This window comes from Populus trichocarpa, chromosome 4 (assembly GCF_000002775.5).
Source record: "Populus trichocarpa isolate Nisqually-1 chromosome 4, P.trichocarpa_v4.1, whole genome shotgun sequence".
Taxonomy (NCBI): domain Eukaryota; kingdom Viridiplantae; phylum Streptophyta; class Magnoliopsida; order Malpighiales; family Salicaceae; genus Populus; species Populus trichocarpa.
The window spans coordinates 18,160,046-18,221,172 of NC_037288.2; the positions used below are offsets into that span (position 1 = coordinate 18,160,046).

At 34.4% G+C, this 61,127-nt stretch overlaps 5 protein-coding genes, 1 non-coding gene and 1 pseudogene across 6 annotated transcripts; 5 read left to right on the top strand and 2 right to left on the bottom strand.

The window, feature by feature from the left end:
* Window positions 1-426: 426 nt before the first annotated feature.
* On the top strand, window positions 427-1,452 carry LOC7470024 (cytochrome P450 84A1-like; annotated as a pseudogene).
* A 3,934-nt stretch (window positions 1,453-5,386) lies between these two features.
* Window positions 5,387-17,457, bottom strand: LOC7470025 (zinc finger CCCH domain-containing protein 19). The gene is made up of 10 exons (XM_024600108.2): window positions 15,947-17,457; window positions 15,738-15,817; window positions 13,484-13,671; window positions 11,228-12,143; window positions 11,004-11,131; window positions 10,585-10,644; window positions 10,460-10,510; window positions 9,183-9,253; window positions 7,992-8,146; window positions 5,387-7,883 (listed from the first exon to the last, which is right to left on the bottom strand). The coding sequence occupies exons 1-10, from the start codon at window positions 17,308-17,310 to the stop codon at window positions 5,806-5,808; spliced, it is 5,091 nt and encodes a 1,696-aa protein (XP_024455876.2). The 5' UTR covers window positions 17,311-17,457; the 3' UTR covers window positions 5,387-5,805.
* An 11,151-nt stretch (window positions 17,458-28,608) lies between these two features.
* On the bottom strand, window positions 28,609-32,781 carry LOC7453599 (zinc finger protein GIS2). The gene is made up of 4 exons (XM_024599945.2): window positions 32,596-32,781; window positions 31,134-31,347; window positions 30,411-30,503; window positions 28,609-29,379 (listed from the first exon to the last, which is right to left on the bottom strand). The coding sequence occupies exons 2-4, from the start codon at window positions 31,262-31,264 to the stop codon at window positions 28,842-28,844; spliced, it is 762 nt and encodes a 253-aa protein (XP_024455713.1). The 5' UTR covers window positions 31,265-31,347; window positions 32,596-32,781; the 3' UTR covers window positions 28,609-28,841.
* Window positions 32,782-41,823: 9,042 nt separating this feature from the next.
* On the top strand, window positions 41,824-45,965 carry LOC7453600 (endoglucanase 24). Its single transcript, XM_002305424.4, has 4 exons — window positions 41,824-42,316; window positions 43,450-43,749; window positions 43,913-44,074; window positions 44,996-45,965. The coding sequence occupies exons 1-4, from the start codon at window positions 41,897-41,899 to the stop codon at window positions 45,602-45,604; spliced, it is 1,491 nt and encodes a 496-aa protein (XP_002305460.4). The 5' UTR covers window positions 41,824-41,896; the 3' UTR covers window positions 45,605-45,965.
* A 1,939-nt stretch (window positions 45,966-47,904) lies between these two features.
* Window positions 47,905-47,977, top strand: TRNAE-CUC (transfer RNA glutamic acid (anticodon CUC)). The gene has a single exon. It is a non-coding gene; the product is annotated as a tRNA-Glu (tRNA).
* A 2,826-nt stretch (window positions 47,978-50,803) lies between these two features.
* LOC7470026 (uncharacterized) lies at window positions 50,804-51,698 on the top strand. The gene is made up of 2 exons (XM_002305425.3): window positions 50,804-51,127; window positions 51,222-51,698. The coding sequence occupies exons 1-2, from the start codon at window positions 50,804-50,806 to the stop codon at window positions 51,561-51,563; spliced, it is 666 nt and encodes a 221-aa protein (XP_002305461.3). The 3' UTR covers window positions 51,564-51,698.
* Window positions 51,699-52,608: 910 nt separating this feature from the next.
* On the top strand, window positions 52,609-54,851 carry LOC7470027 (fructose-bisphosphate aldolase 1, chloroplastic). The gene is made up of 6 exons (XM_002305426.4): window positions 52,609-52,893; window positions 53,127-53,396; window positions 53,588-53,697; window positions 53,804-53,894; window positions 53,984-54,253; window positions 54,409-54,851. Exons 1-6 carry the CDS (start codon window positions 52,723-52,725, stop codon window positions 54,685-54,687), a joined length of 1,191 nt encoding a protein of 396 aa, XP_002305462.1. The 5' UTR covers window positions 52,609-52,722; the 3' UTR covers window positions 54,688-54,851.
* The last annotated feature ends 6,276 nt before the right edge of the window (window positions 54,852-61,127 follow it).

A 61,127-nucleotide genomic window follows, 5' to 3' on the forward strand; every position in this document is an offset into this window, starting at 1 on the left:
TGCACGTAATTTCGCATTTTTCATGTTGAAATGTACTTTTAATCAATTGAAAGGCTTCAAAAATTTAATCATGCACATCCATGGGCTGGGCCTAAAACCCACTTTAGGTCACTACTCCTAGTCCTAGAAGTGTTCTCACAAAATGAGCCTGGCCCATTTCAATTCACCTCGATGGGATTTTCATCCACTATGTCCAATAAATGCAGTTTTTGAAATTTTTTAGGTAGTAATTTGATAAGATACATTTTTTTAGGAATAAGATTAGCATTACTAATAATTTATTGGGTATGCAGAGTAATTGGAGAACCAAAAATTGTTTCTCTGTACGACAGCGTTTTATAGATGCTGCTAATTCACTAATCTCTCTATATACATGCAGCCATGCAATGGTTATTGCCTGTTACCCCAAGAGTCACATTGTGCCAAACACGAACCCATGGATTCTCTCCAATCTCTTCAAATTTCTCCGATGCTTTTTTTCATCTTGGTCTCTCTATCTGTCTCCATAATTGTACTGATTCCGATGCGTAAGAAGCTCCCGTACCCTCCTGGACCAAGAGGGTATCCGATTATTGGCAACATGGGCATGGTGGACCAACTGACCCACCGTGGTTTAGCTAGACTCTCTAGACAATACGGTGGGCTCTGCCACCTTCAAATGCGAGGGCTTCATGTTGTGGTTGTGTCAACACCAGAAATAGCTCGTGAAGTCCTCCAAGTCCAAGATATTGTTTTTGCCAACAGGCCTGCAAATGTTGCAATTGTCTACTTGACCTATGATAGAGCAGATCTGGGCTGTGCCAATTATGGTTCATTCTGGCGTCAAATGAGAAAAGTCTGTGTCATGAAGCTATTTAGTCGAAAAAGGGCTGAATCGTGGGCCTCCGTAAGAGATGAAGTGGAATTTATAATTAGACAGGTGTTGAAAAAAACAGGTGAACCAGTTAATATTGGTGAGCTGGTGTTTGCATTAACAAGGAGTATAACGTACAAGGCTGCTTTTGGCTCATCTCCAAATGAAGGGGCAAGAAGAGTTTGTGTCAATTTTGCAAGAATTTTCAAAGCTTTTTGGAGCCTATAATGTTGCTGATTTCTTTCCTTGGTTGGGTTGGATTCATGCACGGGATTTCAATAAAAGGCTAGCTAAGGCAGGAAATCCTGAAGATGGACAGGGGCCAAAGTTTGTAAACTATTTTGGTTCTTTAGATGGGTTCATTGAGACAATCATCGACGAACATTTAATCAAGAAAAAGACCAGCGAAAGTCTCAATTCCAAAGATGAAAATGAAGAGGTAGACACAGACATGGTGGATGAATTACTTGCCTTTTACAGTGAAGATGCTTCGAAAAATAATTTTGACGAATCAAAGTCCACCATCAAGTTCAACAAAGATAATATCAAAGCTCTCATCATGGTAAATTAAGAACATTTACTCTATGATATTCCCTCATTTATTTTTTATTGATTATAGTGGCATAAATTTAACATCAGAGCAAGCTAGAAAGTAGAATCTCTCGCACTAATCAATACGTTTTTTTACAATTATTTCTCTCGTTTCGCCTCTTTTTTTGTCTTTTTTTTTTTTGTCTCTATTTACCTCATTTTTCACTTTCGATCTTATCCATTAAAGATTCTTTGAAAATCAACACAGCTTTTGGTGAACAAATGGCTATTTTTTTACTAAGAAATATATAATCCATCAACTCTTCTACCCTTGACAAGGTAGCTGCATTATAATATTTGATATGTAAAATCACTCCACCTCTTAAAGGTTCATAAGTTTTTACTATTTCTTTGGTTCTTATATATTAAATGACAATTTGTTCATGCTCTTAGTTTAACTAAAAAATGGTTAAACTTTATATAAATTATTTAGATCTCAAATATAGAATCTTTAATTCAATAAACTATCCAATCTGTTCATTTAATTAAAATTAAAATAATCAATTAGAAATTGGTAAAAGCATTCAGATCAGTATGGTGGGCAAGAAAACTAGTTTTAAACACATGCATTTGTACTTCGCCTCTACAGGATGTGATGTTTGGTGGAACTGAAACTGTGGCATCAGCAATAGAACGGGCAGTTGCAGAGTTAATGAAGAGCCCAGATGACCTCAAGAGAGTCCAGCAAGAACTTGAAGACGTGGTTGGCTTTAATCGGAAAGTCCATGAATCGGACCTTGAGACTTACCTATCTCAAATGCGCAATGAAAGAAACCCTACGTCTCCACCCTCCAATCCCTCTCCTCCTACATGAAACAGCTGAAGATATATACTATCCTTAACGGGTATAGAGTCCCGGCGAGATCGCGTGTCATGATCAATGCATGGGCTATCGGGCGTGACCCGAATGCAAGGGCTGTTCGACTTGTTGCTGTGCCAACTTATAGGTTGAATTGTTCCTTTTGAAGTAAAAAGAGGGAGGGAAGAGGAAAATGGCGGTCAATCTCTTCAGTATCTTATGGTTCCATTGTCTCAGAGTCTCGACATTATCCTTAGTACGTACTTAAGTATTTTGTGTGCAACTTTCTTACTTTACCCGTCTTTCCGTCTCCTGCTCTGCTAGGTTCATGTGTGAGTAATGGTTCAAATTAAGCCTGAAAAACGATAGTCATGACTTGTTCTGTCTTTTCGATATTTTGGATGGAAGTATAAAACTAGCAAACGAGATGTCTACAAGTTGGATTCTTGGTGTCTCCTGGGATCTTCAAAGCTATTCTGCTACAACATATAAGCAAAGAATAGACTTGGGGCTATGCTGTGAGCCCGCCTAAATTTTTTTAATGTGAAAAAAAAAAAAATCAAGGCAATGCAAGTTTTAAAACGAAAAACCAATTTTTTTTTTAAGATTTGGGTCATTAAATTGATTAGATTTAATAAGCTCAACTAATTTAAATAATACAAATAAAAAATACAACGACAATAAATAAACTGATAAAAAAATTAACAATGAAAAAAAAAAAAGTCTACCCGGGTTAGCATGTCAAATCCATGACTTGATCATGATATAACCTTATCGAAAGCAAACTAAATATAACCATGAAGATCAATTATAAAACAATCTAATATTCAAGGGTGAAACTGGAAAAAAAAAAAAAACAATGAAAAGAAATTGTGTCAGCCCGGGTTAAGCCTCCAACCACATAAAAAGGAAATTAAAAAAAAAACATGAAGATCAACTCCCAATAAATTAAATGTTTAATGATGAAGTTGGAAAAAAAACTAATTTTATAGAAAGACCATAGTCAGCCCATATTAACCTTTAAAATCTGTGACCCTGGTCATAAGTTTAAGACTAACACCATTGAAAACAAACCTTAAAAATAAAAAAGCAAAACTATAAATCAATAAATTTTCAAGGGAAAAATTAAAAAAAAACAATAAAAAATACCCTCCAAAATAAAAGAAATGAAAATTAAAATAGTGAGGACTAAATTTGACACAAAAATAATTTGATATAAAATGTTGAGGGTGAAATTAAAAATTCAATTAGAAAAGTAATAAAAACAAACAAAAATCAAAAGAATAGGGACAAACTTTAAAATTTAAATCAAATCAAACCAAATAATGAGAGATGAAATTGAAGAAAGAAGTTAATAAAAAAAAAAGAATAAAAACAAACCAAATAGCAATAAAAAAAAAATGATGATAAAATTGTATGCAAAAACCAAATGAAATGACACATGTATTCTTTGGCAGGGAGAAGAGAGAGAAAAAGAAGGGGGAGAAGATAAAAGTTTATCATAGCCCAACCAATGATTTGACAACCACATGTGTGGCGCCGTTGAAAAGACCATGACAAGATGCTTCTAAAGCTGTCTTGGAAGATGATGTTTGGATAGTGGACGATGCTGCACGCACCGCTCGAAAGGCGTGGGTGTCGTCCACATGCTGGCTCATGCGTGACACACACCGAGAAATTTTTTTAATTAATATTTAAATTATTAAAAAGATCAAACCACTCTCAACCCAACATGATAATTATAGAAAAGCCAACTTGAAAACGCAAATACCCTTGGTTGCAAGGTTTATTTTTTTTTTGCTTCAAGGGCATGGATGTATTTATATTGTTCATAAATATGTTAAAAGACCAAATCAACCTCGGTCAACCTTTTAATTACAAAAAAAAACCAACATTAAAATAAACAAATACCCCTCTTTGTTATTTTATTTTATTTTTGCTTTTAAGGGTGTAAAAGTCTTTATACTACTCTTACAAAAATATAAAAAGACCAAATTAACCTTATTATACCTTTAAACAAATTTTACTTCCAAGGGTGATATAGTCTTTATATTGTGCTAATGCAAGGCTAAAAAACAATTATCCCAAATAATTAGATAATGACTGATAAATGCTTTGAAAACTACCAGATAAACGAAAGTTAACAATTTTTTTTGTTGGAAGCTCAAAAAAATAATTAAACTATTCTAGTGAATAAAAATATCAATTATGTATTGCTTTAAGGTTCAAATAGATAGCATGAAAACCCAATAAAAAATCTCACACATTACATGCCCATCACTTGTAAAGGTCACACTTCTAACATTTTTTATAGGCTAATTACCGGTTATTGGTTCTCGTGTAACGTTGCGGGTTTATATTATTTTTTTAGTAAAATATTTCAGCGTTGTAAGCGCATTTTAGTCTTGACTAATTAAAAAAGTTGGTTTTATTTGAATCATATTGAAAAAAAAAAACCAACGATAGCAAACGGGAAAACATAGATACGAAAAAAAATACACTATCAACTTGGATTGAATGATAAAATTAAAGGGAATAAAATTTTTATAAAAGAGTTAAGAAAAAAAATCGTTGATATGATTTTGTTCCTGTCGTTACCAATCTAAAGAGAGGCGAATGAATTAATTTGGACGTGGAAAGAAAGCCCTATTTTGGAACCCCAGATTAGCTAAATATTTGGTTAAACCAAAGATTATGAATGTGTTCGGAAGTGATGGTGGTGCATCAAAGCGATCAAGGATGTGTTTGAAAATATATTAATAATTGTTTTTTAAAATATTTTTTTTTAGAAAATACATCAATGATTTGAAAAAATATATATATTAATATGAAATAATAAAAAAATAAAAAAAATCAGTTTTTTTAAATATGTTTTTAAAATACAAAAATAAACCGGCTTTAAAAAAAAAAGGGATAAATTGCGGAAAACTTAATAAATCAATAGACAATGACTACCATGCACCCAATATGTATTTTTTTTCATAAAAAAGTCTACTATACCCTCCAACGCCAACACACCCAAGGACATCCATTTACGTGGATTTGCTTCCCATGTCATGTGATTTACCACGTAATTCGATAGTGCGAATCCCGTGAACAAATTGATATGATCAGATCAGTTACTGAGATAAAGAGAGAAGAAATAAAAAAAATCAGGTAATAATCTCAAGGCATTTCATCGTCAACCATAACTTAAACAAAGGCTGTAAACATAAATTATAACTCTTTATCAATCACAAGACGAAAAGGGCACAAAAATTGTCACTCGATCAGCAACCTAAACGCATCAAATCAGAAGTGTCCTACTAGCCTTGTATGGAAACGGGACATTTGATCCCAAGCAGCTGCCTCGACTATTCAAATAAACCGTTGACATAAAGGTGAACGGCCGAGCATCTACGCAGACGAAAATCCAAGACGGGAAATGAACGAGCTGATGCAAGAGGTTTTTAGAAGTATAAAGCATCAATGGATGATGATTATTATAACATCAAACTTCTATCAAAGAACATAACTGTACAGGGATTAACTAATCTATGCTGCCCCAAAATTCCTAAAGCTCTCAATTATGCATATAATCACATGAAGCTCCTTTTTTGCAATGCCCATGTTCATGGTGGTATTTGCAGATTCTCTGCCCTTTAAATGGAGGCCTGGGGGAGTCTCTGCTTCTGTTAAATGATGACTGCCTATTCCATGGCTTGCCTCCACCATAACCAGAATCTCCACCATGAGAACCTCTATCCCTTTGGCTCGAAAACCTATCTCTATCTCCATTTTGATTTGCATCACTTCCCCATGTACCTGCATTCCCAGTAGGCACTGACCAATTTGTATTTGCATTCGGAGGAGGTGGTGGCCCTTGACTGGGTGGTACCCAACCAGTGTTTGCATTTGTTGGTGCTGGCCCCTGACCAGATGGTCCCCAACCTGAAAATGCATTTCCAGGTGCTGGCCCCTGAACAGGAGCACCACCCCAAGCAGGATTTGCATTTCCAGGTGCTTGTCCCTGGACAGGAGCTCCCCAACCAGGGTTCACATTTCCAGCTGATGGGACCTGACCAGGCACAGCCCACCCCTGATTTGAATTTGCAGGTAAGGATACTCCCCAGCCCATGTTTTGATTTCCTGGAATTGGTCCCCAACTGGTATTTTGGTTTTCTGGCCCTTGCCTTGGAGTAGCACCTTGGTTGTCTGTAATACCCATGCCCCATGGTCCGCTGGATGGAACAGAAGGTTGAATGTTTGATGGTCCTGGAACGGGAGCTCTCCAAGGATTGGTGCCCGTGCTTGGCACGGGGGAAACCCCACTTGGATTTCCTGTGGTCAAGGATGAAGAGGGGTTCCGGACAGAGGTTTGTGCATTGCCCCAGTTACTATAAGCACTGGGCTGTGAGGGCATCAAAACCAGATTATTTGCCTCTGGCTTCTGGGATTGGGTACTTCCCCATGCTTGAGATCCAGCCCCAGTTACTGCATGTGAGGCATACATTTCTGGCCTTGGAATTGAACCTGCCCCCCATCCATGTGTCCCGACAAGAGAGTTACCACTAGTCCCCGGCTGAACCAGGTTCTGGAGACTTCTCATTTCAACAGTTGCGTTAACTGAAGTTCCACTGGGATCAAGTACTGAATGCATATGGGAATTGACCTGTACCCTGGGTGATTCACCTGGCAACGTTGATTGAGAATGCATTTGAGGACCATTTGAAGAAATTGAAAGCATGCCTGGTTCTAACTTGGGCAATGGGCTCACTCCATGAGACATTTTTGATGGAGTCCCTGAGATAACAGTAGCACCTTGCAGTTCTACATTGCCTCCTGAGGATTGATTGGCTCCTAAGGCAGAACCCACTGGTTGAGCAGGAGTTGGTGACCATTGGCTTTCAAACACTTGCCCCTTTGTCAAACTTGGGGTTGTTTGGCCTGGAGTTGGAGAAGGCAGGTTTGTCCCAGAATCCCACCTATCCGTAGAGTACTTGGGGACCTCAACTGGAACCGGAGCAGCTTGGGCTATATTCCCTGTAAATGACGATGGTAGATGCGGACTCTGAACCAATTGAGTCTTCAGGAAACTATTGTCCACTGCTGGAGGGTCTCTCTGGAAATTTCCAGACAGTGCTTCAGTCAAAAGTATGGAGTCATCTTTCGTCCCAGTATTTCTCCATATCCTCAAATCAACAGGAAAATATCCAGTATTACTCCATTTCCGCAGCTGCACCATCGAAAATGGTCCTTGAATTTTTCCAGATGGATCCTGATAGTGCCATATTTTTTCCGCTTCATTCACTTTGGAAGCAGATTGTGTGACCACTGTAGATGGAGTTGAAGGTGAAATCTCTAGGGCAATCCCAGGAACAGATTCTGATATTACCGTAGAATTAGTACTCTGGGACTGCTGTGTTTGTTTTTCTCTTCCTTGACCCCAGAAATTCTCATTCACAGACTCACCACCTCCAATGTCATCCCCTTTGCTTGAGAAACCTTTATCAGACAAGTTTCTGCTTAGCTCCCGATTAGTGCTTGAATAACTTTTTGATCCACCCCAGGTATCATTTGAAGTAAAACCTCCTTTTCGGGGGGAAATTGGCTCCCTCCCTTTCCTGCTAAAGCCACTACCTCTAGGTCTGAGAGAGTTCTCTGCAACAGCAAAATGTATTTCATAAATAAGAAGTAATAAAAGATGTAAATATAGTCAGTATAAGTTGGAAGATTAGGTTTGAAATGCACAAGAAAAAGAGAAAGGACCTTGTCTCTTATCTTCTGTCTCGCCTTCATCTTCATCTGATTCATGACTTGGATCCATATTTGGGTCTGCATGTATTTCTGGAATTTCTTCCAATCTACGCTGCCGCTCCTCAGGTGTTTTTAGAAGCTGCAACTTCTCTACACATTCTCTAAGCGTGAACAGAAGTCAAGGACTACTTAACTATCCAACGGAATGCAACCATTTTCTATAGAAAAAATCCAATGATCATGATATAATAGAATAAAGAAAAGTGTTCTGGTCTTCTACTTGATCAGATTTCTCTTCTTTTCCATGGATGAGGATGCTTATATCAAATCCTAGATTGAAATAGGACATTCTAGCCTGCTTTAGAGAGGAGCTATTTAACTGGATAAGCTACCACAAAACAACATTTAAACTTCATATCAGATCATCAATAGCAATTTGTATATAATTATAAGTACATCTTAAATGCTTGCTTGCTCCATGCAAATGAATGCATATTTTGCACAAGGATGTGGATAAAGGGACTGATAACGTGTTGTGCATCTAGAGCAATATTCAAAACCGTTACAGGTTTTGTCAACAAAACAACCAAGTATAGAAGTTCTTAACAAACCTACTAGTCACTATCATATGAATAGAGCTCACACAATCTCCTTTCTTCAAGAAATATAATGAAAAGAGATAAGGGCCAAATCCAGCAGATGGCAATTGTTGTTTACATAATCACCAGGTTCTTCCTTGAAAGAAAGGGGAGTGGCAAGGCGAAAAGGGTTGAGCATGATGTCCATTTACATATTGTTTATTTTAAGTGAGAAACATTTTAATCCCGCAATCCAACCAAAGAGAAAAATATAATGAATTCCAGCTCGCAGGTTAAGTATCGTGACACTGAAAATAGAGAAGATTATCAGATCGTGTAAACTATCCATTTTCAGTTTGGATTTAAGAGTTTATATCATGCAGCACCTTTATCTCAACCAGCTTGCAAGACTTAAGGATTGTTAAGCCGAATCACAAATGGAATTAGATTACCCACTCAACAGCTATTGAGGCATCCAGAATGAGGCTACAGAAGTCAGAGAACACTCACAACTTCCATCATATGTTCAGAATGTAAAACAGGACATAAAATGTTAATGACTGCAAAAAACAGAAAAATGTAAAAATGATAAAATTGCCAATAAAATTTCACAAGCAAAGGATATTCCTTTCTGTGTCCCATATCACTAGCTCGATCACGGAGATGACTGAGACGTGTAATCTCTGACTCCAAGGACTGCATCAGAAGTAAGATCATTAACCGCCATAGAAAACAAACTTCATTGCATAATTATCACATACCCACAGCATAACAAATGAAAAGAGTATTCGATAAGCAAAGCCACGGTTATGATGGGGTAAAAGAAACATATTCAAGATGCTTAGCAAAACAATTGAGTCTACATGAGAGGTAAATTCACAGAAAAAGATCTCAATAACATCTACTATAAGGGTTGAGCAAATGCTCCTCAAAAAATAAAGTTGCTCTGAAAAAAACAGTGTTCATTTGGGGAAAAGAGGATATACAGGCAAAAGTTATAGATTGTCATGTGGGCAAAAATATTTTGCATTACCACAAACACCCATCTAATTGAGTTTATATAATCTTCTATGCCATTTCCATCTGAAGCAAAATCTATGCCATTTCCATCTGGACATCTGGAACCAAATGAATTCAAGAAGTTTTAAATCATATAGCACCTAGGGAGATTCCATATTTTAGAAGGAAACAGATACTATCAAAGAATCCAGGTCTGCTAGTTTGCTTGAAAAACAGACTCAGAGATTAGGAGACATTCAATACCAAGTAATTTAGTACTTTAAGGTAGCATTTTATAGGGGGGGTCAATCACTGATATGGCTGGCACACTTATTCGTAGTTAACATATCAAAAGATTGTGATGAGAGAGGCCCCTGTCCACAGAAAACTTCTTCTATTGCTCCCAGCCAGTTGACTCTAAGTTGGGATACAAGCCAAATGAGGTGAAAATTACATGCTATACAAGTTGATTTATTATAACTGTTGATTCCTCCAAACCTTAAACAGGATGCTTCATGATGCCAAAAAATGCACATCTTACAAGGTTTTTTTAAAAAAAAAGATGAAGAAAATGTTCTATCGATTTTTTGCTAACCAGATATTATTTACCTTTACTGTCAAGTTTGGACCCATATAGTCTCGGTCAACTCAGCTCTCTTTCAACTAGAAAGGATTTTATTTATCATATAAAGGCAGAATATGTCGACAAATTAATCATTCATTTCTTTGAAGCTTAGCACCATCCATTTTTTGGTTGTCAATCATTTTTTTTTGTGCTGTCAACATTACATTTTGGTTCAACATTACTCATGATGGAAATTGACCATATTCCAAATTTGTCAAGGAAGATCAATAGTGAAAAAGTGAAGTATTGCAACAATAGATCACATCAAGAAAACTTACATCCTGAACTCTGACTGCCTGGATTGCAATGGCCTTTTCCTGAATGTCGCCCTACAAGCAACAAATAGCCTTTTAGGACAGAATCCAGTAACCTAAAAAGATAAATAAAAAGAAAGGTACATTACCACAGTCAACCGATTGATAAGTCCACATTTTATGCTCTGGCGCAGACGCTTGCACTCATCCTAAAAAATATAAGAAGATCCAGTTTAATGAGGAGATATTCATATACCAAAAAGCATCACTGCTGATATGTAAACAGGAAAAAATTTCATTAAAAAGCCGCTCAAAGCAAACATTGCAGATTAAAAAACAAAAACAAACATCAAGCATAAAAAATGACTCTGGCAGTTATAATGACTTTAAAGAAACATGTTTATGACTTCAATTATCATTGGCAGGTGTAGAAAGAAAAAATTCCTCTCATATTCACACATCAATTTTTCACTCCGAACTGGGATTGCTGAAAATTCACCTTGCAGTGAAACCATATTAACAGAAAAGGGCAAAAATAACCTGAAATAAAAGTGTTAACACTACTCACCTCTGTGAATTCTTGATTTGAGATTATATCAATTGATACAAGCTCTGTCTTGTTTAAATTTAATATTTCCAACATAAAGCTAGTCATCTTTTTGCCAACTCTGTAAGGCTCGGCAGCTTTGCTTGTACCTGCACACATCGTATAAAGATTTTAAGATCTTTAACAATTTCTTCAGGCCCAGGTCAAAATTCATGCAGAATGCGGATAGTTATCTATAAATTCACCTATAACTTGGACCAACCGATATAAATCTTGCTTTTGAGCATTGCCGGATATTCTTATTCTCACAAAGGATCCGACAGCTTTATCATGAAAAGCTTCAGTATCTTCAATTAGATCTTCCAGAAGACTACGTCGCAAATAAATCAAATTGATATTGTGCATATTAATGGCTGCATAGTCGTCAATATTAGATTGCAGTCCTCTCCCCTCACCCTTTTTACGTGATTTTCGTCGCTTATCCTTACTTGCCTTCGTAAGAGCATCAGAGTTCCCATCAGCCTCCAACTGACTAGATTCAGTGTCAACAACACTCCCTTGAAGATCATCTGCCTGCGAATCATCTTTCAAAAGAAAATGAGATTCAAGAAGCTTTAACATTTCAAAATGCCCCACGCGTGGTTTCCCAAACAAATTCTCAAGCCTAGAATCACAAATTATTTGACTTTTGCGACGAGGATCACGAAGTTTGTTCCTTTTTATGTAATCAAGCAGCAAAGCCTGTACATCAAATTGAGAACAAGCAGATTTATCGCCATTCTTCATGTGCATAACAAACTCCAAAAGTTCCTTTGATGCCCACTCAACACTTTCATCTGCTGATTCCCCTTCAGCCCATGATACTGAGCCTGGTGAATCCTTCTCCTTTGCACGAGACCTCAACCGTTTTTTAGGCTTCCTTCTTCTAGAGGTGGTGACTTCTGCATCAGCAGAACTGTCTGATCCTGATCCTCCATCATTATGCACATCATAAAGCTCATCAGCCAATTCCTGCTTTCCAGTATGTGAATCGGAACCTTTCCATGGATTTTTAGCCTGAGCAAGTTCTTCCGGTGTTAGAGAGAGCCTCTCTTTTAAATCATTCCAGTAATCCTTGAAGAGATACTCCCAGCTGCTTTTGTCATCAAAATCTACTTGAACCTGCAAAAATACAAAGGAATAGGCACACAGAAAAGCTTAAAAGGAATATATAAAACAAAAAATAAGAAAACACTTCAACAACCAAGTAAGAGAAAACAAGAAAAATTGATGGAAAACTAACACTAAGTTTGGATAGGAGCAGTTAAGGAGGACGGAAAGAAATGCAGCAAATGAAATTTCAAAGGCAAAGTGCTAAGTGCTAACTACTAAGGAAAAAAGGCAATTTGATGGATTAATTTCAAGATATAAGACTTTCCTACAATAACAGGCTACTCAAGAGGATCTCCTGTACTTCCATCAAATATTCCCTCTTTCTGCTACAAAAAAAAGGCACCTTCTTAAAGGAAAGGCAGTCCAGACCAACCTCTGGACCATGGACAAGCTGCTTTTAGAACCGCTTAAGGAATAACAGATTGTTGGAATTCCCCAAGTGATACATTCTTGAAGAGACACTGTATTGGAGTTGTGAGAGTTCCTATAACCCCCAATTCCCTCCTATTAAAAAAATCCAAATCACCAAATTGGGTTTTAAGGAGGGAAGGATTGAATTCAAAATCTCCTTTACCCTAAGATGATGAAAGATTTGTTTGTACTTTTTATAAGGCAAAAAAAAAAAAACTCTACCTTCTAACTGAATACGAAAGTGGTACATTACTGATCTTTCCCCTCTCATTAAAAATGTAAGGCAAGGTAAAAACATTGGTGAAGCACCAACTTCAGGATGAAATGAAGCTTGTTTACAGTTAGTTGAGGCTGGAAAGGATGCATTAGTTCCTCAATTGGCAGAAGAGAAAACTGATCGCAGCAACATCTATACAATTATGTGTGTGCTGAACAGGGATGCTCCCCTAAAAAATGGGGAACAGTACCCTATAAAGCAAAAGTATGATTAGATAATAACATGCATCTGCAAGATATGTAAAAGGAAAAAACCACCTCCAAAATATAATGAGTGAGATTAAGAACATTTTTTTTTAAAAAAAAACCTCTTTTTCCTAAATCTCTCCAAAAGAAAATGAGAGAAGAGAGCTTAAAAAGTCAGAAAAAAGATAATGCAGGAATAAAATAGTGATGCTTTTAAATCTTTATTTTTTTTGTATATGCACTAGCCATTATAGGTACAACTGTCAAATGATAAGATTTCGTATTCAGCACTTATTTTCCATGGCCAGCATATTTGCTAATCTACATGCCTGTTGATATTCAAAGAGAGCATAAGGGGAACAGTCGAAGACGAACACAAAATGACACCAAAATTGTAGAGCTAATAGCTAGATGCTAACTAGAAAGAAAGAAAGAAAGAAAGAAAGGGAAAAAACATATCATAAGTTTGGACATACCGTTTCCTTGCTTCCTTGCTCATTCCTTTCAATCAACATGATAGTTTTCATGCATGTCTCACAGAAGCCCTTGTTACCTCTTACACATAATATGACAGCATCTTTAATGCATCCCTTGCACAAGGAAAAGGTACACGTATAGCACATATAGTAGGCATTCTTCACACAGTTGCTACACAGATGCCAACCTAAATCAACAAAGAAACAAACCTCATATTAGATAGAACAAATGACCAAAGTTAACATAAATTCAAATGCAGGAATTCAATGAAAACAAATGAATAGATGGTAACAGATCTTGAAAGAAAAATCATAGATTCCCAATAGTATTCACATCTGCATATCAAATGACAATAATTACCAGTAATGCCATATGTGAAAGAGCCATCAACAAATTTTATGCAAGAGAAACAAAAAGACGTTTCAATGTGCTTACCACATCTGCCATGCAATGAAAGCATCATACAACAGTCAACCATCATTGTCACTAATGCAAACAAAGCAAGTGATTTACCATTCCATTTACAAAGAGGGAATTTTTGTTTCCCTGTATTATAATACTACCTCACATTCTTTCAAACTGAAATGATCTAGAATGCAATTTTGAGATACTAAAACAAGATCTCCAAATTCTCTTTCCCATAGAAAGTACTTTCAGATGAACTAAGAGTCTCTAAAAGTGTGTTCTCCGCATATCAAATCCCAGTGTTCTGCCCAGAACACTACGATTATTACATTCAACATCTCTTGAAATTGATAATCTCACTGAACAAGAAGCTGCAAAGAAGTCAAGTATCTTGTGTTTTACATGGCTGTTCTGCTAAATACAACAATTACCACTTGTCAAGTTCAAGAAGCAAGGATCAGAAATCAGAAATCAGACAAAGGGCATCTATGCACTTGCAGGAAAAAGGGTCCTTTATAAAATGCACTCAGGAATCTTGCAGCTCGAAATGATACAATACTCCAGCTGCCATACCCTATAAGTATAACAAATTGGTTTGAATCCTCACCTCAAACTCCCCCCTTCTTTTAAAGTTTCTTTTACATGAATGACAAGACCCTTAACAATTGTTTCTCATGCTAGTAGAATTCTAATATTTTTCCTTAGTTCTACAAACAAGCTACTGTGAACAAATAATAGTTTAAAAAAAAAATCATATCCAAGCCCTTAAATATGTTGATTGCCACAAGTGAACAATCAACTAACGTTCTTTTTGCTTACAATTTTCCATAAATAAAATGATTTGAAAGAATGCAAACCATTTTTGCACGATAAAATTTATTCCCTCTCAACCATTTTAAAAAGAATATACTCTCTAGTAAAAAAAACAGAATATGTTGCTCTTAGCTTCTATGGTTACTTGAAAACTGACCCAAAATTGTATAAAGAGGCCAAAAGGACAGAGCTGAGAACATGTATAATATAGTCCTTCACAGAAACATGTTTACAGAGCAATGGAATCATCGCATCGGTGTTAATGCTAACAATTGTCCTGGAGATCTTAGATATTTTATTGACCATGTAATTGAATCATTGATTTTTGTTTTCACTTTCCACTCACCACACTTTGCCTAATCAAACCCAAACATTGCAAATACCAGCAATTAGTTTGGTTTTTCAACAATTCACGTGCCCTAAACATTCAAGAAAATGTAACATGTCAAATGATGCACAACAACCCAACCGGGTGAGTTTGCAAAACTTAAATAATGTGATGGGCAAGAACTTCTGTCCCTTCACACAAATCTTCTGTGACAAACTTTGCTGTTGTGTACATCAAACTTTTTTGCAAAGAAAAGAAAAAATAACAACTTAAATACTTGAAAGCAATTTCAATTAAAAGAGAGATGAAAAAAAAATGCCAGGATTATGATAACTATGGTTTGAGTATTTTGGTTTCCTTTAAACTAGACACTACAAGTGGCTTTCTTCTTTCCAAGTGCTGTGAGGAAATTTGGACTATCTTTTGCAAAAAGAAACACTGCCCACACTAAGTAAACACACATTCTTGCTTTTTCCATGACAAAATTTACTTTCACCTCTTGCAGTCATCTAAAAATATATGAGAGCAAATCACAAGTGAAAAGAGCCACAAGCAACATCATAATACTCCTGATCAGCAGAAACAAAACTATTAAACACAACACAGTAACAAATAATGAATAACCAAATCCAAATAAGCTCCATCAAATAAAACCAAGCAAAATGACTGGTAACAGCAAGGAAAAGTTTTAAAAAAGACAAACTTACCACAATTCCATCGACCTTTTGCCCGAAAGAAAGCCTCATCTCGATTAACACAAGAAGGATGATAAGCCTTAGAGCAACCCCTGTACAAGCAATTATAAATTAAAACCATAAAATAAAAAAACAATAATAACACCTAACACAATAATGAGCATAGAACTAGAATTACAAAACACAGAGCAATGCTTCGACAATTAGTTCATTATTTTTACCTGCGATCACACAGCACAAGTTCACCTCCATCAAAACAAATGAAACAGACATCCTCCTCCATCTTTTTCTTTGATGTTGCTCTAGAGGGAGTTTTAGCATTCTTTCCCCGCTTCCTCTTCCCACCACCACTTCTACCCACTTCTTCAACTCCCTCCCCCACTCCTTCAGCTTCATCTGCCATATCATCTCCTTCATTCCCTTTCTCTGCCATATCCATTTCTGTATCCTCTTCCTTATCACCTTCCTCTGCCACGTCAATCATTTTTGTCTCCATAGCTTCCCCTTCCTCGTCAATAGCCTGCTCTGTCCCTCCTGCAACATCAGTTGTTTCTAATTGCCCTGCCACCTTAATTTCCTCTGCAATGTCTGTCATTTCATTTTTCTCATCCTCTCCCGTTTCCTCTGCAAAGTCTGTCATTTCAACCTGCAATGCTGACTGCTTTTCCTCATTAACTTCTATCTTCTCCGCCTTCTCTTCCTCCACAATCTCAGTCATTCCAACCCGCTCCACGTCCTCCGTTTCCCTTGCAACATCAGCAACAACTTCTGTCTTCTCCACTTTCCCTTCCTCCACAACGTCAGTTATTTCCCTCTGCTCCACCGCCTCCATTTCATCCCCCACACCATATATTTCCGTATTATCCACTCTCTCTTCTTCTTCCTTCACCCTCACAGTTTTAGTTTCCTTCACCACACTATCCATCTCCACCTTGTCCACCACGTCCGCACCCTCTTTTTTCTCCTCCACTACATCCGCATTCTCCATATTCTCAGTATTCTCATCCTCTGCCAATTCCTCTTTCGCTTCAGCTACCTCCTCTTCCATTGCCTCTACTTCCTGACTCGATGTCTCGGTCTCTAATTCCGCTGCCACGTCAGCAACGCCCTCTGTTTCGGTGTCCATTTCATTGTTTCCAGCATTCGCATATCCGCTCACATCCTCATTCCTCTCCTCTTTAGCAACCAAATCTCTATTTTCCACTTCTTTCTCAACTACCTCTCGCGGTGCCTCAATCTCTCCACTCCCCTCTGTAGCCTCCGCGACCTCCTCGCCTTCGCGTCCCTCGATCACCAAATGTTGAGGAGAAACCGATCCAGAGTCGCCTACAACAAAATCCTGAGCATCGCTCATATCGACAACTGTTGTTTCTGTTTGAGATTGTGGCGGTTGTGATTGTTGTTGTAGTAAATCGGTATCAGTAATACCGAGTTGAGACGCGTTCGACTCGTTCAACTCGGCCACAGACTCCGTGTCTGTTGTTGTTGTAGTAGTTGTTATTGTGGTTGTTAAATTAGATTCGTTTTCGAGTTCAATAGAACTTCTGGAAGGGTTTATTGAATTCTCTTCTTCTTCGGTTTCCATTTGGGAGAGATTGAAAAAAAAATTGAGAAACCCTAAAAACAATTAGGGTTTTGAGTTTTTAGGTGAAATTCGTGTCGTTTTTTCCTAAAATGTATACACAGAGTAAATAACAAATTTGAGAGAGAAGAATTCGCGCAGGAGATAAATTGCGTTTGGAATTGAAGGCAACTTCAAAATACCGCATCTACCCCTAATATAAATGGGCCTTATCTTGTTAGGTGATTTTGGGGTCAAAGCACATCCATAATGAGCAAGTGCGAAGAACTGTGGTTGTTTCTTCCGTTGGACACCGTGTTGTTTATAATAATTTTATTATTTTTTAAAATTTATTTTTGATATTTTCATATTAAAATGATAAAAAAAAGTTAAAGAAATTTCATAAATTTTCAAAAATATTTTTTAACCACAAAAATACACTCTAATTATATTTATGGTTGGTGCTTCGCTGTAAAACCAGACAAAACTTCTAAATTTGATCTAATATCTAAAATTACAATTCATTAAATCTTGTACCCGGGTTTAATTAAAAAAAACTTAATTCTCTACTAATTTAGTTTTAAATGATAAAATCATGAAAAAATATACATATACTAAAAGAAAATGATATTTTTCTATAGAAATGGCATAATTGTAAATTTTGCTAAATTTGTTTTGTAACGGAATTGTAGTGGTGATAAAATTAAAATTTTTAGCTTTTTTTTTTTTAAGAAAACAAGTTTTCTTTATATTTGTTTTCTTTATCATTTTATACTTGTCCTGTTTATTACCATTTTTTATCTTTATTTTTTGTAATATTTTTTTGGTTTTTCTTTTTTTTTTCTTTACATTTTTTTATAAAAATATTATTTTTATTTTTTATACTTTGAATATTTAACACTCTATACCTAATCTATTTATATCATTCTTTTTATTCTTATCCTTATTATTTTGTAAATTTTTTTCCTTACACTTTATTTTTGAAAAATTATTATACAAAAACTAAAGAAATAGTGTTTCACTATAGTAATTGCTACATTGTTCCAATCTTCTACTACATTAAAAATTAGCTTGAGATCTTACATGTTTTTATTAACGCATATGATATATAATGTATTTTATCATATATAAGTATCGACTTATTGATTCATGGTTATATTTTTTACTTGATGTCAGAAAATACGCTAAAAACACATAAACATTAATTCTTTTGCGTTATAAAAAAAAATTATTTGACGAATAGCGAGGCGAGTTAAATAGACACGCTAACACTTTATTTTTTGCATTTATTAGCATAAATGGTTCTCAATGTATTTAATTAAATGCATGCATGGGCCTTTTGATTTATAATTAGAATTGGAAAAAAAAACGTTTGAGAAGCTTGTATATTTATTTATTTATGCCAAAAAAAATTATTTGACCCACAGAGAAGTGTGGGTCAAATAACTAGTACATAAAAGAAAATGGTGTTTTCCTGTAGAAATAGCATAATTGTAAATTTTTCCAATTGTTTTTACTATAGCGGTGGCAAAATTGTGATTTCCATATATTGTTTTTAGAAAATAAGTTTTTCTTATATGTTTTTCTCTTTATACTTGGCAATATTATCATTTTAGACTTGGCTTACTTATCACCATTTTTTCTTCTTATCTTTATTTGTTTTGAAATATTTTTTTAGTTTTTTCTTCTTTTTTTCCGTTACACTTTGTTTTGGAAAAAAAATATTATTTTCTATTTTTTACACTTTGAATATTTATCACTCCACACTTGACCTGTTTATACCTTTTTTTTGTTTTTATCTTTATTCTTTTGTAAATAAAAAAAGTATTATTATTTTACACTTTTTTTGTAAAATTATTATACAAAGATTAAGGAAATGGTGTTTCACTATAACAATTGCAACATTGTTCCATTCTTTTGCTATGTTAAAAATTAGCTTGAAATCTTACATATTTTTATTGATGCATATGATATTTACTATATTTTATTATATGTAATCATCAACTTTTTTATTCATGGTTATATTTTTTACTCAATGTAAAAAAACACGCTAATAACATTTACACATTAATTCTTTTGCATTAAAACATATTATTCAACATGCAGTGAGGCGAGTTGAATAGACGCTTTAACACTCTATTTTTTGCATTTGTTGGCATGGATGGTTCTTGATGTATTTAATTAAATGCATGCATAGATTTTTTTATTTATAATTAGAATCTTTTTAAAAAAATACATTTAAAAAGCTTGCATATTTGTTGTTTTGTCAAAAAACATTATCTGACTCGTGGCAAAGCGCATGTCAAATACCTAGTATAAATCTAAAAAACTTGTCAAAGCAAAAAAAATAACAATAAAAAAATGATGATCAAATTTGACAGAAAAAAAAATTCAAAGAGGATAAAATTATAAAAAAATCTAAAAAATGATCTCAAATAAAAAAAAAATGATTTCACTATTTTGATTGTCTATTTCAAAGAGTAATATTGATTTTGTCCTTAAAGACAATATAATAATTTCACTATTTTAAAAAATGAAAATACCATAACACCCCTGGTTGAAAGGCATTGTATTTTTTATTATAGGGATAAATAAGTAATTTTATTTAGTAAGAAAATGAAATTACTAACCTAGCCCTGCATAAATTGTTAAAGACAATTGTTGTAAACCCTCAACCTAAAAATCAGTAAATTGATGAGGGAAATTATAGTGATTTGGGAAGAAAAATCCAAGTGAATTGATTTAGATTTCAAATGAGATAAAATATTAAATTGATATGCGAAATATCAGCCTAGTGATGAATTGTGTAAATTTTCCAATAGGATAAAATATTATGCAAAGGAAAAATTTTATAAATTGAGATGAGAATATAATAATAATAATAATAATAATAGATTGGAATTCTAAATAAAAAAAATGTATGACTTTTACGCGCAAAATATTTTGATCGTTAATATAAGCCCTACGTACAATCGCGTAATTTTGACCGGAAGTAGTGAAAATTCTTAAGGAAATTTTACAATGATTATGAATGGGATCCCTCAATGAATTAGTTTAAAAATCATGATGATTTAAGTAAATAAAATAGTAAGCGAATTCATATTTTTGGCATTAAATTATCTATTGTCTAGTTTTACGGTATCAAGCATAATACTTAATTTGACTGTTGAATCGGGCTAAAATTTTATGATGAGTCTCATGACATATTGTTTTATAATTCCATGATAATCAGAGTTTAAAAAGGTCTTGCGAGAGCGATAATAGTTGAAAAAATACAAAAACAAAATAGCATATGGACTCATTAATGATATTATCATAATTTTGGGCAAATCCTTCTTTTCTTTACTGTTCTAGCCGGGAGCTCTTTAAAAAAGGGAGAGCTGGACATTTTTTTCTCACTTTATCTTGAAGATGGGTGCTTATTCTTCTAAAATCATGGGTTAAAGAGTGTGTGAAGGTGATTTTTATTTGGGAGACTCATCCAATAAAGAAACACCAAAGAAAAATGGGTTAGGAGGAGAGAAGTTAGAGAGGAAAAATGTTCAAAATGAAGGGAAAGTTTGGGTTCTGGGAAGAGGAGAAGCAAAATACTTGGAGATATGGTGAAGAACTTATTAAATTGAGTTTGGAATTTATTGGTATGGTGTTCTTCCCTACGTATTTTCTTATTTAATGGGTTTAATGGTGGAAGAATAGAAAAGTTCCAGATTCTTAAATTTAGGGTTCTTGAAACTAATTAGAGAAAAAAAGAGATTGTTATGAATTATGTAATTTAACTTGAAATGAGTGTAATATAGGGTATAAATGATAGTTAAATTTTGATTTGGTGTGTGTGTGTGTGTGTGGGGTGTTTTAGTAGGATGTCTGATTTTTATGTTGGATTTGTTTTGTAGAGAAATTAAAATAAGAAAGATAGAAGCTTGTTAAATTTTGATATTGAATGTTTATGAAGGAATATGAAAGTATAAGATATTGTTAGTAAGACAGAGTTTTGTTTGGGTGTGTGAATTACATGCATGGAAGTTTAGAAATTTGTTTAAGTTGTATAAGAACTTGTTGAATTGGATTGTGTGTGGTGTTTTGGTATTTATAGTATGGAAATTAGTATACTTGAAAAAAAAAATTGAGGTGACTGAAAAAATTATATGTTTTATGGATGAAATGAAAAGGTGAGAATGGCAAAAGTGGTTATGAAGTTGAGTTAGGATGTATGAAATTATTTTGGGAGTGTTTTGGAAAAATCAGATAAAATATTGTAAAATTATATGTTAATTTAATGTGTATGTGTGAGAAACATGATATGGGATAAGTGTTTGATATGAGTATGTGTTTAAGACAGATTCTTGGTTGGACATGTGAATTTCATGTGATATGTGTGTTTGGGGGAAAATTGTGGATTTTAAGTTTGAATGAATTTATGATATTGAATACTTATGGTGTAATGTGGAAGCCTTATAAATTGTAAATGAAGTAGATTTCTTGTTTTAATGAATACTTGACATGTTGTGATATATGTTTAGAAAGTGTAGAAATGAGGTTTGAATACCTTGATGTTGAAATAATTAAATGAAATGTATATTTTTCTCCATGATTGGAAGAAATATGTTTGAGTTTGTGTTAAGGAAATTATAACAAATTGTGAATGTTGTTCAAATTTGCCAAATTGTTAGGTTAGAGAATTTTAGAAAATTTGAGAAGTTAATCATGATAATTTGATTAATTTGCATTTTCTTTAATGTTAAACGTGTTGATGGTATGTTGGAATTATCTTGTGTATGATGTGATGATGATTTCCTTGTTTGGGTTATATATGGTGTTTATAGCAGTTATTTTGAATGTGTAAGTGGTCGTTAATGTGTTTAAGAGGATTGAGCATGTTCAAATACCAAGTATAAGATAGTTTAAAGTTAATGATCACCTTAAGTTTAATAAAATGTTGGAAATTGAAACTTGCTGACGAAAAACTAAGTCATTGAGACATTAAAATTTGTTGACGAAAATGAATAACAAAACGTTCAATGTTATACCTAAGTCATCGGGCAGGTTATATGAATATTATGTCTTCGAGACAGGCTATATAAAAATTGTGTCTTCAAGGCAGATTATATGACTATTATGTTTTCATGGCGGTTATATGAATGTTATACCTTCAAGTTAAGTTATTATAAGTGTTAAGCTTTTGCGTCTGGTCTATATATTTATTATGCTTATATATTTATTATGCTTTTTAAGTAGGATGAAATGATTTCATGTACGCACTAATGATTTGGATTGCTACATGAAAATAAAATGATCACATGGATGGGGAAAATAAAATTAAATGGAGCCAGTCGTTTGGACATGGTCTATTGTTAAAATAAATGGCATGCAAATTATGCTTATGCAGCAGGAAATGAATGTTAAATAATAATATTATATGTCTATAAGGCAAGGGAAAATTATATGAATAAAAGTATGGTTTTTTTTTATGGCAGGAATTAAATATTATGCAAATTAAATGGATCATACTGGTAGAATATAATGAGTCAAGATTAAATGGACTGCAACAGTGGAATTTAATATTGTGTGTATTAAATGGATTGTAATGGTGAAATATAATGTGTGAAGATTAAATGGACTGCAACAACAAATTGTAATATAAGAAAATATTAAATGGACCATAACAACAGAATGTAATATGAGAAAATATTAAATGGACCGCAACGGTGAAATTTAATATCGTGTGTATTAAATGGACCATATTGGTGGAATATAATGTCTAAAGATTAAATGGACTGCAACAACAAAGTGTAATATGATAAATTATTAAATGGATTGTAATGGTGGAATGTAATATTATGTGTATTAAATGGATCGTAATGGTAGAATATAATATGTGATGTAAAGATTAAATGGACTACAACAACGGAGTGTAAAATGAGAAAATATTAAATGGACTGCAATGACAAAACATGATGTAATATAAGGAATATTTATGTTAGAACAATATAGGAACATGATATAGCTTAAGAAATATTTTAAATGGATAAATATAGATGTGCCATGAACGAGAATAGGAAATATGTGGGGAAAAATATCTATGAATGTGTAAGGAATGTTTAAGGGAGGAAAATATATAAGAATGTGCTAAGAATAGACATAAGAGGGGTGTGTGTGTGTGTTTGAATGTGCCATGAATGGACATAAAGAATATTTATGAGGAAAAATAAATGAAACGTGCTATGAATGGGTATGAGGAATATTTATTATAGAAAAAATATGAATGTGTCATAAATGGGTAAAATGAATAATTATGATGGATAAATATATGAATGGACCATACTTGGTATAATAGATGTTCAGGACTGAAAAAAATTATATTGATGAACCCATAATTAAACTAAAGTACGATTTATGAGTATAATAAAGGATAATGAACTCGAAATTGGTTGAACAATGAATGATGAGTAATTTTGAAAATTTTATAAATGAGAGTTTGTGAATTATTAAAGAGAATGTATTAAATCAAAAAGTTATCATGGAATTGATGTGCTTATAGATGCGTTTAAGATGTGAATGTTTGATTGTTTGATTTGGTAAATATTAGTAACTATAATAGTACAATTATTGATTTCGTGATCCTATATATTTTTACAAGCAACTTCTCTTAAAATACTCAGACTTCGATAGGGTATCTTGCTTTTCACATTGAACAGTACCTTGTAATGTTAGACAAAAGTTTATAAGCAAATTTATATATATGAAATCAAGAAAGAGTTACAACCTTATAATTTTAGATGTATCATAATACTTGATGAAGAAAATGATGGATGATGAGTATGAGATTACCAATATGGCTCTAGAAAAAACATTACCCCATTTAATAAGTACACGGCAATTATGAAAGGTGAAAAAATGCATTGCAAGTTTAGGTCATTGCAATTGTATTATGATGAAAAGATCAACTTGCTCCCAGTATATAGTTTAAAAGGTTTTTAAACTATGAGCAATTTCATCAATTTATTATCCCAATATGTAACATCATCGGATAATTTTATCATTCAATATTTATATATATAATTTGCACATATTTCAAGGAAATTGTTATTATTATTTATTATTATTATTACATATAAATGTCAATTCTGATTCAATTAAAATTTCAATAGAGTTTCCCTATAAATTGATATACCAAGTTGTCGATCTTTCCACTTCTTTCTTTCTTGTCAAATTATTCATCCTCAATTCCGATCCAATCATTATGAATCATGCCCCATTTAATTTCACCATCATTTTCCATTATATTAATAATTCAATGATACATTTCAAACATAAATTGAAATATAACTAATTCCTAATATTAATACACATAATACATATAAAATATTAACTCTACACAATATAATATAAATCAAGATTAAATTTCAAGCCTCAAAATAATAATATAAACATTACATGTATCATAGTCCTATATTAATTAATAGTATATAAATTTTTACAATTAAATACAATCCCCAAAATAATAATATAGCATTACATGTTTTCAATTACTACACTAATAGTTCTAATTATACAATCAAAAGATTTGAACATAACGTTTACCATAATTATACAATAAGATGTTATATTAATTGTTGCTACTCTGATTGGGATTGTGAGAAACTTGTAATTAAATATTTAATTCATTAAACAAAATTTCAATATCCAGTATCAAGTAAATTAATATCTATAATTTCTCTTAATTATCTCCAATATATTCAGCCTACTAGTATTATTAATTTCTACAATTACAAATAATGCATATGCTTATTCAATTAATGTCACTACTCCAGTAACCCCTCTCGGTTACCTACCAAACCGGTAAGTTACCTAGAATTGGATAACCCCACAAGTTATCAATAATCTTGACAATCCATCTAATTGTCATTCATTTGGTAACCCTTTATCGTTACTAATAATTTCAGCAATCTATATAATTGTCATTAATCTGATAACCCCTCATTATTACTAATAATTCTGGTAATTCATTTGATTGCCATTAATCCGGTAACCCCTCATGGTTACCAATAATTCTTATTCTCTTAACTTTTTTTTTTGTATATAAGATACATATCCAATAACCAAAAGATTTGAAGATACAATTATAAACATAAAATTTTAAAATTTAAATGAGGTGAAAAACACCTACCTCCTGCTTGCGATGATCCAGCTCCTCCTAACTGAGCTCTTATCCTAGCAACCTCCCCTGTAATAATAGCATTTTCCCACTCATTATAAACTTATTCATAAACCTATGTGCCTAATTTCAAGGCACGATAAGTTTTGTTTTAAATAAATCATCACATCAAATAATCCAATTATTTGCAAACCATATTTCTCAAAATATCAAGTATTTTGTTTCATTATCAATCAACATACACTATTTCTCTCACACTTCTAGTAAATTTCAAAATATCATTAACATGCTTACACTAACAAAATCAACATGATTTCACTATTCATGTATATTTTGTATAGTTAATGCATCATTCATCTTACAACAATCCACTTACAATGTCCTTACATACAATTTATATAAAATATTTTCCAATTTTCACCTACCATGCCAACTCCTTTTCCTTCCTAATAACCATAATTTTCTATTCAATTTTTTTTCTTGATTTACACATGTACACATTAAAAAACACACTGTTCCAATTCACCTGTAATATTTTCTTCCATGGCTGGCCATGCATCATAAAACATAACCATGAATTTTGTCAAATTTTATTATAATTTCACTAGTTTCACAACTATATGCAAACTAAGAATCCTAATTCAAACTAATTTTTCAAGAACCCTAATTCATCCATTTCAAACCCTAGAGACAACTTGAGAACCTCAACTCAATATATCTACTTCTCATGTAACCTTGTTAAAATTAAAGGGAGAATACCTTACCAAGCACTTGTACAAGCTTTAAATGTGTTTTAAAAGACTTCCTAAAATTCCTTTTCTTTCCTTGGCCGGCCCTCCCTCCACCTTTCTTTACCTCCTCTTGCTTGATATATTTTTAATTTAGTGTGTACCACACTTAATTTCTACTAAACTTCAAGATTTTTCTCTCTAATTTTCACCTTTCTCCCATGTTTTTCCAAAGATTTCCTTAGAATTCTCTAGAGTTCTCTCTTCTTTTCTATTTCCTTTATTGGCTAGCCAAACATCCCATACACACACACGCCACAATTTGATTAATTTCTTTTTTGTCTCACTTTTCAACATTTTATTTTTCCGGGTAAGTTTTTATATGTTCCAAAGATCTGTTTCCACTAAATTTTGACAGGGCAAATTCAAAATTCATTCAACTCTATTTCTAGGTTTTTCTTTCCTATTAAGTTATTTTTATTTGGATTTTAATTGCATTCTGGACTTTTTATATTTTCCAGGTATTTTTTGACAATTATTTTTTAAAAATCCTTTTACAATAATTTTTATTTAATTTCTCCCGTCAATAATCATTCCAACGAGTTAAATATTCATTCTTGACATTTAACTTATTATTTCCTTCCTTAATTTTTATAAGTTTCTTCATAGGGGGTTTACACAATGCATAGTGATTTGTTTTGAGGGCTAGAGTAACTTCTCCTTCTCTTTTAGGTTTTTGTTAGTTTTGTTTTATAATTAATGATTCAAGCCATTCGATAAGCTAGCCTCGCCATCAGGTCCAATATGAGTCCACCAAAAAAAAATTGAAACATTTGGGTTCAATTCATATGATGATCTAATGCAAACCTTAAGGAGCATCCTTGATGTTAAAAAAGTTTTTTTTTCTATTCAAACTTTGAGGTTAATATTGAAGAGGATTTAATTAATTTTTTTCAAAAACATTGAATCAATATGAAGAGAACTTAATCTTGGTATGTCTTTAAGGTAGTGTTTGGTTATTCTTTTGAAACAAAAAAAGACAGAGATAACAAGGGCAAAAACATGATTGATTGAAGAGAAAGGGACATACAAAGATATAAAATAAATATATCCCTAGAATAATTTTGAAGTCAATTTTTGTACTTTCAAAATAGGAGGTAAAAAGGGTACTTATATTAAAAAATTATTTATTTTATTTATTTTTTGTCCCTAAAATATTTATATAAAAAAGTGTTAATTTCAAAATTATCCAACCAAGACATGTTAAGATAAAAGAAGTTATTATTATAGTTTTAAAACTCAATCCGAGAGTTGATCCAGGTAAGGCCCTAGTTATGGGATCAAGAGAGTTAACCCAAGCTAACCCATTTTTTCTTTGAAGGATCAAGTCGTTTTGACCATTTTTTTAAAAGTCAAAGGGTTTTTAACCCGGGTTGACGTGGTCGGATCAAGTCAATTATTCCTTTGTTTTTTCTTTACTCGGACCGGTCCAAACCCCAAGATAATTGGGTCCCAAGTCTACCCCTAAGATAGTCGGACTTTTATAACCAGAGTTATTATACTATTATTAATTTCAACACTCAATGTAAACTAAAATAAAAAAAATAATATATAATTATTTATTAAAACAAGCAAGTTTGTCGGTAACACTTATTAAGAGTAAAATATATTTTATTATATTTTATCAACTATCAACCAAATATGGTGCAAAAATAATCATTTTATTCTATACACTACCATCAAACATAATCGTGTCTCTATCTCCTGCTTTATTTTATCTATTTTATTTTCACTGTTTTTGTTTTTTTTGTTTTTGTTCACATATCAATAATCAAATACTATCTAAGATTGCCTGAAAAAAGAAAAAGAAAAAACTTAAACTCGGTTAACACACCAGCCGAGCTTAAGATACCCTCTGTCATTTAACTAAAAAAAAAAAGAAAAAAAAGGAACATTCAGGTGGAAATGCCAAAGCATGGGCTTGATTTTTTTTTTATTTTTTTTTTCCAATCCAACCATAATTCTAACACCTCCAGCCATATCATCAGTCACACATTTACCATGCTTTCCTTCTATATGCTGATTGTCAGGTAGATAGTCAGGCGGTAATGTTATTTGATGATCTTATGCACTATCGATAGTTATTTGCGTGTCCTATCTTTCCAACACAAATGGATTTGCTTGATGAAAGTTGGATGATTTAATTTTGAATTTCACGGTGCTTGCAGTTTCTTCACCACAAAGTGTTAAACAAAGGCTAATTTGTTGCATCTCTTGGCATTTGAAGAAAGCTTAGCTGGTCTTACCGTCTGCTACTGCATTTGCTTGTTTCTGACTAGATAACCATTATCAAGGTTTCCAGATGAGCTCATGGTACAGTGAAGAACTCAGGCAAAAATATTGCAGATGGCAAACTCGCCTCACCATCAGAAAACATAATTAGCACACTGCGTAATAAATCCTTTATTCCAAACCAGAGCAACTTTTAACACAATTATTAGGTACTACTATAAAATAAATGCTCCGCATGAAACATCATCAAATCACTGCCTATCAAATAGAGAGTTTCAAATGCCCCCGCAAGCCTAGTGTTCAACACTCGATAAAAAAATCTAATAACTAATTGAGCTACATCCCTCAGCTAGAAATATTGCCACCACTAAGATCATTATTCAACGGTAGAACCTCTGTGGATAGCGGTCCATCATCCTCCCAGAAGGGCACTCAATTGCCCGGTGTCCTCGGCCCCCGCAGTTGTGACAGATCATCAAGGGGCCCATGCAATCCCTGCTCATATGTCCATACTGGTGGCAGTTCCTGCATACAATGTCTTGGTAACCACCACTGCGCATACCTCCCCGATCTCCAAGCATGTTTGATTTTGGGCACTGCCTAGCTACATGCCCAGCAACATTGCACATGTTGCAAATAGGCTCATTGGGGCATTCACGTGCAAGGTGACCTGTTTTCCTACAGTTGTTGCATGCTTTGTCATTTGTACAGTCAGCTGCAATATGGCCCTGCTTATAGCAGTTGTTGCATAACCTCAAGTCCCCAGGTGGCATGGGTGGAGCTGTGCACTCTTTAGCTCGATGCCCAGCCTTTCCACAGGTGTGGCAGATTCCCTCATTTGGACAATTGCTGGCCATGTGCCCAGGTTCCCGACAGTTCCAGCATAAGGATTTTGTGGTGCATTCTGAAGCAATATGCCTGCCAGACATTTTTATGCATGGATTTAGTCAGCTAAGTAGTAACTGGAAGGTCAATCTCGTTTGCAAGGGAAACTAAAATCAAAACTGGAAATACCATTAACACTGGTGTACTTGCAGTGCTATGACCAAAACTTGAGATTTTTATGCATGGACTTAGTCAGCTTAGTAGTAATTGGAAGGTCCATTTGGTTTGCAAGGGAAACTACAATCAAAACTGGAAATACCATTTAACACTGGTGTACTTGCAGTGCTATGACCAAAACTTGAGATTTCTCAGGACAATTTTCTCCAGTCAAACACATAGCTTGCTTTTAAGTCCCACACTTCCAGGATTTCAGTATCAGTACAAAGATAAAAGGCTAAAATAGTATTTTGGTAATGCCAAGATACAGCTAAAAAGGTGATGGAATGGATGCTAGACTACTATAATGACAAAACACATGTTGCAGGTGCCAGCAGTAGAATCAAGTATCTTGTTCATATTTATGGGTGGACCAGGTGAGGAAAAAATAAATAGATTTGCATAGAAATAGGAGAAAAGGGAAGAAGTAAACCAAAAATGACATGGAAGAAGCTTCAAAGAAATTTTCAGAAATCACAATTCTACGTGTGATGCTTAGAAAAAAATTTCAAAACACAACAGGCCAAAGCCAAACATCCTTTAGTGGATAACCATAGATGTTGAGTTTGCAAAATGTCGTCGGGTGAAACATATATTCTTCCATTTACCCTGAAAGTAGAACAAGATTCCAACAATAGAGCCTATTATTCTAGAATGTCATTTAACCATGTGAGGTCAGGTAGATGTCGCAGTGGATCATTCTAGAATGTCATTTAGCCATGTGAGGTCGAGTAAATGTTGTAGTGGAGCCTATCATTATAGAATATCATTTAACCATGTGATTGAGTACATGTCATAAATTGTAAATCTAAACTAAGCCTGCACAGTTTTGCTCATGAATAAATGCAGATTTGCATTATGATGAACATAATGCTCCAATTCACAGTCTCTAGATTAAAAGTTAATACCCGGGAAGGCCACAGTTGTGACAAATTGCCACATTGGGGCACTCTCTAGCATAATGACCTGGTCGTTTGCAGTTCTTGCACAGATTGCTTTGGCTGGTTGCAAAATCACAGAAAACTAAACTTTAGCAGAGTATAACAGCACAGAGAGCATTGAATTTATATAAGAAAAGGAATACGAGAATCAGTGATTCTTTAACAAGCCTTCACAAAGAGAGATGTAGGCACAACATCAAGGAAATGAATAGGGCGGACATCTATCATAAAGGAGCCCTTGTTTCTTCCACACAAACAAACAGCAGAGAGAAAGAGAGAGAGTTGATTCCATACTTCTCCACACAAATTGTTGTCTAACCAAATACCACAACAAAGAAGGAAATGGAACAGCACCCAATAGCACCACTTATCAAAAAATAAATCTAGATAAAAAATAAGTATGGCCACATCCTTATTCCATGAATGAAAGCTAGCATTCAATCACAATCTAGAAGAAGCAGCAGAAACACCAGAGCTGTGCATTTCTTTGACTTGGAACACAAAGCTGTTACAATTGCACAACCTGGCAACAGCAAAAATTTAAGAATCTCCCATCCCATAACCACAGATTTTCACTCTCCATGACACCATCAGATGAAATGAAATTCTTTACTAAACTCTAACACTGTTAGTTTGCTCATCTAGGCCACTTGCAAAGCACATAAAAAGGAAAAGAAACTAAACAGAAACCTGTAACCCCGACGTGACTCTCGTCTGTAAGGTGCACCACGATAGGAAAAGCGATCGGAGCGGATCCTACGATCCATTGGGCTCCTGCTCCTGCTCCTGCTCCTGCTTTGGCTCCTAGTGTCAGAACTCATCTTCAAACTTACCCTTATTAACACCTACCAACACTGATCTGCAAAACAACACAACACCAACACCCACCGCTGCTGCCTCCTTCCTGTCCACATCAGAACCACACACCCATCATCATCCATTAACTCAAACCCAAACCCCTAACTACCCCTCCAAAACAAAAACACCAAATCCCAACAGTACAAAACAAAACGTTTTTCAACAAGCATCCATCCTACTAAGAGTACATAACAATGATACCACTCAACTCAGCACCAGGAACACGTAACCCCGCTCCTCAATTATATCCTTTGATGATAATTGTACATCTCTTGCAAACAATCACTGCCCCCAACAGAGTCAAATCTACATAATTATTAATGACACTACATAACTCCATCTTCTTCACTGATCATTCAAACCAAACCAGCCACTACAGAAAGAGGCAAATTAAAAGAACATGATACGAGGTGAGAAAAACTTCAGTTATTAATTAGTAAAATTTTCTCCCTGCAACAGAAGAAGTCCATCAATAATTAGGCAAACGTTCAAAAAATAGTTTCAAGAGGAGAGGGTGGGTATTTAAGCAAGCTGGCTATTTCTTTCTGTTACGGAATCAACCATATCTAGAGATACAATCCTGAACTAAGCTAAGAGGTCCTGACCAATACTGCAAAAGAAGATTACCAACAACATTTGGAGCCTTTTCGTAGTTCTGTTGAGAGTTTCCAAAATTTTTGGGAAAAGGGCCAGAATCTAGATATATAAGCCCTCGGAAACCTCTGGCAAGAATTTTAACATTTGACCGTAATATACAACCACAATGCACAACATATAATTACATTTCCATTCCCTGCCTTCAAAAACGCAGCAGTTTGGTTCTGCCTCCCCGTCTCATCTGTAATATCGGAAAAGTACAACTTTTTTACCTATTTTCCTAATCAACCTCTTCCACAAAGCATAACAGCGAACTAACAATTCATTCATCTCCTAATTGTTATCTAGACATCCAAAAGAGGACACATCCAGGTCAGTCTAACAAAATTATCTGGGTCATCTGAGTAATGGAAAGCCACTACAATTTACAGCCAAAAACCCATTTTAAACACAGTGTGAACATGAATACCAGAACTTTTAGACCTTAAATAAGATTACAATTCCAAGCAAAAATCACAGATTACCAAGCACAAAAGGCAAAAAAAATAACACGAAAAACTCTAATGACAAGTTGTGAGATAAATTATACCAAAAACAAGAACCAGTTTTGCACCAAAATTTGAAACATATAAGATAGTTATCGCTAACCCTAATATTTTGAAATCAAATAATTTTTTTGAGAATTGAAGAGGCAAACCTGAAGCTAACAGTACAGTAACGGGGTGAGGCGACCCAGTAAGAGAGAGAGGTGAAGTAACCAATAGCTGTACGAACCGAGAAAAGGAAGGGGTTCAATTTGGGGATTTTGGGAGGTCAGTAAGCTAGCGAGCGGCGAGTGCGAGTTTGTTTATCAAGGCCTAGGGCACGACTGGTGTCGCCTCTTGTTTTAGAGAATGTGTGAACGGGTTTTAAGGTCCACTAACCATGGTCAAATACAGCCCAGTCATGTATTAGATCCAGCCCATAAGAAAGAGGATTGCTTCGGAAGGCTTATAACCTCTAATTTTGCGTTTCAAAAAAACTTTTAAAATAATTTTATTTTATTTTTACTTCAAATTATTATTTTTTTATTTTTAAATCATTTTGATGTGTTGATATTAAAAATAATTAAAAAAACATTATTTTGATGCATTTCCGAACGAAAAGTACTTTGAAAAGTAACTGCTACCACACTCTCAAACACTTGATTTAATGAAAAAGTGTTTTGTATTGGTGGTGGTCATGGTTAACTTTTAAGATGTTTTTAGGAATGTGTTAACATCTAAAACACTTTCCAAGTTTAGTTTTTTGTTTTTTTTATGAATATTTATTTAGCAAAATATATCTTTAAAAAAAATACAAAGAAGAGATTTGGGCACCGTTTGTTTTTGCAGTGCAAAAATGCTTTTGAAAAAAATTGATTTTTTTGCTTCAAAATAATTGTTTTTTAGATCATTTTTATGTGCTGATATCAAAAATAAATTTTAAAAAATAAAACTATTATTTTGATGCATTTCCAAACGAAATGCACATGACTGAGGTTATCGGTCTCTCTACCTCTTATGTTGTTTGGACCGTGTTGGATTCTATTTTTAGCCATAGATTGAAGACTCATAAAATTCATTTAAAGAACGATCTGCAACTTTTGAAATGAGGTACTCGCAGTGTTACTGAGTACTCTCGCACTTTTAAAGTATTGTGCGATCAACTGGCTATCATAGATCATCATGTTAATAACACTAATATAATCTACTGGTACCTTTATGGTTTTGGTCCCGAGTTTGCTAATTTCTCTACTATTCAGCTCTCTCTTTCCTCTATTCGCCTATTTCATGATCTTGTTCCAAAGGCTAAAAGCTCAGAAATATTTCAAAAATCTCTTGAAGCACTTGTTGCTTTATCAACTGCTTTTACTGACATTAAAGGCACCTTTAATATATTTGACAACGGAGGGAATCATAAATCACATGGAAAAGGGAATTTTTTAATGTTGGTGGTGGCCAGGTCTGTGGAAATTACACTCCTCGTTGCCAAATCTATCACAGTGAAGGATACATTATCAAACGATGTCATGATTGATATGTAAGGGCAGCTGATTCTCATACTCACCTTGCTGAATCTTTTTCTCAATGTTCCCTAAAAGGTACCGCTATTGACTAGTACATAAACATTAGAGCCTTTGCTCATATGACTTTCGATGCATCTCATTTGGACAAGGTTGAACCCTATAATGGTAAGGATTGTGTAATATTTGGTAATATAGTCTTTTTACCAATCACTCATATTAGTACTCATTCTCCATCTTAAAATCTAAATCTATTGGATGTTTTAGTTGTCCCTTAACTCACCTAAAAAATTGTTATTTATCATCAAACTAACCTTTGATTATCCAATTTCTATTACTTTCATTGATAAGTCGTTTACCATACATAATCGCGTAACAGGAAAGGTGGTGGTAATCAGTCGTTGTGATGATGGTCTCTATGTGCTTAAGCATGGTCATTCAACGTTTCTTTCTACTTTTAATTATAATTCCCTTCATGTTTCCTATGATATTTGTAAGCTAAACAAGGTATTTTATGGCTTGAAGCAAGCTCCCCGTGCTTGGTTTCACCGTTTTAGTTCCTTCTTACTTTATTTTGGTTTTTTCTGCAATCATGGTGATACATCATTTTTTGTCCTCACCAGATCTGACAATCTTATCTATTTATTACTCTATATTGATGATATTGTTGTGATAGACAATGATGATGCCTTACTTCGAGATTTTATTCAGTGTTTTCATCGTGAACTTGTCACCAAAGACTTGGACTATTTGAGTTATTTTATTGGTCTTGAGGTGTCTTTTTTTGCAACTTGACTCTTTTTAAGTCAAGTCAAATATGCTCATGATATTCTTGTTCATGCTTAACTCCTTGACAATAAGTTGGTGTCTATACCAATGGTTGTTTCTTAGCGGCTCACTAGTGATGGTGATTCCTTCTCTGATCCCACTTTGTATCACTCCATGGTAGGAGCATTGCAGTACTTGACTATAACTCGTCTTGATCTCACTTGTGTTGTAAATTTTGTAAGTCAATATATGCAATCTCTTACTGTAGATTTCTTCATTATATTAAGGGCACACTCCACTATGGGTTATATTTATCTTTTTCTCCACCTTCAGGTATTCTTGTATACTCTAAAGCTGATCGAGCTGGTTGCCTTAACACCCGCTGCTCCACTTCTGGTTATGTAATCTTTTTTGGTGAAAACCTTGTATAGTTGAGTGTTAAGAAACAACCCAATGTTTCTCGTTCTAGTTGTGAATATGAGTATCAAGCATTGACTCACATGGCCTCTAAAATTATTTAGCTCTCTCACCTTCTTCGATACCTTAAGGTTTCTTTGAAACACCAGTCTTTACTTCTCTGTGATTAAAAAAAATGCAATCTTCTTAACTCTCAATCTTGTTTCTCACATACGGTCTAAACATATTGATTCTAATTATCATTTTATTTATGAGCTAGCTACCTTTGGTGTTATTCATCCTCAATTTATATTGTCTTAGATGCAGATTGTTGATGTGTTTACAAAGAGCCTCTCTTAATCTCTCTTTACTTTCTTTTGTTCTAAATTTCGTGTTCGGGTCAATCTCACACTAAGCTTGCGAGGGGATGTTAAGGATACAAGAATATTGCATCATAATTCATGTGATCCTCATTGATTGTAGAAAATATTATAGGAGATATCCTAATTGATTGTTTTTATATTTTTTTGTCAAGTATACAATTGTATATTCTATCATATCTGAATATTGTACTTTCCTACAAATAAAAAACATCACCACTATATGAAAAGCATGGTGGTTTAATAGACATTTTTTAGATATGCTACCATTTATACAGTGAAAGAAAAAACTAATTGTTCATTCTTGAAGGCATATGTTTCAGTTACAAGTTACGAATTGACAGTTAGGGCTAAGCTTGTATTTAAAGTTCTTGAAATTGCCAGTGTTTTAGGTATCCATGACCCAACCACTGATAATTTGCTGGCATAACATTTTTGTTGGAAATTGTGCAATGTATAATTCTCTCATAGAATAATGAAATTCATTATGATAAGAAAAGAGGAAATGTATAAGAGAATTAACAAGTCTACCACAAAATAGTTAATAAGTTGACAAATGCTAGCTGATATATTCACTTGATGATAACCTTAATATATTTATTGAGTGACAAGCACTGAATATATTAATTTGAAAAAAGCAATATCAACATCTTTAATTCCTGACATAGACGAATCTGCTAATGTATCTTACAATAATACTGCATGCCCTGGAAAATACTATATGATAATACCATGCTAGTTGGTTAATAAAGTTATAACAGATAATAATATCTTATTTTATTTATGGATGATTGATTTCTTTTTTTATATATAGCATTGGTAAAGCAGTGGGATATACCAAAAGAATTTTGGGAAAGTATCATAAAGGTTCAGTAAATTATCTCCTACCTCCAACCAAAAAGGTCATGCTGACATCAAAGCACCCATCTATCTGTTAGTTAATGCATCTAGAGAAAAAGCATCGCTAATAACACATGCGATAATCAAACATATAAAAATTAATCAGATCATTTTGTGTTTTCAGGTCATATTGATACGTTAATGTTAAAAATTATTTTTAAAAAATAAAAAATTATTATTTTAATATATTTCCGAGTTAAAAATACTTTAAAAAACAACTATAACTATACTTTCAAATGCCCTAAAATACTTTCATGAACCCCCGTTCTGTTAATTTGCAGATATTCATCATAAATTACCCTCTCGTGACCATTTATATCTGGCCCGGGATGAAAGTTGTCTTGTTTTGTCTTGAGCGTTGGCCTAATAAATGTATGGATTTAGAAAGCTATTTGTGGGCACAGTCACTTGTTGTTGTTGGGTTTTTTTTTCTGTCAAGAAATCATATGTTTGATAGTTTTTAAATCTGATCTGGTCCAAGGCTTGGGTTTTAGATTTTGACCAGGTTGTCTGGATCAATTTTTTTAAAAAAATCAAAATGACATCGTTTTAGTAAAAGAAAAAAAAACAAAAGTCAACGTGTTGCAACCGGGTTTTTGACTGGGTCTTACTGGGTCACACCGGGTTTTTTCTTCCCCTATTTTTTTTTCAACCTGGCCCGGTTCCAGCCCCAGGTCGACCCGCCGGGCCGGACCGGGTTTTAAAACTATTAATTTCTAAAGTTTTGGGCTTCCTTACGTGCTTAAAAGCATGGATGAATAGCAAAAATTACTAGTAAATCTCATTTCATGTTAGTGTCAAATCTTGATTTAAACAGGTCATGAATATTTAGAAAAAAAAATCCAAGTTTGGATTTTTAAAATTAATATTCAGAAGAATTTACGATGTTGAACATAAGACATGCTTTCAAAAAATGCTTAATATGAATTGACCACTGCGAAAACCTTATAGTTGAAAAGAAAAGGGAAAGAAAATTAACCAATTTTACATTCAACGACACAATACTACAAAAACTTGCTTATAGTAGTAACTTCCTCTCATGGTGATTTTGTTGGACCCTTATCCTTTCAGCGAAATCTAATCATAATGCTAAGCACTCATTCAGATTTTTTCAAGTCGTCATTTTGTTCTCTCTGCATTGCAATTTGGTACGATTTACTCTTCCAATAAACAATGCGCTGGTTTTTAAATGGAGATAAGGGTAAATTTTGAATTTTTTTGAATTTTTTTTATTGTTTTAATATACTAATATAAAAAAATATTATTTTAATATATTTTTAAATAAAAAAATATTTTAAAAAACAATTCCTCAACCATCCTATTAACAAGGAAAAGAGGAAGAAGCGAGAAAATACTCATCAGTGCGAGCACCTCCCCCAGTAGGCAAAAGCTCGTGACAAGGGGATAAGAATCTGAATAATACAGACAAGCCCTCCTGCTCCTTGTCTCTCGGCTTTTCAACATGCTCGGAATCCTCAGCCTCTCAAATTATTGCATCCATCTCGATTCAAAACACAACCACTGCCTCTCAACTTGCGTGTGCACACAGGCAAATATGGCCACGACCCATGCTTGGTTTCTCTCTTTTGGAAAGCAAACTTGCCATTTCCTTACTTAATAAGTTACAAGAAAATAATATATTCGTTATTAAAAGTTTATATAATTATTAATTTTAAAATTTATAGAATTAGTTAAAATACACACAAATTAATTCGGACAGTTATCTTAATTAAAAAATAAAAGTTACAGGAAAACTAGTGCATTAATCTCAAAACTGTTCCCTGTCGCACGCCTTAAAGTTTTAGATTTTTTACTAACTTATGCTTCCCTGTCATTGAAATTTGGTTTGCTTGTCGTTTGTCATCAGGTACAGCACGACATTGTTGCTTTCCACTTACCATTTTGAGGACATGATCGAAATGCTTTCCTTCTAAGTATGTACTAACTTTGGCTATTTAATCCGTGAAACGTTGCGGGCTGTAATTTTTTTAATAAAAAAAAATATTAATAATAATGAGAAGAGAAATTTAAAAAAATTAAAAAATGAGTATAAATCAAGATATTTAATCATACAAAATAAGATATTTATCTGTTTATATTTGTTGAACTTGTTTATTTAAATTAATAAAAAATAATATAAATAAAAAAACAAATAGAATTGATTGAATAAACTCATACCCTAGAAAATATATTACACAAGGCCAAATATAACATAAATATTATTTAAAAATGATTTTTTTTTTATTTTGAAAAATAAATTTCATTTGTATAAAACCAAAAAAAAAAATCATGGATGAATTAGAATAATATTTTCAAAATCAAATACAAACAATTTTTTTTAAAAAAACTTTTATTCAAAAAAGGCTTGTAAAACCTGTGATCTAGGTCATAAGACTGTGATAAATTTCTAGAAAAGAAATTGAAGATAATCACAAAAACAATCTGTAAAAAAAAACACTAATATAGAACGTTGAGATAGCAAAAAGAAAATGAGAAGAAAAAAAGATATTGAACGATATTAACTTTTCAAACACATGGCCCGGGTCATTAAACGGGAAGCACTATAAATGAAAAAATTACGAAGTTCAATTCCCAACAAATCAAAAATCAAAGAAATGAAACCATGAAAAAAATTAGCAACACAAAAGAATCTAAAAACTATATAATTAAAAGAACAAGGTTGAAAATTAAAATAAAAAAATAAATTAGAGGGAAAACAAAAAACTACAATTAGCAAATGAAAAAAATTAGCAACACAAAAGAATCTAAAAACTATATAATTAAAAGAAAAAGGATGAAAATTAAAATAAAAAAATAAATTAGAGGGAAAACAAAAAAATACAATTAGAGGGTTACTGGATTGAAAAATAACTTTAACAAAAGGAAAAAACAAATCAAGAGAATTAAGGTCAAATTAAAAAAAAAAAAAACAACATAAACTTTGATTGGAGGATGAAATTGAAAGCCACCAGAACTTTAGTAATAGGGTCAGGGAAAAAAATTAAAAATCAAAAGAATAAGGATCAAAATGAAAAAAATAATATATGAGAAATTGTAATTGAAAAACTAAATTGCAAATAAATAAATTTTTTATAAAAGAAATATGAACAAAAATAAAAAATTAAAAGAATGAGAATTGAAATTGAAATACTAAGAATAAAAAGGATAATCGTGCACCTTTTCTAGCATTAGAGAGAGAGAGAGAGAAAAAAAAAAAAACCCCGGAGACACTCCAACAATTATATGTCGTCATGCGCCGCACTAGGAGGAAGATGATACAATGATACTTTTAAAAAAATAGTAGAAGGTTAAGTTAGACCACTGGATGACATTGCACGCGCCACCCAAATAACTTTAAAAATTAAAAAAACTGTGTGAAAAAACAAAAACACCCCAAACACATACCTTATTTATTGTCTTTCTAATATAAAATGTGTTTTTTTACTGTATACTAAGAAGGTAAAAACCAAAAAAACCATTAGCCAATAGCTTTATAATTTTTTAACCTTAGAGTGAAAAGGTATTTTTATTATTTTAAAGTCTAAGAAAAGATTAAAAAAAAAAACACATGGTCAAACGGTTATATATTTTGTTAAACTTAGGGGTAAAAGCTTATTTTACTACATAAAATTTTTTAAAAAGATAAATAAGCCCCCGAATAATCTTTTAATAATCAAGAATTTATATAAAAAAAACCAAACTACCCTTAGTACAAAACTTCCCATTTTCTTAACTGAATAATATAACGATAATTTTATTATAGCAATCTTAGTACCTTGTTTAATGATAAAGTGAAAAACTCACGTATATATTTTTCCTGTGAATATTCAATTATATGGAAGATAAGTAAGAGGCATATATATCCAATATTCTATTATATAGACCAACATAATCATAATTAACGAGATGATGACATAATTGGATAAATTGTCATTTCTAATCCATATTCTGAAAAAAAGAAAACTATAGACAAGTGTTATATATATATAACCATAGACTAGTTAACTAATCTCAACACCAACCTTAATTCATCAACCCTTTTCAGTTAACATTCAAGAACAACCTCAGTTGCTACATAAATCAGTATTGATGGTTTTAAGGATTTAGAACTCTAGATGCAAAATCGCAGAAAAGTAGACAATTTATGAAGTTGGAATTTCATTTTTCAGCACAATCTCGCCCGAGCTTCCAAAGCAGCCTTTAGCTCTCCACTTTTTTCCGACCACTGCAACGGAGAGTGCCCTCAACTTCCGGTTGACTGAAGGTATAGATTAATCCATGTACTTCCCTCATTTCACAGCTCTTCTTTAATTATTTCAGGGGCCCATGAAAATAAAAGGAAAAGAAAGGAAAAAAGCCAAGATAATTAATTTTGTCCATGCATTCTGCACTGACATTGGGTATACCTGTGAAGTAAACTGACAGACATAGCAAGTGTCGGCGCTTCTACTCATCCCATCCCCTTGTCTCGTGACAGCACCTCCCTTTACTCTCCGGCGGGTTAATGGTGGGCCTTTAGCCCTTTACTCTCTCATCTTCGATATTCCTAGTTATGCTTATCTTAATGACATCCTCCTACTCTGTTTATTAATCAATTGGTCTTTCCATCAACTACTTGTTGAGCTCAGAGCTCTCAAGTGAAGAAATTATAATAAGATAGTTTTTCTCTTCCGCGATGAAATTGTATTTTTAAGAATTTTATTTTTTGTGTTTTTAAATTATTTTAATATATTAATATTTTTTTAAAATAATATTATTTAATATATTTCTAAATAAAAATTATTTTAAAAATTAAATGTTATCATAATAACAAATACCGCCTAAATGGAGTCAAGTTTGAGATTACATGTAACTTAGGGAAGAGATTTAATTAAATACAACTATTTATAAAATGATTAATTGAATATAAAATGAAGATAAAATAGAAACATAATGATTGAAATTATAATCATACGACATGTTAATAAACAATATTCACACTACTATTTAGTAGATGATTTAGCGGTAAGAGTTTGAAATAAAAAAATTTGATCCTTCTATGATCATAAGTTCGAGTAATGTGATTACTAATATGATAATCACTAGAAATTTACATGGTCGTTAACTTCAGCGCTTATGTGATTAGTCAAGGTATGCGCAAGCTACCTCAAACACCCTTATTAATAATAATTAAAAAAAAAAACAACATTCACAGTTGGTTGTGTTGAAAAATAATTCGATTCTAAACAAACATGATTCTAAAACATGGGCCTACACGAAACAACTTGTTTTTGTAAAAATACACCGTAAATATGAATTAAACTTGGATGCCAGGACCCACTTTACATGTCCACAGTCAAGGCAAATCGATTACGAGGACCAGACTAAGATAAGTTGAGAAATAAAGGGATTAAATGCACCATTAAATAAAAATAAATAAATAAATAAAACCAAAACCTCAACACCACACTACACTTTACATTTGCGTATGCTAAAAGAAGAAGCCACCACCACAACCCATCTTCAGCACCATGAAGAACCTCTCTCCTCCCCATTACGCTCTTCTTTTCACTGCACTGCTCGCTCAATTACCGCTGTTTCAGTCAAGCTACCACGAGTACCAAGATGCATTATCAAAGTCCATTCTTTTCTTCGAGGGTCAAAGGTCAGGCTATTTGCCACAAGACCAACGCGTAACTTGGCGTGCTAATTCAGGCCTAAGTGATGGGTGGACATATAATACAGACCTGACTGGTGGCTACTATGATGCCGGTGATAATGTCAAGTTTGGCTTCCCCATGGCATTCACAACTACAATGTTGGCGTGGAGTGTGAATGAATTTGGAGACTTAATGCCTCCGAATGAGTTGAGAAACAGCTTAGTTGCCATTCGTTGGGCCACCGATTATCTGCTCAAGACTGTTTCTCAGCCTAACCGGATTTTTGTTCAGGTAAGTCATAAGTGGCATGGGACACTGTAGTTTTTCTCTCTCTTTTTGGTAAATGCCAGGGGGTAGTTTTGTGATTTTCTGGATGGGTAGGGGTAGTCTGGGGAGTTGGGGTATGTGAGTTGCGTCGGGCGAGGTTGAACTAATCAGGAGTGAGTGAAGAAATGTAGATATGTGGCCAAATTGTGTAAAACTTGGTCGACAGAATCAAAATATAAATACATTTTGTTTGATGTTTTATTTTGACCAAAATAATTTGATTTGGCTGTTTAATTAATACTAAGTTCCTTACGCTATAGGTGGGGGATCCAAATGGAGACCATATTTGTTGGGAAAGACCAGAGGACATGGATACTCCTAGGATTGTTTATGCTATAGGTATGAGAGTTGCGTCGGGCGAGGGTGAACTAATCATGGAGTGAGTGAAGAAACGTAGATATGGGGCCAAATTGTGTAACACTTGGTCGACAGATTGTCCTGTACTGACTTTTTGGCCCCCACAAGTCACCCGGTGAAATATTAGGTTTGACCAGATTAAGATTTCACCTGCCTTCACACTGCATTTAAGTGTGTGCTTGACACTCTCTGATATAGGTTTGGCTAAGTTCATGGATCCAAATCCATGATTTGGAAGTTAATGAAAGTTGTTTAATCAACTAAAGCCATCTACTCAGAGAGTGTTTATTTATTTTTTATTCAAATTAATTTTGTTTTATGACTTTAGATTGATTTAATATATCATATTAAAAATAAATTAAAAAAAATAATGGTAGCTGGGGAGGGGGCCATTTCCTTTTCAATTTTCATTGCCATCATCGGTTCTGCAATGATGCACGACAGTACTCTGTTGTCCTAGAAGGTCCAGGACTTGTATGGGTCAAGAAATTGGGCCCATCATGTTTATGTTTCGTGGGGAATAAGAATTTAGCCTACGCTTTAAGACTGTATAATGCGCTTCACTTCCCTTGACGGGACGATTGATCTACCATGATTGTTTTGTTAATTTCAAGGACTAATTAAGCCCATAGTGATAATTAATCAGAATCAAAACATAAATACATTTTGTTTGATGTTTTATTTTGACCATAATAATTTGATTTGGCTGTTTAATTAATACTAAGTTTTTTACGCTACAGGTGGGGGATCCAAATGGAGACCATATTTGCTGGGAAAGACCAGAGGACATGGATACTCCTAGGGTTGTTTACGCTGTGGATGCTCCAAACCCGGCATCTGATGTTGCCGGTGAGACTGCGGCAGCCTTGGCAGCTTCATCTATGGCATTTCGATCGTCGGACCCGGGATATGCAGAAACATTACTAAGAAACGCCATTAATGCCTTCCAATTTGCTGATAGTTACAGAGGAGCTTATAGTGACAACTCCAATATTAAAGATGGTGCATGCCCATTCTATTGCGATTTTGATGGTTATCAAGTGAGTAGAAACTCTTTGATGATTTGATCAATTTGCAATGCTGTCTGCGTGCTAATTTCTTACCATTTGTAGGAATCAGACTAATTTTAAGTACTCTGGATAAAGGATGTGTTAAATTATTAAATTCAGACTGATCTGATTCTATTTTGACTGGTTTCGTCAGGATGAGTTGCTATGGGGAGCAGCATGGCTTAGGAGGGCATCTTACGATGACACTTACCTTAGTTTCTTACAAAACAATGGGGAGACCCTGGGAGCTGATGAAAATATTAATGAATTTGGGTGGGACAACAAGCATGCTGGCCTTAATGTTCTTGTCTCAAAGGTTAGTGGTAAATTTGAACAAGCTTGCACACCTGATTCTTTACACCAGTCTTGAATCAATTCTTTACTATAATTGATTTCAAAGTTTGTTAATTGAATTCTTTTATTTGAAATGGGTTTTAAAAATATGAAATTCATTTTATTTTACTTAGTAAAAACATATTATTTACTTGATTTGTCTTTGCTCCGACATAATTAATTTAAAGCATACGTGTGAGAGGAAGAGGAGAGAAAAGAGTGCTGAGATTTATTTTTGATGGATCAATTCTGAAGTAAATCACACATTTTTTGGTGTGTAATTTGCAAAATTTCTTTTCATTTCCATAGGGTATTTCTGGAGGTTAGAAGGCACCACTCTCGTCGCACAAAATACACGGAAACCTCCAACACGTCTTCTAGTGCTATACACCCGCCTGTTTTTTTTTTTATATATATATTCAAATATCAAATTACCCCTAGATTAACATGGTAATAACAAAAATATCATGTGAAAAGATGGAAAAACTCATTAACTCCGGTTTTAAAATTTGTTTTTAAAGGTATTTTGGTTCATTTATTATGCTTTTTAATTGTTTATCATTTTTTATATTTGATCAAATATTAAATTACCTTTCAGTTAACATTATAATAACAAAAAATCATTGTAAAAAAAATATGAAAATATCCTATAATGCTAGTTTTAATTTTTTTGTTTTCAATGGTGTTTTTATCATTTCATTAAAAAATTTATTTATTCCCGATTAATTAAATAATGATTAATCGACATTTAAAAACTAGTGTTAAGTTTTTTAGATAAAGAAACATAACTATAATTATACTATTTCAATTAACAATATTTTTAAGTTTGCATTTATAGTTTTTTCGCAAGGATGTTTAGATTCATTGAGATTCTATATATGTTAATTTGATTATTGTGTGATAGGAAGTTCTAGAAGGAAACATGAACTCTCTCCAGTCATACAAAGAATCAGCTGATAGCTTCATGTGCACCCTCATACCTGAATCATCATCCTCTCACGTAGAATACACTCCCGGTGGCCTAATCTACAAGCCAGGAGGCAGCAACCTGCAGCATGCAACAACGATCTCATTTTTGCTACTTGCTTATGCAAATTACCTGGAAAGAACATCGCAATCTGTCAATTGTGGAAATGTAAATGTCGGTCCATATTCACTTCGGCAACAGGCTAAGAGGCAAGTTGATTACATTTTAGGAGATAACCCTTTGGGATTGTCTTATATGGTCGGATATAGCGACCATTATCCTCAACGGATTCATCACCGTGGGTCATCGTTGCCGTCGGTTAAGGATCATCCTGATCTTATAGCTTGCAAAGAAGGTTCAATCTACTGCAATTCATCAAACCCTAACCCTAACGTTCATGTTGGGGCTATTGTGGGTGGACCTAGCGAAGATGATTCATACGAAGATAGTCGAGATGATTTTAGAAAATCCGAGCCAACAACGTATATTAATGCACCATTTGTTGGTGTGCTTGCTTATTTTGCAGCAAATCCCAGTTTTAGTTGAGGCAAACAGAGCTCAATTTTGCACATAAACCAGTGTTTATTGGCATTTAAAAGTCGGAGGAATGTCTCTCATCCTGGCGAAAGCAAAGAGGGTGGAGGCTTGGTAGCTGCTGAATTGTTAGCACTGGATCACGAAGAATCGTCGTGACTTCTTACAAAGGATAAGGAACTGATTTTGAGATGTAAAATCCCATTCTGGCTTTAATTAATCTGATACAAGGAAATGAAATCTTCCATTTTCTTGCGAGTTGCCTCATCTTCCATTTTCTTGATATTTCATTTTCAATTTAGTTGTAAGAACAGAACATTCGCTGGCCGGCTTTCAATCAATTGAAAGACATGTGATGTGTTTCGTGACTTTATAGGCATCCCCTTTACAGATTCCTGCCTGTGAAAATTTAATTCCGCTCTTGAAAAGCTTTCGTTCAATTTACCACTTTTTAGTGGGCTCTTGACTCAAAAGCCACTTGGCTTCTCTTTAATTTTTGTGTGTTCTTAGGTCAGCTTTTGAGATTAACTAGATTTGATGCCCGTTATCCACTCCAGTGGGACAAAAACAATTTCTATGTAAAAGATAGAAAAATTTGAGATATGAGTTAATGATTTAATTGATAATTTAAATAATATGAATAAAAAAAATAAAATAACAAAAGAAATTGAAAAAGAAATAATAAAGAAAAAAAAATAGGCACGAGCCCATTTGAATTATTAAACAGTCCAATGTTAAAAAGATGAAACTATAAAAAAATAAAAAAAAATAAGAAAAACCTGTTAAACTAGGTGAACTTACAAATTTCACGATCATGGGTATAAGAGAAAATTTTTTGAAAGATGAAATTAAAATAAATCAATTTAAAAAAAAAACAAAAGTCAACCCATATTGACTTTTGAAATTAGTGAACCTCTTAAACTTGTTTTAATCTCTAAAATTCACAATCCGTGAAATCTTGAACCCGAATTCAATCAACTAATTTAATTTTGAAGGATGAAATCGCAAAAAAAAAAAAAAAATTACAAAGCAAAAAAGGTGGCAATAAAAAGAATAAGAATAAGGATAAAATTTGATAGAAAAACCTTAAGAAGGGTGAAATTGTTAAAACAAAAAACCAATTTAAAAAGATCCCAAATAAAACAAATAACAAAAAAAAAAAATGATGACCTGAGTTTTATCTTCGGTTAATCGGGTTATAGATTAATCTGAGTTTTTAACCGAATCAGGTTGAATGAATCCTTCTTTTATTTTTTTTAAACCCAAACCAATCCAAATCTTGGATCTACCGAGACTCTTTTAGTATCTATCATTCATAAAATAAAACAAATTATCTAGTCAATTTAAAATACACTAAACATAGGATAAGACAATTATCTGTCCAGTCCAGTCCAATAAATACTGTTCAGCTTAATCTTATTCATTCCTTTTTTTTTTCTTTTTTTTTTCTTATCCTGCTAGTTAAAACGCGTAGCATGATAGCGGGGGTGTGAGAAATGTTTACTAGAGTATGCAAAATTGGCCAAATGGCCAGATGATCATTGCTAAAGATCGTAAGGAGAAAGGCTGAAAGAGCAATGACATTGACACCTACTGAACATGGCTGGCTTATTTCACGTTATGAACCAAGTTTCTCTTTTATGAATGGTTAGACATTGATTTCTTGGATCATCTAACGTTAGTAAAGTTCATTTATTGGCCCAACACCAGTCATTTTGTTCCCTATCTACCGTATTCAACTGGTTTCACCATTATATCAAGAAAATGGAAGATGAGGCAACTTGCAAGTTCATCAAAACAATGAGGCGTGGTTGCCAAAAATTGATAAACCAACACAGGTTCTTTTATTTTGATCTGGTAAACAAGTTAATGGGATTCTCGAGGTGTTAAGCTTGGATGGTTTGTAGATTTACTTACTCATTTGCTTATCATTTTGGTTAAGATTTAGAAGATAAATAAAAGGAGGAATTTTTTTATATATAAATAAATAAATCAATTTGGACATGGATGTAAGAGAAAGAAGCTGGTCCAAAAATGCTTCACGACAGAGAGCTATCCTTCTGCTCTCCTCTCTCAAGAACTTCAGGTCTTCAACAGACGTTTGCCGGGTAGCTGCGTAAAAATGGAGTTGGATTAGTGGGCCTAAAAAAGGTTTTATGGGCTTGTTCGAACCGCTCAATTAACTGGGCTCAATACAGGATCTATTCCAAAAGCTGAAAAGGGAATGTCCAAATCGCTCAACATCAATGAATAGGAATAATTTCTTAATGAAAATTAAATTTCAAATTTACCTGCCAACAACTTGTCAACAATCCGTTGTAGTCTAGTTGGTTAGGATACTCGGCTCTCACCCGAGCGACCCGGGTTCAAGTCCCGGCAACGGAAATAATTTCTTTTTCCGGGCAAACAACAAATATGCAGCCTTCTATTCTTATATACGCCCTAAAAACAGAGGGCAATGAGAATAAACTAAAAAAATTGGCTCGCAGTTTTGACAAACAAGAAAATGAGCAGATCCATTAACAAATGCACGAAAATAACCCAAGAGCCCAAATTGATCAAGAACACCCACAACGCTTCTCCAGGCGCTACTGCTAAGTGTGCATATCTCAGCTTTCAATTCTTCAGTGTAAATATCTCTATAATAACTTTCTTCCATAGAAATCTAGTGCAAAAGATCCTCCCTTTTCATAGACTAGAACACTAGTGTACTCATATGTAACTGCATTTTATGTGCCGAACACCATTATCTTGACAAGAGCAAAACAACCCTCTACACGAATTGCTTAAAGTCAGCGAATTGGGCCAGCAATTGAGCTCTCGTAGCGAGATTAAAATCGTTGGTTTCTCCTTGAAATTCAAGTCAATAAAACATAAAACATAGTAGTCTTTCTAACTTTAAAAAACATTAAAATAATATTTTTTTTATTTTTAAAATTTATTTTTAATATTAATAAATCAAAACGATTTAAAAATATATAAGAAAATTATTTTGAAGTAAATAAAAAAAAAAAATTTTAAACATGAAAACAAACAGACTCCAAGAAAAAAAATCAGAATCAAGTATTGTCTCTCTCTCTTCACCTTCTTCCTTTTAGAAACTTCAATTGCAATAACCAATTTTATCAGCTAAGAATTAAGGTTTTTTCTTCAAAACAGTACGTTTCACAACTCTCTTTCTCTTCACCTCTCTCATGTATTAGACATTTGATGGATTCAAATAAAATAAACCTAAAAAAATCCTCCAAAATATATTCAAGAAAATCCTTAAAAAAAAAACAAAAAAAAAAACATCCAGCAAACATGGGCTCGGGCATGGTAGCTTGAACCCAGCTTCCAAAAAGCATGGGCTCAGGGAAGGAGCCCGAGCCCACGCACCAGGAACATGGGATCGAGCAAGTAGCCTGAGCCCATGCCCCCTTCATGGGAGCATGGATGCCTAGTGCATGGGCACTATACAGTGTACTGGGCGCCCGCCTAATGCACCCTAGTGAGCATACGCCCATGTAGGGCGTACACGCAGCTGGTGCTGGGTGTGCACCCCCAACACCCTTGTAGACTTAGGCTGTCACACCTGAGCCCAGCATGTTTGGGTCTAAACAACACGCCCATGTCCACTTTCTCCTCTAATGGGCTCAAGCACCTTGCTCGAGCCCAACACTCGCTAGAAAATTGTTTTCGAACCCCATGCTGGTTTTTCAGTATTTTATACTGATAAAATACATATTATTTTGACTAGAATACAACTCAAAATATCACAAGGGTGAAATTACACTTCAACCCTTCCTCTCCATAAAAAGACAAGATTTATGAGCTATAAATATATCATGAATCATTCAAGTCAAAGATTCACAGTCTCTTCATTTTCAACATTTTTAGCATACATATTTTCATAGTCTATCTCTCTAAAATATCATTGCACTTTCTTTTTTTACAAAGTTACTGACTTTACAATTAGAGAGTCCTCACGTCCATCAAAGATAACTTTTTGTAGATATCAGCTATCGGTCACCTAACTTAATAGGCACCACCTACTACTACTATAATTACTGGTCACTTGCCTTATCAGGCATCACTTACTGCTACTTACCAACCCTCTAGACTTTTCATATCAAGTCATCAGATACCTTGATTATGAAAAATGAGTCAGATTGCTTGAATTAAAAAGTTACCTAATTATTCAATACATCAACCTTATTTTTAAACATCCTGAAATTTGAAACTCATCAGTATCCATCATTGATAGGTTCTTACTTCAAAATTGCCGCATTGGAAACCTCTAGTTGATTTCTAGTACGTAAGAGACACCAACTTTAATTGTCGAGCTTAGTTAGTAACAATGCTAAAATCTTGCGTCTAGTTTGTTAGAAATTCAACAAATTTCATGTTATTGTTAATTATTTTGCCCTAATTGTAACTACTATTTTTTATGATGCATTTGTTGTCTATGCAAACTTTTTCGTAGGGTCATACTAGAGTGTGTGTGTGTGTCTATATATATATATATATATATATTTATTTTGTTAGTAGTGTGCTTGCTAACTAGGAATGGGAATTGCTGTCTGATATGACTGAATGATAATGCTTGTAATAGTCTGATGATGAGTTTCATTGCAAGGGGGCTGAATGTTATGATTAACATAGGTAAAGGTATGGTTACGGTTCTAGATAATTATATTGCTGGAATGGTAGGATTCCAAGTGGCTTTATTTCTGTCTTGGCTTCTGTATTCTTTGATACTGGACAAATGCTGGGATTTGAGTATCTTCCGTGGCTACTGTGGGTTGTGATGGCTTGCCGCATACTCTCATTGTAGGACAAGATAATTAGAAAGCTCCCCTTTTGCAATAATTTTTTTTTAGGACATCCGTTTCTCTCAGCATGTGAGCTGGCCTGTGTTCTTGGGAAAGTTGGTTTTATTCGAAGGAAATGCAGTGCGCTTATCATTAATAGAAAGAGAAAATGAGTTTTCTGCCTCTGGTGGACTAGATGTATTATTTGAACCATATTTTGAACTGTGATGGAAGCGCTCTTCGACTAGATAATTGTGCAGGGCAATGCCACCTTGGAGGCGTCATTGCTTAGGACAAAATGTAATTTGCATGTCCTCACTAGAAAATTAATTTGTCTCTGCCTCTTGAGTTTTTATGGTTGTGCATTAACCTGTCTTCCTTCTTGTTTATTGACGTTGCTTCCTACATATCTTTAGCCATGACTGCTGGTGATAGTGAGATGGTACAAGGCTCTATTTCTTCTGTTCTTGTTGATTCGTTGGAGTCTAATGAGAACGGAGATGTGCTTTCACCTGAAGATGTAGCTTGGGTTGATTCTTGCCTTGTTAAAGATCCTGAAATTTCAGATGGTACTGACTGGAGTTCTCTGAAAGATGTTTTGCTAGAAATTCTCAGTCTGCAGCCAGAGTCACATGACTCTTCTGAACCTGGAAATGATGACTTGCCTAGAGGAACTGACATTCTGATGCATCTATCCAATGAAACAGAAAATTTACAGTCACGTGTAGTAACTGATGATGAGGTAGGTCTCTACAACTGATAAAGAAATACAAAAAAGAAGCAACGGTTTTCCAATCAACGAGGAGATTGATGTTTCATCATCACAACTCTTTCAGGGAGATCTCTCAGAAACTTCTCTCGAACATGCCTTCTCGCCTAATTGCAAGGAAGATGACGACTCAACGATGTGTCTGCCAGCAGGTTCAGGACTTGATATGGGTTTTACAGCATCTGATATTGAGCCATCAACTGAGGATATCTTTAAGGTTTGGGGTTCGGGCATGGAAGATGAGGAAGATGAGCTTATCAAACAGTTGAACAAGGCGCTTGCTGAAAATCCTGTTCAATCCACTCCATCATCATCTGATGATTCCGGAGCACGGAAAGATTTGAAAGAGGAGTCCCTTGATACTTTGACTCATGGCATTGCTGACCTGTCTTTGGATCAACATTCTTGACTTTACTTGACATTGTTGACAACATTGTACATTTTATAATTTCAACTTCGTTGCACGTCTCCTGCTTCTAGCAACCGCTTTTAATTTTGATGGACGTAGTGTTTAGAGTTCTGCGTAAGTGTGAAATATTTTTACATAAGCATTCTATTCAACCGAATGAATGATGGACCGGGCAACCTTAAATTTAGTTGTTGTCTCTGAAATACTGACATGTACATTTAAGATTTTATATCTACTTCTGATGTTCATATTATACAATGCATTACCGTCCCAATGAACTTGACAGGGGCTTTCCATGACTGAAATCTCACGTCCAATTGAATTCTGTACTAATTGTGAGGAGCCGCAGCCCTACTCACATGATTCTCAGTTCTCGTTCTTCAGGCTTCTGCAACTGATGTTCAGAACCACCAGTTTGACCAACGACCACGTTGAGCAAGGAATCAAGAATTAAGGTTCTAATTTGTCTAAAGCCGTACTGGGGATCCTTTAACCAAAAAACGTTGGCAATTTGGTGCCTCTGCCATGAATCTATGCTATTTTAGTGGGTCCTTCAAATGGAACCACCCAGTGATATTTAGACCCACTATGGGGCATAGAAACTCGAGCCCATCACATAGAAAGCTGATATGGCAAGCTATCTACCGTTGAGAGGGGAATCATAGACTATCAAATTTGGCTATTAAACAATGGCCATTAATCAAATGAAGCTAAGAAACAAAACAGGAGAGATTACAACCTCATATTTACTCTCCAGAGAAATCTCCCAAGCGACACTGATTTGGACTCGGTAACATAGTGAATGGGATGCAGTTGTCTGTTCTTCTTGACAAAGAAGAGAAAATATCAGCTTTATGACTCCATAATTTCATTAATTTACGAGGTGGGAATAAAACCATCTATTTCAACCACGCATACACAAAACAAAGTGTACCGTGCTATATATATCATCCACGTGGCAAATTGTTATTTGTCGATGAAGGACAGCCTCAAATGTGACATCTTGTGATAACATGGAAGCCAAATATAAATTCGTGGAAGTGCATGCATGTGTGGTAAAGAGGCACAAGATAGAGAGGAGATAAGATATAGACACTTGTTATAGGCTATCTTGCACTGGCAGTGTAGTCTCCTATCAGCAAAAACAGAAAAAAGAAAGATGGCCTCGGCATCATTTCTCAAGTCATCACCAGTTCTAGACAAGTCTGAGTTTGTTAAGGGTCAGACCCTCCGCTTGCCTTCTGCCTCCATTGTCCGGTGCCGCTCCACCGCCCCTTCTGCTCTTACCGTTCGTGCTGGTTCCTATGCTGAGGAGCTTGTCAAAACCGCGGTATGTTATATTGTTACATCTTTCAATCACTTTAGCTGGAGTTAGAGTAGACACTTGCAAAAAAAATATGACATGCAATGACTTTGTCATACATGATAGTGTAAAGCACAGGCTTTAAGTAGAAAGTGATAGTACTTCTCTTGCCAGCTTTAAGTCCATGATATAAGACACTGCCCTTTTAGGTTTTTTGGGTAAATGAGACCGCACTTATCTGTTCTTGTTTCTGGATGTAGAAAACAATTGCATCTCCTGGCCGAGGTATTTTGGCCATGGATGAGTCTAACGCTACCTGTGGAAAACGTCTCGCCTCAATCGGGCTAGAGAACACCGAGGCTAACCGCCAGGCATACCGTACCCTTCTTGTGACAGTCCCTGGCCTTGGTGATTACGTCTCTGGTGCCATCCTTTTTGAGGAGACTCTCTACCAATCCACCACTGATGGCAAGAAGATGGTTGATGTTCTTGTTGAGCAAAAGATTGTTCCCGGTATCAAAGTTGACAAGGTAATACTCCGACACATGTCTCCTAACATTAAATTTTCACGAATTCAGAACTTTTTTTATTGAAATTAAACTCGTGCTTTATTCTTGTCATTGAGTTAACTAAATTTGATAGTATAGGCAAAAGAGTATACATCTTATTGTTTATTGAACAAAATTTTAGTAACATACAGTTTGAAAAATGAAAACAATAGGGTTTGGTGCCTCTAGCTGGTTCCAATGATGAGTCATGGTGCCAAGGTCTTGATGGACTCGCCTCCCGCACAGCTGCTTACTACCAACAGGGAGCTCGTTTTGCCAAATGGTATGAAATTTGTTCTCTATGTTTCGCAAAATGCCAACTTTCTGTAACCATATTTACTTTGCAACGTACGTAACTAATTAACTAAATGCTTACTTTCATTGGTCAGGCGTACTGTTGTGAGCATTCCCAACGGCCCATCTGCCTTGGCAGTGAAGGAGGCTGCCTGGGGTCTTGCCCGCTATGCTGCCATTTCTCAAGTATAGCACCCCAAACAAATTGCTGTATTGCTACCTGTTGTTTATAATCTCTACTTGCTGATTAAGATTTTGTTACTTGGATCTTGTAGGACAATGGATTGGTCCCAATTGTGGAGCCAGAAATCTTGCTTGATGGTGAGCATGGCATTGACAGGACTTTCGAAGTAGCCCAGAAGGTTTGGGCTGAGGTTTTCTTCTACATGGCAGAGAACAATGTCATGTTTGAGGGTATTCTTCTCAAGCCTAGTATGGTCACTCCTGGTGCTGAATGCAAGGACAGGGCCACCCCTGAACAAGTTGCTGAGTACACACTCAAGCTCCTTCAGAGGAGAATCCCCCCATCCGTCCCTGGAATCATGGCAAGTTGCATTTCAACTTTCATTCACAGTTTTACTTCTTTTTTTGCATGAAGTGTTAAAATTTCGGCTTATCAAGATTAACATGCTTTAGGCAGGACGGCTTCTTTAGCAATAATAGTGAAACATGTACTGATCATGGATTATTTTTTGAGCAGTTTTTGTCTGGTGGGCAATCCGAGGTTGAAGCAACCCTGAACCTCAACGCAATGAACCAGTCTGCAAACCCATGGCACGTGTCTTTCTCATATGCTAGAGCTCTCCAGAACACTTGCTTGAAGACATGGGGAGGCAGGCCAGAGAACGTGAATGCAGCTCAGGAAGCACTTCTCATCCGTGCCAAGGCCAACTCTCTTGCTCAGCTTGGCAAGTACACCGGTGAGGGAGAGTCAGATGAAGCCAAGAAAGGAATGTTCGTCAAGAACTACGCCTACTAAGCTCTGTTGTGATTGAAATCTATAGATGAAGAAGATGGGGATCCGAGGGAGCAACTGCAACACTAATTTATCTAAATGTTTAAAAGATTTTATAGCCATGGAGACTATTTTTGTTCTTTGTTACATGCACTTTTTAGTCACATAATAAACCTCTTTGCCAATGAGATTTGGTATGCATTAAGCACTGAAATGCTTTGATCTGCAACTTCAAATCCTAATATGGGTCCTGATTAGAAAAAAAAAATCAACTCTAGTTGATACATTGAAAATGTTCATGATTCCAGACTAGGAGAAGAATCTATCATCCAAGCAGGTTAAACTAAGACCTATGTGACCACCATAAAAAAACTCGAGATGTTAGGCAAATTGAAACGTTATGTCTGTTCAGATCTACCCATTTTTTGGAACCTGCAATTAGTAAGCTACAACAATTGCTGGCGATGGCATAGGCCAGCCAGCCACATGGAATGGAGAGCAACAACCTTGGCCACTAAAACAAAAGGCAACTTTCAGGGGTTTAGCTCAACTGGTCAGGTCTTGGGTTTGCTCCCCAATAATCACGAGTTCAAGTCCTCTCAGGGCCACTAGAGGCTTACAATATGGTCGTTAACTTCAAGGGCCGTGTGATTAGTCGAGGTGTGCGCAAGCTGACCCGGAGACCTATATTAATTAAAAAAACAAAAAAAAAAAGGCCCAACAACCTTAAATAAGGGTCGTATATAAGGCTGTGACCAAAATGAGACGGAGGTACCAAATTAATTGATTTTTAGAAAAATTTCAATTTGATTTTTGAACTTCTATTTTGAATAATTTAGCCTTTTGAGTTCAAATTAGCACCTAAATGTATTTTTTTTTAAGAGGGAGGGTTGAATTAAAAGAAAAGGACTAAAGTGAAAGCAAGTAAAATAAGTGGCGGATTTGAAATTTGTCTAAAAAGTTCATTTTAGCCCCCCATCTTTTTTAGCTCTTCCATAACCGGTCCTTTTAATTTTTTAAAATTCAATTTTGTTCATTTTCCTTATTTTTTTTAGTCCTTTTTTTATGGGAGGAGAGAAAGGGACTCGCCGGATCAGGCGTAGAGAGAGAAAATTGTCTTTAATGATAATTATGGCCACTAAAACGGTCGATTTTTGTGTTAAATGATTCTATATAATGAGAGAAGTTCGAGTTCGGTGTTTTTACCTTGAAAGTGCCTAAATAAACAGATCTAAGCTTGAAAAGATTTTTAGTTTTTGGTTGATTTTGGGTTTTGAGTTTTGAGTTTTTTTTTTTGTGTTTTTGAGGGCTATAGATTGGTTTAACAAGGCTTCTAGGTTGTTTTCTAGGTGTTTTAGGTTTAAAATAGGTTTAAATGAGTTTTTAGGTGAAAAAAAACATGAACCTTGTTTTAAGTGGGTTGCGCCATGGTTCTTCCTTTTTTCTCAAGAGAAAGTTTGACTGAGAGGTCTCTTAAGTGGGATCGCTCACCTATAAGGGACAATAACCTTAGAAAAAATCAAAATAGACAGATCAAGGAACGTCCGAACTATCCTAAAATGCATACTTTTCTACTAAATACTAGTCTCTTTAAAATCCATATCGCCATTCAAAGTAAAGAGTTTGTCTAATTCCCTCTTCCTCCCATGAAATCGCCACCCAATACTCGTACATTTAATAAGAATTGTTTATTTCATAAAGATAAAAGACACGACACAAATGAGTGTTACGTCTTGAAAAAGGAAATTGAAAGATTGATAACCAAGGGCTATCTTCATCAGTTTTTGAAGAAGGATTCCCATCCCAAGCTAAAAAAGGAAGTGCTTAGTCAATCCATGATGGCACTACTTGAAATCAACATGATCTTAGGTGGAACCCCTTCGGAAGGTGATTCTAGCACTAGGAAAAGAAAGTATAGGAAGGAAGTACTTACAACTACTCTTCTTGTAAAACAATGGCATGAGCCCATCGTCTTTACCCTAGAAGATAGAGTGGGAATAACTTTCCCGTATGAAATGACATGTTCATCTTTACAATCCTTTTTAACCATCGAGTATATCAAGTGTTGGTGGATAATGACAATGCAATCAATATCCTCTTCCACAAAGTAATGGCCCGGATGGGGATATCCCACACAAGACTGATCCTAATAAAAACTCATCTTATTAAGATAGAAGGTTCAAGCGTATCGATGAAGGGCACCCTAAAACTCTCAGTCACCATTAGCATTCCCTCTAAGCGAGTCTCCCCCCAGCAAACCTTTATGGTTTTTGACATGACCTTGGCCTACAATGCCATTTTAGATAGACCTCTTTTGCATTAGATTAATGCAGTCGTTAGCACTAGGTACTTGACACTGAAATTCCAAACTCTGAAAGGAGTGTCCACAGTGAAGGAGAATCAAGTAACCTTAAGGCAATGTGCCTCTACTTATCTGAAGGGAAAAAAAGGCCTTGGTATTGAACCAACAAGGGTTATTGAAAGAAAAAGTGGAGGTCAGAGCTAAAATTAATGAAAAACTGAAGGCATATCCTTTTGAGAGAAAATGACTAAGTCGTCATGAAAGTGGATTTAACCTTAACACTAACACAATAACAGTCACTGACATAGCTCTTCTATATCTAAAGGTTTAATTTTATGATAAAAACCTCTGACATGCCAGGAACCAGTCCTGAAATTGCAACTTATTAGTTGAAGAATAACCTAACTGTTCATCCAATCCACTAGAAAAAGAGGTGTTTCAGGGGTGAAAGGTAGAAATTAATAGCACAAGAGGTAGATAAGCTCCTAGATGTTGGCTTTATTATGGAAGTGATGTACCTTGTATGGTTAGCAAATATGGTAATGGTTCAGAAAAGCAATAGTAAGTAGTAGATGTGTGTGAACTTCATAGATTTGAATAAAAATTACATAAATGATAGTTATCCTCTCCTCAATATTGACCATTTAGTTGACTCCACTACAAGTTTTAAATATCTAAGCTTTTTGAATGCCAATTTTGGATATTATCAAATCCTCATGCACCTAGATGATAAGGAAAAAACAACTTTTATATCTGAGAGGGGAAATTTTTGTTATAGAGCAATGTCATTCGGGTTTAAGAATGCTGGAGCTACTTACTAATGAATGGTTAATGAAATATTCAAGAATTAACTTAGAAGGGTTATGGAGGGATATGTTGATAACATGTTAATAAAACTAAATCCTTTCAAGTGTCTTTTCCATCAAAAGAGGAAAGTTTTTGGGTTTTCTAGTAAGCGACAAGGGAATCAAGCCTAATTCATAAAAGGTTCAAGCCATTTTAAACATGACTCATCCTTGGTCAATAAAGAAGTTTCATTGTCTTATAGAGAGATTAATTGCCCTTAATTAGTTTATAGCTCATCTAGAAGGGCGCACTCTACCATTTTTCAAGACCTTGAGAAACATAACCAACTTTGAGTTGACTTCAGGTTGTCAGAAGGCTTTTAAAGAGTTTAAAATTTATCTTTCATCTCCCAAGATCCTGTCTCAACCAAGAAAGAGTGAAGATCTTTTTCTCTACATAGGGATGGTTGACTCAACAATAAGCTTTGTTTTGGTAAGGGAGGATGAAGGAATATAATGTCCAATTTATTACTATAGTCAAACTATTCATGATGTTGAAATGAGATACTTGAAGTGGAGAAAGTGGCCCTTGCTCTGGTGAGCGTAAATAGGAAGATGAAATCATATTTCAAAGCTTACCAAGTCATAGTTTTGACAGATCAACATGATGTAGTCGGGCCTGCGATAACGAGTGATTCTAAGCTGTCACGTGTGGGTCTGTCATAACTAAATGAAGATTTATCCTAGACAGATTACGTAGATGGCCTAATAAATACATTTATGGACCAATAGGTAAGTCAAAACCCAAGAAGAGGTTTGGTCACACCAGATCAGAATAACAGCTCAAAAGGTCCACAACTTTTAATTTATCTATTGGATCGTGTTCAACTATTTATAAAAGTTTACAGAGACTGTTTTCTCTATAATATCCATTGCATTTGTACACGGACCATTGGATTTTTAGATATAAAAAATCTAATCAAAGCCCCTCAATTTTGGAAGCTTTTGTGTTTTTCCTCTTTTTGTTTGGATTTCTTACTTATTTTGGATTTTATGTTTTTTTTCCTTTATAATTTCAGGTTTTTATTTTTATTTTCTAGTTGAAGTAAGGTTTCTGGACTATTTAAGGGTTTATAAACCTCCTAGTGAGGAAGACTTCATTATCATTATTTTTAAAGAGAATAAACTTGCAAATTTAAGGCTCACACTTGTAGTTTCTTTCACCCATTTAAAATATTTTATGTTCCTCATTTAATTACTTTCTTTAGCTTCCGTCTACATCACAACGTGTGTGAGAAATCCTTCATAAGCCAGAGATATCTAGATATCTAATTAGATGGCTATTGAGTTAGGAGAGTTTAGACTTCAATATAGACCCTAACCAACTATAAAAGGTCAAGCCTTGGTAGACTTCATTATTGAATGCTTTTTTGAAGGTCTTATAGATACATATGAATTTATATTTTCAATCACAACTTCCTTAGCCAAACCAGAAGCTCTAGTAAAACAACCTCTGATTTTCCCTACCTGGGGATTATATGTTAATGGCTCTTCCAACATTAATGGAAGTAAAGCTAGGATAATGCTTGTTAGTTATGAAGAACAAGTACTGGAATATAAAGTTTGTTCTGAGTTCCTAACCATAAATAATGTATTAAAGTATGAAGCTCTTCTAGCAAGATTACACCTTGCAGGGCCCTTGAATGCATACCCATTTAAAGTTCATAGTGACTCTTAGTTAGTAGTTAGTCAATGCCAAGAAGTATATAAAGCCAAAGAACCGATCATGCAACAATATCTTTAGAAGGTTCGATCTTATTTAAAAGCTGGAGATAAAAGTATTTTAATCACTTATATTCTAAGGGAAGACAACCACCAGACAGATCTTATGTCTAAGTTAGCAAGTTTAAATCTTATAGACCTCTTTGTGGATGTTTAGGTTGAAGCTGTAGAAAAATTGAGTGTAGGTAAAAAAATATTTGTGGTTATTCCCATCAATAATAAGAAAGATTGGAGAACCCTGATCATGCATTATCTACTTGTTGGAGAATTACCCTCAACAGAAATATCGAAGATCTACCTCAACTCCACTACTAAAATATTTATCTCTAAAAGAAAGCACTTATGTTTTAAGAAAGATATATAAAGGTATATGTAGTCTACACACAGGCTCTAGAGATCTTGCTGCTCAGACTATACGAGCAGGTTTCTATTGGCCGACCATACTCTATGATGCCACCAATTTGGTGAAGAAATATGATCAATGTTAGAGGTTTGCCTCGGTCTCTCGTCAGCCATCTGTATAGATGATCAATATAACCTCCCCTTGGTTTTTTGCTCAATGAAAGATGGATATCTTGGGTTTATTGTATAAGACTATAAGCAAAAGACATTTTGTTCTAGTAGTTGTTGATCATTTTATTAAATGGGTTGAAGTATAAGCCTTAGTAGAGATTATCACCAACAAAATGCTTTCATTCTTCTGGAATTATACCATATACTGATTTGGACTTCCTAAAGTCTTAATAATTGATAATGAGACATAGTTTTACAACCACACGATGAAAAAGCATTGTCAAAGGCTTCATATCGATCATAAGTTCTCCTCCGTATCACATTCTCAAATCAACAGTCAAGTTGAACTGACTAATAGAGTCTTGCTTAATAGACTTAATAAAAGATAAAAGAAGCAAAGTCATAATGGACAGAACTAATAAATGAAATTTTATGGGTTTATAGAACAACATAGAAGACATCCACTAGTGAAACCCTTTTTCTAATCACGTATAGGACTGAAGATATAATCCTAGCAGAGAATGGATGTCTAAGCCATTGGGTGGTTCATTATACCTCAGAAGACAATGAACAAGGCTTTAGAACCAATTTGGATTTCTTAAATGAATCTCGTCTGACTGTTACTGTTAGACATAAAGCCTATCAGCTCAAAATTACTCATTATCACAATGCCAAGGTCAAGGATAGAAGATTCAAGTTTGGATATTTGGTCCTAAGAAAGTTGAAGGTTGTAGGCAATAAAAAAAGTAAGGACAAACTTGTTGGTGGGAGAAACCACTGGTGGTGTAATGCAACAAAGCTGGCATCGAAGTAAGATGGTCATTTTAAAGTTATAAAAGTGATTAAGGTAAACACTTATCATCTATAAGATATGGAAGGAAAGAATCTCCCTCACACTTGGTACTCTGATCATTTAAAATTGCATCGTAGTTGATGAAAATATAAATCTCAATTTATGAATATTTTATTCCAATCACTATCTTTTTATCTTCTCTTGATAACCCCTCAGGGCAAAAGGCTCGCACCCTATAAGGGATTGATACGAGATCTTTTCTAAGTGCAATAACATTATTCTCCAATGT

What these genes read in the sequence shown, in the direction of transcription:
- LOC7470025 (XM_024600108.2), bottom strand. Translation starts at nt 17,310, where the DNA reads ATGGAAACCGAAGAAGAAGAGAATTCAATAAACCCTTCCAGAAGTTCT. An exon ending in TTATCAATCGGTTGACTGTG is followed by an intron (nt 10,511 to 10,584) that starts GTAATGTACCTT and finishes TGTTGCTTGTAG; the next exon opens with GGCGACATTCAGGAAAAGGC. An exon ending in AGGCAGTCAGAGTTCAGGAT is followed by an intron (nt 9,254 to 10,459) that starts GTAAGTTTTCTT and finishes CTTCTGATGCAG; the next exon opens with TCCTTGGAGTCAGAGATTAC.
- LOC7453599 (XM_024599945.2), bottom strand. Translation starts at nt 31,264, where the DNA reads ATGAGTTCTGACACTAGGAGCCAAAGCAGGAGCAGGAGCAGGAGCAGG. An exon ending in GAGTCACGTCGGGGTTACAG is followed by an intron (nt 30,504 to 31,133) that starts GTTTCTGTTTAG and finishes TTTTGCAACCAG; the next exon opens with CCAAAGCAATCTGTGCAAGA. An exon ending in CACAACTGTGGCCTTCCCGG is followed by an intron (nt 29,380 to 30,410) that starts GTATTAACTTTT and finishes AATGTCTGGCAG; the next exon opens with GCATATTGCTTCAGAATGCA.
- LOC7453600 (XM_002305424.4), top strand. Translation starts at nt 41,897, where the DNA reads ATGAAGAACCTCTCTCCTCCCCATTACGCTCTTCTTTTCACTGCACTG. An exon ending in CTAACCGGATTTTTGTTCAG is followed by an intron (nt 42,317 to 43,449) that starts GTAAGTCATAAG and finishes TTTACGCTACAG; the next exon opens with GTGGGGGATCCAAATGGAGA. An exon ending in GCGATTTTGATGGTTATCAA is followed by an intron (nt 43,750 to 43,912) that starts GTGAGTAGAAAC and finishes TGGTTTCGTCAG; the next exon opens with GATGAGTTGCTATGGGGAGC.
- LOC7470026 (XM_002305425.3), top strand. Translation starts at nt 50,804, where the DNA reads ATGACTGCTGGTGATAGTGAGATGGTACAAGGCTCTATTTCTTCTGTT. An exon ending in GTGTAGTAACTGATGATGAG is followed by an intron (nt 51,128 to 51,221) that starts GTAGGTCTCTAC and finishes CAACTCTTTCAG; the next exon opens with GGAGATCTCTCAGAAACTTC.
- LOC7470027 (XM_002305426.4), top strand. Translation starts at nt 52,723, where the DNA reads ATGGCCTCGGCATCATTTCTCAAGTCATCACCAGTTCTAGACAAGTCT. An exon ending in AGGAGCTTGTCAAAACCGCG is followed by an intron (nt 52,894 to 53,126) that starts GTATGTTATATT and finishes TTCTGGATGTAG; the next exon opens with AAAACAATTGCATCTCCTGG. An exon ending in GGAGCTCGTTTTGCCAAATG is followed by an intron (nt 53,698 to 53,803) that starts GTATGAAATTTG and finishes TTCATTGGTCAG; the next exon opens with GCGTACTGTTGTGAGCATTC.